A 72,089-nucleotide genomic window follows, 5' to 3' on the forward strand; every position below is an offset into this window, starting at 1 on the left:
TAGAATAAACATTGCTAGGGCATTCGTGTTCAACCTTATTTTACGCATTTTCAGTTGTCTGTCTTCTTGACATGATTTTGAGCGCGGTTCTTTTCACGGATAGTTTTCCGCCTTTTTTTTATTGAAAAAATAATCTCAAATCAACGTTTCATTGAAGGTATTATGCTTCGTCAACCAACGTCAATCATGGTTAGGATTTGGTCAAGGGTATAAGTGAAGGTCGCTGGAAGTTGTATCATGAAGAAAAAAATGACAAATAAGGTTCGATGTGAGAGGAGTGGCACAGTCGAACTAAACTTTTCAATTTCATGGGCCGTAATAAATCCAGAATAAATCCTAACAAAGATGAAAGAACATGCTACGAAACACGCAAAAGTACATGAATTGCTCAAGTACTCCCCTCTCCCGTCCCACCGTCGATCACATGCACCTCCCTCTCTCTCCTCCGTCCCCCTCCCCCTCTCTCTCTTCTCCCATCTCCCCCCTCCTTTCCTTATCCCCTTGCGAACCCTCCTCCACTCTTCACTTCACCAAATATACAGCACCCATCCCCTCCCCTTAACCCCTTTCTCCATCTCTTCTTCGTTCCCATGGATGGCTCGACGCCATGGAATCTAAACATTGTTTCGAGGCATCGAAACCTCTGTGATCGCTCCCAGACATCCTAAGAATTCAAAAAGGCAATGAATGGTCGGTCAGAGGAAGCTAGCACTTGTGTCTCTCTCAGCATCCCAGCAAGGGGAGTAGGGGCGCCTGGAGGGATCCAGAAGGGGGTCCTGTGGCACCCTATACCATGCACTGGGGGCGAATGACAGACAGGAAGTAAAAATGGAACATAAAAAAAGAAATGAAGTACATGTAGGAAAGAAGAAGGATGAGAGAGGGGGTCAATAAAAAAAAGAGAACGAATGGGGGGGGGGGTAAGACCTTCAAATCAAAGAATTACTTACCTATATATGTTACTTCATATGTTGCATGCTTTTATTTGTGAATATATCCCTTTGTAAACTAAATGCAATTCAGCCTTTATAGGCTGCTATTTTCACTATATAGCCATTAAATAATTAAACCATTAAATAAAATATAACCAAAAACTATATATACGGTCAATATTTATGAAAAAGGCAAAGTCAGTTAAATCTTGACATACATATTTTGCTTTATAGATAAATATGTAGTTTATATAGGTTTCCGTGTTAATGACATACTGTTTGTTGTAAGGCTGAGAATTAGAAGGGTGATTGAGTTAACAGTAAAAATGTATTTTCTAGACATAGGGGAAAGGGTTTAGGTTGACGAAATGTCATGAATTAATATAGTCCAGCATCTGCCCCTCAATTATCTAACCCTTTTGCTACGCCACATACATTTAAAATGAAAAAGAATATTTCTCAATGGGTGGCGGGAAAGGAAGAGGAAGGTTAATGGTCATTCCTAAAGGCCGACACTGTTTAGAATAAAGTCATAAAAGATATTTGTCTGTCGTCCAAACAGCTGCGACTCATCTCCTATCGTCTTGTATCATATCCATTAATGTCATCCCCTTGAACCGATAGAAGAGCCAGGCTTCTCATGAACTCCTTTATTCAAAGGCCAAATCATGTTTCCCGCTAAATGTTTAGGTGTATATTGAAAGTCAATAGAGTTAAACAAAATAAAACAGATTACAAAATCAGGATGTATTAAATATAATTTACTTAAAAATTTGTTTTGGGGGCAGACAGTACCCTAATGTTTAGATAGGATTACTATGGTCTGGATAGTAAGTTGTCAGCTCATTTTCTCTTTCTTCTGCAACTTCACATTTTGCATTAAATTCTTAAAGACCCTAATTGGTAGCCACCGTAGCCTATATATATATAATAAATGAGAACTATCATTTAGCCGACATGATCAATATATCCAGCGTCTCCATTTTAATATGCCAATGGATTGGTAGCAGGACTTCCATTTTTGAAGCCTCTTTTATGACGAGTAGGTATATATAAAAAAGAATTGTTTCTTATTATGCAAGATAGAAAAAGGAAGACGCGAATATTTCTTTATTTTCTCGTTTTCTGAGAGAAAACAAGTTTTGAGAGAAATGAACCGCCTGCTTGACGTATTCCTACAATGTGCCTTGTGTATTATTTGTCATAATTTAATGACCGACCCATTTGCCCTCTTTAAATTTCATGTCAGCCAATTGTGAGGGTGACACCAAGTATTTTTTTTTTTGGGGGGGGGGGCAAAAGACATTTTGTTTTGTGGTGGCCACGGAGGCGCATTTACTATCCATTTTTTTGTTCAGTTTTCAAAATTTATGAAGAGCAACGCTCCTGACGGGGGGGGGGGGGGCAACTACTCCCCATGCCCCCTCCCATTAGTGCCGCCACTGGGTAGCCCCCTCCCTCGTGCATCTCAATTTAGCAAGACCTTCGAAACTTATACAGGCAACCTTAATCGGGTCGGCAAGAAAGGAACCAATAATTTCTGATATGTTTATTATAATTTGAAAGAAGTGACCCCTATACTTAATCCATTCTCCCTGACCTCTCTCTCTGTTGACATCTCTCAGTTCAAACTTGACCTAGGATATTGACCCGAGTCCCATTGTGCCGTCAAAAATGTATGTCAACAAACAAAGATGTCAGGCAAATATTGCCTTCTCATCTATCAAACGGCCACCCTTAATTTAAAAAAGGTTAAAGAGATGAACGCTGTATGGATTGGGTTCGCCGAAGTAATAAAGAAAATTGGAATAAATTTGATTGGAAGCTTCGATCCTCCTCTTATGATAAATCATCATGTTGTCGAATACAACCGTTTTGATTTGCACCCCTTTCTATTTTATTTTTTATTTTTTCGCGCGATTTCGAGAAATTGGAATTATGTACCCCAGTAATAGGAATTCAATTCAGTCCAGTTCAATTTTATATTTCATTTCCATTCAATGATACAAAGTACTAAATCAGATGCATAAGGAATTGACATTTTTAAGAAAAGCACCACAAAGTAGAGCATGTGAAAAGGCATGATATTGATAAGACTATTTCAAATATCAAAATAGCTATTTCACAAAGTTGAGTACTAGAAGTAGCTATAAACTTATCTACAGTCTACCCCGGAGTCTACCCTCGTTCAAAAACATTAATCTAACCGATTGCAGCATTTATCTTCACCATTACGATACACATCAAACCTCCAATATGTCCCTTTGTTGACAAACGTCTATTACAGAAACGCTTGACCAGTAAAGAAATCATTCATCAAATATTGACATGGTCAACAAACGAGCCGTCTTTGTTGCCGATATTCAGGGCTATTATCGGTTGTCAATCTTTTCTAGCAATTTTGTTTTTCGCGTTTCAGGTCCAAATTAGTCGAATGTAATTATCTTGCATGCACATTAATTCTCATACAGAAATATCAAACAAGCTCATGCTAAGTACTCAAGAATTTTGTGTAAAATAGTAGGCTACACCTCTTGGTAAATTCCGCCTGTTCCATGGGTTTCTGGAAACATCTTTAGTTTTCTTGTCTTTATCGGAAAGTGAGTGAAAAATAGGATGGAAACGGGGAAAACGAAACAAATTCTTGATTTTTTTTGGTTTAATTTCTGTCTCTGTCTCACTGCACATGGATATATTTTTTAGGAGTATTATAGGCAAAGTGAAAATATTGCAGATTTGCATTTAAGAATTTATTTATCACCGTGGGTCCATGATATCAAACTATAACTAAAAAGGATTAATAAAATCCTGATTTTATATGTATTTTCAATTGAATGTCTCTTTATTATTTTAAAAAGTCCTTACAAAAGTGTATCAGAAGTGGAGCTATAAGAGTGTTTTGTTTTCGGGTGTGGCGCAGCTATTAAGAACCTCTAGCTTGCTTGTTTGTCCATTTTTAAAAACCTCTTTTCTTTCTCGCCAATATTTGCGTGATTTCCAAACTTTATGATACAATAACAAACACGGTAGTGACCCCACAATTGTTTGTCTAAGTCGTTTTAATGTTTGCTGATAGAAAATGAGTCAGTGTCAATTAAGAGAATGGCCTTCGAAGGTCGTATCCTTCAAGTGTATATGTTTTCTTTGAAGAGAATAGAATGAAAAAGGCTGATGAAAATGAAAAAGAGGGAGAGAGAGAGAGAGGGGGGGGAGGGGGAAGTGGAGGGATTAAATGGGTAGAGAGAGGGAGGGAGAGAGAGAGAGAGAGGGAGGGGGATTGGAGGGATTTAATGGGTAGAGAGAGATCAAGTTGAATATGAACTCAATTAAGTTATCAAACAATCACAGCGCTGAAAATTTTACCATAAGCTGATGCAGAATCTAATATTTTGCAGTTAGTATTTTTTGTAATAAGTTTAGTTTATTGTCGGTGTCATGTCTAGGTCTATGTACCCCTTAAAATAAAAAAAAGAAAAAAGAAAAAACTCAGCAGAGACTCCTAATTAACAAGATTGAAAAAAAGACGTAGACCTATATACTTTAGAAGTAATTTCATGCAAACTTTTTTGCACAACGTACGTTTCTGTCCTGTTTATACTGCATTCTGAAAAATCTCATATTTCGCTGCATCTGTCGATGATTTTTCAAGGGCTAGTCAATGGATATTCCCTTTGAGAGGATGACCCCTGTCTCCATTAAATTCTATTTTAAGAGCCTCATCAACATTTATGATCCCATCATAGTATATCAAGAGTGAAGAATGTTCTATGTGGTCAGAAGGATGGAGCGAGGAATTACCATTCTATTTTTCAAAAAATATTCCCCGATGATGAGAAGATCGTTGAAGGTTGCGCCAAACGTTTGTAAGACGATTGAGAAAACGTAATCTTCAATAGTAAAATGAGATGGCAATAGAAAAAATGAGATCGATGATTAAAAATAGATGGAAATAGAGTGCGATACAAATGGAAGTTTTATCTTGAAAATAGTGAGGTCGTTGCCAGACTTGGCTTTGTACAGTGTGAAATGTTTAACGTTTAAAGCCAGCGAGTATTGATTATTACTATATACATATACCTACGTATTTTCTTTCTTGTGTGAACCTTTTTGTTCTATTTGATATGCTTTTTTTTTTTTTTAAATAAGACTGCTTTATGAATACTCAATAACTCCTGCATGAAGTTGTACTTTAAATTTGAAGGACTGATGAGCCATATGACTTTAAACTGGAAAATGTATAGGCCTGTGTCATGGGTAGGCAATGGAGCACGTAGTTACTTGCAGGGACCCAGTTTCACAAAGAAACACGATCATGGAAACAATTGTTATCCTTGATTTTGATTGGCTGTTGAGCCCATAAGCATCCGTGGTAGTTATAGTGGCAAAGTTGTTTTGAAAAGTCTTCAGTTCTTTATCAAAGTAGCCCAAGGAGCACAGGTATGATTATTTTCGTATTGAATTAAGCCAGCGAAGTTCAAGTTAAGAATTTACCCCGATTGTTTAAAGGAAATTAAATTCATGTTTTAATGATCATTTGTGAATATTATCGTTTTGAGAGACTTCATTAAAATTGAACCCTGATAAAACCACAAGAAGCGAGTTTTGAACACTGACCCCTTCTCCAATTATCATGTTCACGCTATTTTTAGGACGCACAGCACAGGCCCCAGGATATCATTTTTCGTTAAAAAGCAAATTTGAGCAGCAAATATTGATCTGCGAGTCGGGTCAAACCACCCAGTCTGCCCTCATACCGACGGTGTCCAAACAAAATAGTACCTTAGTCCTCGGATCAGGAGATTTGCTAGTAAAAACCTCCAGCCATAATTTGACCTGACAAGGTCATGACCCGACGCTAACCTTTCACAACAAACCCCCCTCTCATTGTTGAAGAGATCCAGGTCCTCTTATAACGTCCAGGGGCTATTTGGTCTAGCTGTCCAGGCCAATTAGTCCAGGCCTGAGTACCAATGACCCTGATACTTAATGCAACCGTTCCCCCTCTCTCTCATCCCTCAAGGGGGAGGGGGGGGGGGGGAATGGCCATGGGAAGCACCATGCGCATGTACAGTATCTTTCATATTTTTGTAGAAATTAGGGTGTAGGGAGATGGATATTGTTTAAGTGCTCAGAACAGCAACTAAAAATGATTCAGGGATTTCAGTCTGTTTTCATTGAATACAATTGAAGACGATATGAATTTGTTTCAGCTTACCATCACCATGCCAACACAAACCACCATCCACCTTCTTCTCATATTCTTCACCATCATCCCCATCATCATCTTGATCATCAGTTATTTGTATTCTCATCAACACCATCATCAATATCACCATAATCATTCTCTGCAGCATCACCATAATCACCTACATGAACAATGTGACCATCACCACCACCAACGCCACCAAAACTTCCACTAACATCAAAACTACCATCACACCACATCGCCATTACCCTCATCAACATCACCACCACTACCACCACCACCACAGTCAGCAATAGTGCAATACCATTATCTTTATCATTATTACCATTGTTGCTTGTGACATACTTTTCCTTGTTTTCAATCATGACGCAATGATAATAACCAATATTGGAGAACTTGCCTTTCTGCTCTAAATTTGTTTGATATTATTATTATAAAATATATGCTTTATTTCATTTTCACATTCATTGATTATAGTATGGTGGCTTAGCTACAGCCGGGTAATAATATGATACCAAGTATCAAAGCGCAGTTGAGTATATGCAAATAGTAACTGCAATGTATAAATGGACATACATATGTATTATTATTATTGTAGGCATTCCTAACCACATGCTTGCAGTAAATCGCGAAACTAACCAAAAAATATTACTTTTTTAGAAGAAATTCTAATGAAGTCAATACTTCACTAATTTTCCATAATGGAAATGTCTACAGATAAAAAAAGAATTAACCTAGGAGGAAATTTTTTTGAGATAAAAACATGAAAACAATAAAAATCTACCATAGAAATTTAAAGCAAATTACTCATGCAAGTACCTCATTTCGACATCATTGAAAAAGGCTACCCGATATTGTTGCCATGGCGTATTTGTAATCAGAATTCATTGCTAGAATAAAATATCGTTTTGGAACAGTCATAAAAGACGAGCAGTAACCCCAAATTAAGTATACATATATAACACAATCATCATAACACTTCTGTCTGTACATATTTTTTTAATTGCAAATCATCTTCATATAAATGAAAATCTTGAAATAGAGATAAAACTTTCCTACACACAGGCACTTTTACCAATAAATGTATTTATTTTGTAATCAATTATTTTTTTTTCATAAATTTCAAGCATATGTTTAGAAGTAGATTTTCTTTTTACTTATGTAAATCCTAAATGGCAAAGAACAATGGAAAATGAAAATCATAATTTGAAAATGCAGTGCAGAAACCTCCTTAGCCTTATTAAGAAGAATAAATACCAAAGGAAATGTACATATACAAAGACAGAAAGAATAAGACTCTATATTCTGATTGGAATATTGTTTAGATTTTGAAAAAAAATAACCATTTAACTATAAATAATTCCACTGTCTTCATTGGAATGAGCAGTCAAAAACCTCTGCTTGTTCATCAAATATGAAATGTTTTCAAAATATGGTGGAATGGAAAAAAGAACAATGAAATACAGAATGCTAGAACTCTACAATATTATCAAAATTTATTTTCAGCCAAACTGTGTTTACATATCACTTGAATGAATGCAAGAGTTCCATGACAAATTTTTCCTCAGCATGTTAAAAATTGTACCCTTTCAGTAGCTTGTAACTTGCAATCAAAATTAAGCTCGAAGAAATAGAGTCTTGGGCACCAAGTTGGGTATTATTCCCACACAACTCCCTTATTTTTTTCAAAAATAAAATACTTCAAATTTGTGAATATTCATGTTTCAGCTTTCAAAAGATAAATTGCCTGATATATTTGTGCCTATGTTTCAAAGGAAAAATCTAGTCCACATACGAATCCCACCCGGCAAAGTGACTCTTATCACATTCCATGTACTCGCACTATCCTCACTCAGAGAACAATAGCTTTTGAAGGACCCAGGTTTTGGAACAGTTTTCCCAGTGATGTGATACAAAGTACCTCACTAAATATTTTCAAACGTTGATGTTGATTAAATTCTTACAATTTTCCTGTGTAGATTATATAGTGACTTTTACAAACATTATGAGTATACAAATAGCAAATAGGCATGAGTGCGATGGTGCAAGATTTTGCAAGAGGTGAAAGAAAGATGCTCTATTAAACGAGGCATTAGCCTCGTTAAATAGAGCATCTCTTTCTTTCACCAAATGCGAAATCTCGCACCATTGCACGAATAAGAATATTCTCTATTTGTGTTGTACAACGCCCCGGAATCTAGCAAAAATAAGAAAAAACAAATTTTTTCCCTGCAGTAATCAATGAAAAGGGAGCAAAAATACTGAAAGCGAAAAAGCAAAATCCCACAAGCCCACATGACCTAGGGCAGCATTGCGCTTTTAGCCAACAGGCTTATACGCGTATTGCACCTTCATTTTTACTCAGCGCAATGAATTAAATCGTATTGTGATGTCACTTCCTAAAGCTGTGCAACTGTGCATTTTGAATGGTACGTCTTGTGAGCAACGGTATGAATGTTTGACATTCAACCTCCTATTTGCTTGCGTACATCGAGCTAAGTAGGCGTTGTACAATACGCTCTGGCTGATGAATAGTGGCAAACCCTTTTTTACACTCTTCAGATACCGACAGTTCTTTAATCAAATGTAGTCAAATCATTTTATTGTCTTCTCCTACATTATATAAGACTTCATACTTTGGGAGATCCTGCTGACTGAACAAACATTCCTTTTTTATGAAGGTTCCCTCGTATTTCACCATATATTTAATTTGTCTTTGATTTAAGTTGCTGTATTATTTAATTTTTCAGTCATCATAAACTGAAAATGGTAACACGAATGTGATTGGCTAGGGCATTCATATGGTCAAACTGCAAAATGAAACATGACGACGATCGATCGTTGGAAACCAACACCGGCTCCTAGGAATTTAATTTCTGGATCTTAAATCACATATTTCAGGATGCTTGTAAGCTGACTACATTCTTCATTAACAAATTAACATTATTGTGCTCTGTTTCCCTCACCAAAAGGGGGAATTAAGCAGTAATCGAGGAGGGTGACGTAGGTAGCTCACCCTTTTCTCCATAGACACTGTAGTTTAGCGTCATGCGAAGCAACGGGACTATAAGTCAAATGGCAGACTTTGGTCTATTGACAGAGGGGATGCCACGGAGTCAGATCCCTGACTGAAGCACATCCCGGACAAAAATAGACTGATATTTTGGTCTACTTCAATTGAAGACTGTCCTCTCAGATTAGAGAGCCAACCAGATTTCAGACATGAGCTGAGATGGACGTGAGAGATGCAGAAGAACAAGACTCAAGGATTGCTTCCATTGGGGCCGGCTTCTTTTACAAAAACAATCTTCAATTCAAGACTGTCCTCCCAGGTTAGAGAGCCAACCAGATTTCAGACTTGAGCTGAGACGAGACGAGAGAGATGCTGGAGAGGAACGAGACTTGTGAAGAATCGCTTCCATTGGAGATGATCTTTCCATTGAGGGTTTCTAGGGAATGAGGAGAAAGAGAGAGAAAGGACAAAGAAATTAATTTTCCTTCTAAATAACCTCTTGAGATTAAGTAGACAAAGGTAGGTGAAAATTATAAGCCAGAGTCTAGAATCAGTAAAGTGAATCAATATTTGTATCCATCCCCTCCCCCCCAAAAAAATTTGATGGGAATCAATTTATCAAGGCTTAATACATGTGTACATGACCACATTAAGCAATGAAACTAGAGTGAATATGCCTACTTCCACACTTATGAATTATTACACTAACTCTTTGGGTCTAATTAGGTATATTAGGTGGAGCGTTGTGGCCCAGTGGATAAGTCTTCTGACTTCGAAACAGAGGGTCGTGGGTTCGAATCCCAGCCATGGCGTAATTTCCTTCAGCAAGAAATTTATCCACATAGTGCTGCACTCGACCCAGGTGAGGTGAATGGGTACCCGGTAGGATTAATTCCTTGAATGCATGAGCGCTGAGAGGCAGCTCGAGCTAAAGCCGGGGTAATAATGATAACAACGCGCCTCGGAATAGAATATTTCTAGATAGATGGCACTATATAAATGCCTATTATTATTATTATATATACATAGGTAGTCTTACCTTTAATAGGCCAGTGTGAACTGTTTCATGCCAAATTTTATGTGCATCTCAAATTATGAAAATGCTTAAATGCTAAAGGTTTTTTTTTCTTTTGAATAAAATGCACACTTTAGGACTCCATTTAGATATGATCTTCTTATCACTATTGACCAGGAGAATAGACTGTTTAATAGAGTTTAATGATGTCAAAAAAGTTTTAACTTTTAAAATAAAATAAACATCAAGAAATGCATTTCAATTCAACAATAAGAATATCATCAATTTTAATATCGATGTAGATACAAAGCATAAAGAATGTCTAATGTTAAATGATATTGATGTTCAAACTCAAGGCTCCATTGTTTTCATCATATTACTTTATGAAGTATTCAATCTTCTTTCCAGGTGATGTTTTCATCATATCACTTATGCAGTATTTAATCTTATTTCTGGATAAGGTTGCCTTCCAACCTAAAGACCAACATTAGCTTGGATTTTAGACCATCATAACTGATTACTATATAATCTTGTGTGACTGACCTGTGGTTGTTTTTGTCTGTTTACAGCAGGTTGTAGTGTGATCTTGCTACCTGGTGTAGTGGTAGTGCTGAGAGGCAGGAGGCTGAATCGGACCTGTTTGGTGGTCAGCGGCAGGACGTTGTGCTGTTCCTGATAGCTGGCACTGGACGACCGATGACCAGAGAACATATGACGGTCCGGACTGGTCAAGAATCCCAAAAGAAGCTGTGGAGTTGGGGTCAATGAAAAATGAGATAAACAGTCAGAGTCTAATTCTGAAAATTTTCAGCTTTAAAGTTCAGTTAACGTGAACTTTTATTTTCCTTCCATAGTATTTTATTTCATTCTCTCTTCCTTCCCTTAATGATAATTGAAGCAATTTGCATGAAATTTTCTTTACTTATTTTCATATTTTGAATAAAAAATATTTATATAAGAGCATAAAGAGATCTATTTTGCCAAACTCACAAGAAAGAACAAATGGGATGGCACAAATATCAGTTTCAACTGACAAAATTGAAAAAAAAAAACAAAAAACTGGGTCATAATTGTTAATCTTCCTCTTATTTATTTATTTATTTATTTATATATTTATTCATTTATTGATTGATTTATCTATATATTCATTTATTAATTAATTTATTTATTATTTATCATTGGTTCGTTCGTTCATTCATTCATTCATTTTTTTTGCATTTTAACATAAAAAGGACTTACTGAACTTCTGTGGACATGTCTGTTGAGGTTTGCAGTCATATGAGGGGTGAATACATCCAGGTCAAAGGGGTCAATGAACCCTTCTAATAGGTCTATCAATCTCTGAAGCTGGCCAGTAAATCTAGAATTCTCCTAAAAACAAAACAAAGCAAACATTACAATGAATTGAATGAGGTAAAGCCATATTCCAGCAATGCTTGAGGGAAATTCAAATGGTCAATTATAACTTTGCTTTCCAATGCTGTTTCATAAAACTTGTGCTTTGGGTCTTTTTAGGGTCTGAACTAACTTGTGCTCTTTACAAATTTGACCAAATCTATCCTGGAATATTCAATCATATTACAGATGAAAATTGTCTTCAGTATATTCACTCAAAATTATTAAAGTGATCATTTCTTTCCACACAAAAATGAATGTTTATCTATCTAAAAGTAATTGAATTACATTCAACAGAGGGAAAATCTAAAAATATAACTTGAAATCAAGGGAAAATTTCATGAATCAAATAGTAAGTGATTTTAACTGGCAAACGTTATAAATTACTAAAATCCCTGCCCCTGATTGGTTCAGAGCAAGTTTAACAATGAGAATCACTCACATGTTGCTTCATGAAACCCTCCCCTCAAAGATAAGTTCAGCAGGAACTCTCTGCAAACATAAGCTTTCACTTCATGTTAATATCACATTCCTCCTTGTTTACAAAATCCAATCCAATGAAATACCCTATTGTAGATTACTTGTAGATTGCAATCAATAAATTGCAAAGCTTGTCAATTACACACCTGAGTGTGTAAATTTCATAATGGCATTTCCTGAGTAATGTACACCATGTCAATCAAATTCCATTGGAATTGAATTATCTTCTTTTTTTATCTTCATAGAGTGCTTGACAGCTCATTCGTGAATACATCTGAAATAATTTTGATTTTATTAAACCAATTCCAGAATAAAATGAATGCATATAATACATTGTAGGATGTAGAGGTTACTAAGGATCATGCATAATGGGGAGATGCAACATGTAATTTTTGGTTGGTTTGTTGTAATTCAAACTCTGGGAGAGTCAGTGATTGCATTTCAATTATGTCAAGACGGAAGATACTTTCTGTTTTTTTTTGTGGGGGGGAGGGGTGGAATGGTTTATTTGATTGAAATTCTCAATATGACTTAAATTGACCATAAAACAAATACTGAAAATGAAATAATAACTCGATACAGATATTATCTAAAATAGAAATGTTCTTCTCCAAATGAGAAGTTCTTAAACTAAAAAATAAAGAGGGAAATCTTCAACGTTAAATCAAGAGATTGTGGTAAGCTAGAAGCCCCCCCCCCCAAAAAAAATATACATAAATAAATCAAACAAAATACAGAATAATAAAAAAAAAATACAATACATATTTTGATAACTATGTTTGTAAATAAACAACAATAAAGCAGAAATACCTTCTTATCCTCGCCTCTTCCAGACATGACGCTACCGATAAACCTCACGTCAAACAGGAGCTGAAGAGCCTGGGGTTGGGTCAGTTTGGAATGACCATCACCTTTGAACTTTGACCTTTCATCAAGCATAGACTGGTATGCATTGAGAAGTCCAGTGCTGGTTGTATTCACAAGCTGGGATATGATATTCCTGAGTTAGAACAAATAAAAAATCTGATGATTAATTTCACTGTCAGATATTGTGTGTAATGTACATTAGGATCGGATGTGGGCAAGAAAAAGACTTTTGTATGGGACACTGTATTAGGTTGGTATACAAAACAGTATATATCTAAAAATAATTTGACAGATGGTAGGGAACTGGCTACATAAACTATACAGAAAAAACACTTTGTGTCTCTGAAAAGGTTACATACATAGGTAACATACAACCTTTATCACATAAAAACAATACATTTATGTAATATTTGATGCTTGTGTTTTATTACATTCCTCTTGCTTCAAACTAATGGTTATAAAAAAAGTATCTCCATTCATACATGTAGGCAAAACAAACAAACAAATGAACAGACAGACAAACAAATGAACTGCAAAAAAAAAAACAGTACTGTGTTGAACATCTCCAAACTCATTTAAAAAAATGAATGTTTGATTATGTTTGTGATTGTAAAACCAATAAAACTCAAATAAATAATGATAAAAAATGGATGTTTGATACTGATACTGCAAGTTATATGCAACTATTTTTTTGTATACATCCTAGCTCACCTGGACAGTGCATGACCTCCTATTCTGTTGATTTCTTCACACAATCCATACAGTAATGATTGCACATACCAAGAAGACTAGAGAGAGAGAGAGTAACCCAGGGAAAGATTTAAAACATTTGAAAAATATCTTAAAAGGGGAATCCAACCTTGGTCATAAAATGTTGTGTGAAAGAGAAGAGGAGAAAAATAAGTAAAAGAGAATGGTAAAAATTTAAAAGAAATTGGACAAGCAATATAAATGTTATAGCTGTTTCAAAATTTAGATCCCTAAGACTATTTACACTTCAAATTGGCAACTGGGTAAGTAAATTATGACCAGTGGTAGGGACAACAGTCCCAAGGGCCATGTACTTAATTATAGGGAATTTGTGGTTTTCTCTTAAGTACCTATTCTGCTGTAGCAATAATCATAATAAAACATAGGTGGCATATTGTTTAATGTCCTCATAAAAGAACTTTTAATTTGGAATGGATTCCCCTTTAAAAATTAAAACAAAATAATATCAGTCTACGAGGCATTTCAAATGAAAATATAGACTCAAATGAATGAAAATATAACACAGAAAAATGACAAATGATGGCAGATATTTTAAATTAGCAAGCGTAGAACGAGTGTGAAGATGAGAGGAAGCTTACTTGAACTGGAAGACGGATTTTAGATGAAACTTTCTTTCCTTCTTCTGTCTCTTCCTCAATATCTATGGAATCCCATGCCTAGAGATAGACACAGAGAAAGATAAGGAATAATAATAATAATAATGTTTTATTTACCCAGGGTAGCCACTTCAGTTAGGAAACTGCTCTACCAGCGGGCCCTGCATAACATAACATGTTATTATTACCCTTCTCCAATCTAAATGCTGAGCGCCTAGCAAGAAGGCAGAAGGTCCCATATTTATAAGACTGGTATGACTCGGTCTGGGATCGAACCCACGACCTCCCGTTCATGAGGCGGACGCTCTACCATTGAGCCACTATGCCCGTTGGTGAAAGCTGTCGAATTAAAACTAATCGAGATATTAAAGCAGATATGAACCAGCAGCCATCTCATGCCATAAGTACCTAAATCTGGCCAAGTTGCTAACCCACAATGCAACATTATGATCAGTGTAGTCCTGAAATTAAGACCAATTGGAATAATAAAACACTAATCACTACTCAATACAATTATACCACAATAATTATAATAATTATGTTAGTTTTTGTTATAACAAGTAGCAAGTAGGTAAAGAACTACTTTTCCTCTCAAAACAATTTAGTTTCTCTATACAAGCAAAATTGTAGGCTGATTTATTCTCTGTATTATTGATAGTTATCTCAAAAGGTACATTGTAAGACTAGCTATTTATAACACACAATTAATGAGAGACTACACAAAGTTTGCAAACTATGAGTGAAAGATGTGACTTACAGTGGCATTCTTGAGCATAGCTGAAGGTGATGTGTCCCTTAGATTGATGTTGAATTCCTCTAATAGCTCTGAACTTGTGAATTCACTCCAAATTCTTTAACAAAAAATAAACATGAAGAGAAATATTTCTTCAAAATATGTGGAAGATGCCCATGAAGCATTAATCTCGGGACAGATATTGCATTGTAATTGGTTATTTTGTTTGATATCATAATCATTTAACATGATTCACTGTATGACAATTAACATGGAACTTTCAAAATCACATTGATTTGTATTTTCAGAGCATATTTTATGATCAAAATTTCAATAAAGCTATTTGTAATCATTGTCACAAATATCAAAAAGATGAAAAGCATACATTCTAGAAAGTGTGTACTAAATTTGTTTGAAGTCTGGATAAATCGTAAAAATAATCCATGAAAAATGTGACCCCTTATTTTCTGTTTACCTGTATGATTCCTGGCATTGTTCTTGGAATATTGATTTGAGTTTACTCCATTCATCCTCAGAGGTCTATTGACAAGGAAATGAAAGGTATTACACAAAATTTTTGTGTGCTGTGAGACATGATGCAGATAATCATAAGTTTGTGATCCTTGATTCCATTATTTGTTGTTGTTTCTTTGTGTGGATATGTGAAATAGACAGGGCAATATGAGCTGATATCAAACTATCATCAGATTATATCAGTTTTGTGTTAATTTGAAATCAAGGAATATATCTTCAAGCAGCCTAAGGCTTCATTTATTGAATTGCTCATTTGGTCCCTTCTAAATGTTTCCATGGCGAAGAAGAAGAATGTGGTGGTTTCATGGTACACCATGTATTCTTTCATGCAGCAGCACCTTCTCTTTGGTACAGTTTATCATGAGATTTAAGAATCATATCATCATTACAGACTTTCAAATCTAAACTGAAATCTTACCTTTTCTAGCAGTATCAATTCTTGGCACAAAGACACTCATCCAAACACTCTTAGGTGGGTGTTGCAAGAAAATATTTGCAATCAATTGCAAATATTCTGTTGTAATTTTACAATTTATTGATCACTTTTAATTATAGCAAATCAGATTACACTCCTTGTTTCATTGAGCAGATTAGCAATCAATCACAAATTTGCAATTAACTGCAAGATATATAATTGATTAAGGGAACAAAAATAGACTTGCAACTGATCCCAAGTTTCTTGCAACGCCCATTAGTCTTTTTTTTTGCTTGTACGCCTCTGAAGAGAATATTTCTAGATAGATGGCTCTATATAAATGCCTAGTATTATATTATTATTATTAATCTGCTTCAGGGTTCATGGGTATGTCAGCTTCCCTGTCTTTTTCTTATTTGGTCATTGGACACTAATCAAAGAATATGGATGGGCATGTTCCCCCATTGTCATCCAAAAGGTATGCCAGTCTCAAGAAGAATGCATGCAAATATTGTTTCTGAGCAATATCTATCCTTCCACTTTATTACACAATTGATATTGTTACAAAGTTTGTGGTACTTACAGTGTTCTTGCTTTCTCGTTTCCCTGTGACCTTTGACCTCAGCCTGAAATAAGAAATAAACAAATCACTAATCATTACTTTTACTCTGGACATCAAAAGTACATGAATGCTTAATTTGAAGGAAAAAAAGAATACAAACACCCATATAAGTAACTACATAATTGTAAAAGTATAACTGCCGATGTCTTACACTTGAATAGCGATATTTTAATAAGAAAAGAAATGCCAGGGGTGGTATTCTGGAACACTGTCATAACTTTTGTCATAAATTTTGTCATTTCTCTCCGAGATGTGACACCGCTATGATTGTCACAAATCAGTATTCTGAACATTGTCTTTTCCCTGTCATATCTCACAAAGTTCCCGCCCATCTTTTCGGAAGCAATCCAATCAAAATCATCGTTAGTTCCCAGTGGGAGCCCTTCTAGCCAATAGGAAGGCCCCGTGACAGATAGGGCGTATCCCCAATACAGTTGCTGGCATCGCGTAACTACGCGAATATTGATGCACTTAATTACAAAGGGAGACAGGGAGCTGTGAAGGATTTTAGAGGAGAAGTAGAAAAAGAAGAAAAACAGAGAAAAAAAGGAGGAATTAATATGTAGGGCCTAACTAATTGTAGCATGAAAAAATAATTTTGAAAGTTGTCATGGATGATGAGTGAAACTAATACCACAATCTGATCTAAATAATATCATTATATGCTTGACATACAGTCGGCAGGGTATTGGGATATTTGGTACTACAAGATATGACAAACTTTATGACTGCTACCCCCTGTCATAACTTTTGTCATATCTTTTGCTTGTATAAAAGGATTACGCGCATCTAAAGCCGCGTATTTTTGGTGTGCGCTAAAGAGTCGAGACAAAATTTATGACAATTTTTGTGACAAAAGTTATGACATCCACCAGAATACCGATTTTGTCATATCTCCGAGAAAAGATAAAATATGGAGAAAAGACAATGTTCAGAATACCGCCCCAGGAGTCTACACAGGATAAACCTGGCAATGTATAAACCTTAGATTGAGTACAATGGACAGAATATTGAATATGCTCAATCATTTATTTTTATGCAATGGTCATCCAACGTTGTTACTTGTCATGTCCGATGTAATTTATGATAAAATTGAAATGCCTATTGGATATGGGACAGGTATCAGCATTTTTCAGTTGCATATAGGTTTAGTGGTGACGTTTGCTCCTGCGACCATTGTTCCAGGCATTATTTCATCTAAGATGTAGGGCTACGGTTAGGGTTGCAATAGGGTTTTATGCTAGGTTAAGGGTAGAGTATGGTATTAAATCCAGGGTTGAAGCTTATCATTCGATTAGTGCATGAAATTTATAACAGAGTAATTGTCGCCGAAGCAAACGGCATGGAATCCTGTTTGTACATTATGTAAACATTCGTTGGAAGTCATCACCAACTTTCTGACACTTAATAATCTTAAGGCCCCATACTGCTCCACCAGTGCAAAGAGAGTCAATTCAAATAAGATGCATGATGACCTCACCTCATTGTATCAGCCTTACTGTCCTTCTTCTCTGTGATTAGGACAGCCTGCTGTAGGTGCGGTGATAGTTCTGTCAAAGCCGAACAAAGACGACCTAGAAACACAACTCTGTGTGAAACAAAATTAAAAAAATGAGAAGTGTTTTTTTTATCATACCTCAGAAAAACATGAATACAAATGGTCAAGCAAGAATATACATATATTTTTACTTTACATTATAAGGGATATGAAGCATGGCCAAGCTATTCCATAAAATCAACCTTTTTGTACCACTGACCATTCATTTTAATTTTTACTTCATTTCAAGAACTGTGAAGATTTGAGAACATTCAAACTTTTCATTTGAACTAGAAAATAGAGACAAATGATTTCATCAGGTGCCACATACAGGGGATGCAATGTACATACTTGATGGAATTGCCCAGCCTTCACAACAACCACATGTATTCAAATCATTAGTGCTCTGAAATAATTTTTCACAACCCATACGATTTGCAAGGTGCACTAATATTGCAAAATGGTAGAATAACTTAACACTAGAAATTTAGCAATCACACATATGGGCAAATCTTATCCTGTAGTTTTTGAAATCAAGAGCTCTTGCACCGATTTACACTTCATGATTTATGTAATGATGACATGTAATGTCAGTTACCATGATGAAACACCACTGCAAAGGCAAAGGTGGTCAATTTCATTGTGAAAAAAATGTTTACTTGTTACTACAGTATTTCACTTAATTAAACCACACTAGTAGGAGCTTGAAATTGACTTTTGATATGGATAGGTGACATGGAATGTGTGATATGAAATTGAGAAGCAAAATTAATTCAAATTTTTACAAAATTTTGCATGTGCAATTGTGCATATATTTCACACCTCCCTTCCTTTGAATACTAAAATAAATTTGGCTTGCCAGAAATAAAAACATTAAATGACCATGACCTTAAACCTTGAAATTTCAAACCAGATCATTGAAAATCGTGCCAAAATTTGGCAAGCACATCCTTTATCACATTAACTACAAGCCAGTATGAAAAAAAGTTCTGAAAATATTTTTAATTCATTATGAATGAAATATGCAAATTTATTTGTGAAAAACATTATTTGCATATTCATGTAATCTAATCTGAACGTTTTCCAGAAAAAAATTTGCGAAAGTAATTTTTTCCCCTTATTTCTTTGTTTTTAAAATTTATGTATATTTCCTAGTTTTTTCATCTTTTGTTTCTTGTTCTTTTTTTTCAATGGAAATTATTAGACCAAAATAACAACTAAATCAAACCCTAAATAATTAAGCAGACCAATTAGAACAAAAAAATATCACCCTTTTATGAATTTCATCTCCCATTGACTTTGTACACAAAGCAGAAAAATTAGCCATTATCAGCATGACATTGTCTCATAAAAAGTTGTGTGGCGTTGTGATGCTATAGCCATTTATCACGAATTTGGTCTCAAAAGTTGCGCGGGACTTCAAAGAAAAAAAAAGTCTGCACATTACTAAAAGCCAAATATTTTGTTATGGTGCAAGTTTGAAAAGATGATTTAGCTGTCCATTGTGTCTACTTTCATACATATTCGGTCCTTCTTTTGGTTTGTCTTTTAATTTCAGTATTTCATCCAATAGTCAGGGACGAATTAACACAGTTTTTTAGGCAGTTATCCTTTATATTCCAGGCAAAATTTAACAAAGAAAATGCTTTTAACTCCTGCTGAGAAACAGTAACAGTACAAAGAGAGACTGAAGAACAAGGGAAAGTACATGTATGATGAGTACAAGCAAAAGAAAGAGCAGGTCAGACGTGGAAGCATCAACGAACCCATTTGGAGACTTTAGATTGATGTATCAAGACTGAAAAAAATCAGAAAGAGAAGCTGATAGATCAAGAGTAGCAAAGTTTCGCGAGCATAAGAAGGGGACTCCCATACCATAATCTGGGCGCTATAAGAAAAGTATTTGCAAGAGCTGACAAATCCCTTCCAAGTCGAAAGAAAATCATTCGTTCCCTTTACCAGAGAAATGTTACAGCAAGAGATGAGGTGACAGAATTGACAAAGGAGCTAACATCCCCATGTTCCACTGGTTATGTGATGTCAGAAGACACCATTGAGCTGATCAAGAACTTCTATGAGAGAGATGATATCAGCAGACAAGCACCGGGGAGGAAAGATGTCATATCGATACGAAATGATGATGGAAGTAAGGAGACAAAACGGAAGAGGCATCTCTTGTCATCTGTCCAGGAGACTAAGGCAATTTTCAAGGAGGAAAATCCTCATGCATGTATCGGTAAGACCAAGTTTACCATGTTGTAGTCACAGCATGTCTTGCTGAGCAAGAAGTTGCCTCATAATGTCTGCATGTGTCTCTATCATTCAAACTTCTCGATGGCAGTAAATGCATTGAATAAAGTTAACACATCCATTCCATTTTACGATCATCAGTTAGTAAATTCTATTATCTGCACACCTGAATCCAGAGAATGTATGTTGAATGCATGTGAGAAGCGCAGTGATGGAAAGGGATTCAAAACCAAGTATCCAATGAATGATGTAGTCATGACATAGTGGCTTGTATGGAAAACAGATGAGACTGGAAGACTCAACAAGTGCACTGAATAAGGGATATCAAGTGAATTGTATGACTACAATGTCAGTATGGTTTCTAAATTCCTTGAGCAAAGCTTTGTGCAACAAAGTCAGTCTAAGAAGTGGAAGCAAATGAAAGATCTTGCAACATCTGAGCGTAAGCAAAATCATGCCCTCATTCAAGTAGATTTTGCAAAAAAATTACACCTGTCAACATTAGGATGAAACACAAAATTGGTTTACATAATTTTTGTATGCTTTTAAAAAGTAGTTGCAGTTTAAATACTTTTTTTTGTAGTTGTCTAGTTTTTGTGATACAATTTTTGTTTTTGATTTATGACTAAAGTGAAATTTGACAGTTCTCTTCAATGCCGACTGGATCATCAAGAAATGTAATTTTCTCATACACATTGTAGTTTACAGTTCAAAAGAGAAATAAACAAACAGAATAAAACAGATTAAGAACAAAATTGAGATCTGGCAGATATAACTAAGAATTGATTGCACTGCCAGATTAGAAAATACATAGAATGGAAATTCTTCATACTGCATGGTTACATGAGCTTTGAGGAGGTAGAGAATTAGACATTTTTCTCTTTGGTGGGATAAGGTTTGATGAAAACCAAGATATAACTGAATGGGCATAAAGTAAAAAAAAATCATGAGTACACTGTAAAACTAAATGTATTATTTTAATGATTTTAACTCGACAAACATTCCTGAGACAAGTTTTTATTACCAAGAAAATTATGTCTGTGAAAACCATATTGCAAACATATGTGTAATGTCAGTTACCGACAAGTGTTAATAAATGCTCAAAGCAAAGAAAACAAATTAAAACTCGGGTATACTGCCACATCAAAGATACACTGTACTTTCATGTGAAGCCCATCACAGAAGATACAATGCAATGATTCCACACAGTTGACTTTCATTTGTTATCTCTATAGCAAATTAAGTTAACATCAGTTACCAGCATGGTCATGGAAAAATTATCATAGCCCCCAAAAGACAATAATAAATTATTCAATATTTTGACACATCTAAACCTAGTAACGAAGGTATATTTACATATTGAACTCATGACTCTATCCAATCAGGGACATGAGATATATACTGACACCCTAAAATTGCATGTCCTTTTGTGTAATGTCGGTTACAGACACTTATTTTGCTCGCTGAAGTGCAACAAATTGTGGTGCCTTGAAAAACATAATATAAATTTATACATCATGGTTAACTTTATTGTCTCCATCAATAACAAACTCCAGTCACTTGTAGTAAGAGAGATACACAAGATGAAAAGAGTGTAAAATTGTGCTGTGTAACGTCAGTTACCCTGAAAATGCCCTGATGCATTTTATCACTGCTTAAATAAAATTCAAATTTTGACATATTACCTATTAATAATAACAGATGACTGGTCATGTAACTTCTCTTCTTGGGCTGTTTTTAGCTTTAGTTTACAATCAGAAAGCTCTTCCTTTATATGGTCAGCCAATCTGAAAGAAAGAACACAATAATAAAATAAAAGAATGAGAGAAATATGAAATCTGTAAACAACAGTCATTAATTGTCAGTTCATACTACAAAAAGTCTAAATTCTAAACGAGTCTGTGTATCATTGCCCTGGCTACAGCTCTGGCAGCCATTTCCCAAACTCATTGCATTCAATAAACACATCCAACCAGGTACCACCTACTACCTGGGTCAAGTATGGCAAATGTAAATAAATGCCTTGGAAAATGACATTGATGCAGTAAGGAAATAGTAATAAAAAAGGATAAAAATTTTTACCTGTACTGGAAAATACATATTTAATTAAATATTTGAATTTTATTCTAGTGTATTACCCCCCCCCAAAAAAAAAAAAGGAGAAACATTTTTATCTATACTGGAAAATACATATTTACTTAATTATGTGAATTTTATTCCAGAGAATGACCAAAGCCATTATAAGAAGTAATATGCAAAAATAAATAAATTTTGGGTGGAAAGAGAGGACAATTAAAGGAAAAATCTTATCTAATCGTAAAGGATCTTGTCAACCAACATCATTTATCATACCATGACAACATCTGAATTTGTATGTACAATAATTTGGACTGGGCAAAGCTGCACCTGTTGATCAAGAAGCAAGTACAAGTTTTGCTTTGTATTAAAAAGCAAATGGTTAACCCCATTGCTGATTGTTTTTACTACCAAAGTGAGATAAAAGAAAAGATAATTTTCAGAGTGTTAATGCCGGTTTACCTAAATATGATATATTTGTACTTTAATTTCTATTCCAATTAATTTCTAAAATATGGAGTACCACAGAGATGTTTAAAGAAAGCTTTCAGCTCTGGAAAATTTCAGTGAAATTCTTTGTTTTAATTAGCTGAAAGCACTGTTCTCTGACTCTCACTATGGTAACTATCACAGATTGCCAATTTCCATGAAATAGTGGCCAGTGCCTTGTAACATAAAGTTTAGAGATTGATAATTCTACAACTGATGGCATTGATTATTGTTTATGATCAATCATTAGAAATTGGGCGATATCAGTTACCAAGCTTTATGTTACAAGGCCCAGGTGGGTGTTTCATAAAGCTGTTCGTAAGTTAAGAGTGACTTTAAGAACGACTGGTGGTCCTTTCATGTAGTACATGGTATATTCATTGGCGACGGTTTAATAAGAAAGGATCACCAGTCGATCTTAAAGTCGCTCTTAACTTACGAACAGCTTTATGAAACGGCCCCAAAGGCCGTTTCATAAAGCTGACAGAGCAGTACACAAGTACTGTCTAATAACCAACTATCATTCTTAATACCACTGTTCTATAAAAGCTACCAACATATCACACTTTCCTCACCTAGTAACACACTTGGTACTGGCAATCTGTAGGAAGCTATGGAGGTTGACAGTGTCTGCAAACTTATCAAACGGCTCTTGACTTGGCTTTGAGGATACAGGCTTCTGTTTGTCACTTGGTTGTTTGTCCGTCAGTCTGTCTGTGTAGGATGAAAGGTCCTCTAGTAGACTCTTGAGTCTCACATCGATGAAAGAACAGATGCTGGCAGGGGGGGGGAGAAGAAGAAGAAGAACAACAAAATTGAACACCTACTCACTGCAGATTTTTTCACCCCCTAAATTATTAGTATTAAATTACTAAATAAAATTGGTAAAAAAAACTTTAATGGAATAAAAATTCAAAATGGACAACACAAAAAAAATTTCCTACCCCCCCAAAAAAAAAATAAAAGTGGAGCGCCTCTGGCAGTCTTGCCTGCATTATGCGATTCAATAAAGCAGCAGTGCTGAATTAGAAAACTACTATAGTATAATTATTCACAAAAAAATTCATATGATAATAAATACTTTGTTCATTGACCCTATGACATTTGACTTTGATCATGTGACCAAAGACTTGAGCAAGGTGATCAATGATATTTACCCCTGTCCATATTTCATGAGTTAGATCTATAAACTTTCAAAGTTTAAATGACAATTCAATAAATGCCCCCAAAACAGCCAAAACTCATTGACCTTGGTCATGTGACCTGAAAGTCATGTAGGATGTTCACTGATACTTGATTACTCATATGTCCAAGTTTCATGGACTAAATCCATATACATGTACTTCTAAAGTTAGAGCTATAGAGTGTTCATAATACATCCTTTGATGATTTTCCACTAAAAATGACTAAAAACCCTACCTCTGTGTCTTGGGAGTAAAAGCCCTGGCCTTCATATACAGGCTACCAGCATCGAGCACATCCCTGCTGCCTGCCCCGCCCCTCCAGGCCATCGGGCTTGGTAGGTCTGAGGATATCTCCTTCCAAGTATGGGCAGCAACGTCCAGATCGGCCGGAGAACTCTCCATGTCATGGGAGGCCTGGATGACCAAATGATGGCTATTGGTCAGTGTCTGGTCAAGAGCATCTTGGAGAATGGCCTGAGAGGGAGAAAAGATTGGTATATCACAGGATTACATAATATAAGCCTGTTTTACAGAAACTACGCTTGTCTGGCTTTACACTACACAACAGCAATAAGTTCTTTAAAAAAATATGTATTAACTGTGAAGTTTTGTAAGAATAATTGATTGATTTGATATTGAATTTTTCTTTAGCAAGTTTTACATAAATGCCGAATTTGCATTATACCAAAGTCAATTATCAGAATACTGGCCTTTTTAATGGGATGCCCAAAATATTCTACTTATTAGTGGAACGTTTGTAGATTATCAGTGGATTTACTAACACATGGAATATTTCTAACATGGCATTCTTAGAAAACATCCAATATAATATATTTACCTGCATTCTTGTGAGAAACAGAGGTCTGACAAATTCTCCCCACAGACAAAGACTTCTTCCAAGGACTCTCTTGGTGATATTTCTCAGTGCTGGCACATTATCATCCTACATGAAAACAGAAAATCAGACCACAATAGCACATTGCTTTCAAAATGAAAGGGATTCTATGAAACTATAAGATTAATATCAGAATGAATGATATGGTTATAATAATGATACTTAAATTAGCAGTATAAAAAACTTTGGTGAGAGCACAATTGAAGTGGAATGTTTAGAAAGCTGTGAAATATGTTTTTAAAGAAATATGAAATCCATTGTGCTGATGAAGTAATAACAGATGGGACTCATTTGTCATTCCATCCAAAAACAATAAAACACATTACATAGATACAATAGATACAGGGGAGTACTTCTTGAGTAATATGAAACACGAGAGGCTAACAAGTATAGTGAATGATTGAATTACTGACTGGCCTTGTATTACCGAATGTTCCCATTCACGAATCAGAAAATAATTTCATTATTCTTCAAACTTGACAACATCCCTGTAAATGGAATTTAAATAGAAAGATGGTGAAAAAGGTCCAAAACACATTAGTGATTCGTGAATTTTCCTACAGAAAACACACGTTCAGTATTATATAACACCGTTTCCAAATTACTAAAATATTTCACATGCGAAGAGGGGTGCAGTTGGAAGCTGATCTGGTAAAAAAAAAAATTAATCTCAGCATAATTTTTACACCTTTATTTGCTGAGGGTATTTGTGTATTCATTAAAGAAAATTTAAAGAAAATATTGCAATTAATATGATTGGATTCATGAAAAACGTTCGGTAATATGATCCACTGATGTACCTCTTGGAGGAGATCCCAGACGGCATCCCTGATGCTAGTCAAGCCTCGGATGGAGGTCACATAGTTCAATAGTTTGCTGATCCCATCATGAACATCACTGATACACGTCTCCACCCATTGAGAGACACATTCTTGAAGGTAGGTAGCAGCGATAGGATCGGTGGAGGAGCGCAGGGTCGGGTGAAAATCTGACGAAAGAAAAGGTCAGTAGATGAGGAACAGGAGAAGAGGTGAATGTTAGACTTACACCAAGGTTGACAGACTTGTAAAAAAACAAACAAAAGTGCAGCATGACTGGGGCTTCTATTCATTTTGGGAACAAAAATTTCTTGTTTCTGCTCCAGCAGTGAATATAACACAATATGGGGGTTAAACATTTCCATGAAATCTGCAGTATTTTTATCAATTGCATTTTTCTTTTATGTTGGTCCCTTTTAATTCTATATATTAACATTATTTCTTTTGAGGATGGTGGGGTAGTTTTACAAAATACTGCTAACTGAAAGACCTCAAACATATGGGGAAAAAAAGCTATCGGCATGTTTCAAAGTTGCCTGTATATGAAAGATTTCAATAAAATTTTGATGCAAAGCTTCCAGTTTGGGGCAAGAGCATGTGATTATGTTCTCTTCTACCGTTACTTGTGTCTGAGTTAGCATTTGCAACAATAGGCGAGGTTGTTTCACAAAAAAGTGTTATCAATGACAAGATGAAGGACGCTATCGAAGCTACTTTAATTCAAGTATTAAAATCCTTAAATTTGATAGGCTGATCAAATATTGTCATTACCTGTGATGTTAGCAGGTAGATGCTTACTGAATGTTCCTACAGCTAACTCATCAGCAAGAACACTCTTACCATCTGGGTGATGAAAAACAGCAGTCAAATGGGATGGATAGTGAGGGAAGATTACAAAAAGATTACACAATGAAATAAGTAGCTTGCCATCCACGTTTTAACTCCTAGGAGACCGAGTCTACATATATGCTGGCTGGAGTCTATGGAAATAATGTGTTATAACCAAATCATCCAGTATCCAATGGGTTAAACATTGTTTCACACATATATTATTAGAGTCTACCTTGCAGTCAAGGTTCAGTGGTCACAGTGTGCAATAATTTATAAAAAAAGCTTTAAATCAAAGTAAATTGTTATTGTATCATTATAGATCAAAATATGGTATATATATTTTAAGCAATCTAAATATTAATTATTATCACCCGTATCAGACATCTGAGCTGTTCATTTACAAAACCTTATTGCCCTACATTTTCTGAATATCGGGAAGGGTAGGTATATTGTTTGTATTTTCCTCGGTCTCAGTGCGCGTATTTACTTTGCATGCAGAGGCGAAGCAAAATATACCTTTGTATTTTCCCTGGTCTCACATCCGGGAATTTGTTAATGGGTATAACCAGATACGCTTCATAAGGATCCGCCCACCAACAATATACGTCATAATAAAGACAACGCTGAATCCGAGCGCTTGCAAGTACGTCATAATGGTAAAGTGCAGAGCCTAGACTGATATTAACATGACACAATAGAACTCTATTTTTAAAAGAAATATCCCCATTATCATGATTTTTGCTCTAGATATCTGATTTGGATGATAATAAAAATATTGACTGGCTCTTCTTTCGGGGAACATCAAATATATTGCCCTTAAAAGACCCATATTGCCCTCGTCTAAAGACTCGGGCCAATATGATTCTTTTGCTGGCAATATATTTGATGTTCCCCTCAAGGCCAGTCAATATTATATAATTATATGCAACATTTATTTAGCACAAACCTTTCAGGCACTGTATACTATAACCCCAGCTTTAGCCTAACTGCCAATAAGGGGCATTTTCACGGTAACTGACGTTCACGGCACAATTTTACACACCTTTCATTGTGTGTATGATTATCTCTGATGTTGTTTTAGAGATACACACAATGAAAGGTGTGTAAAATTGTGCCATGTAACATCAGTTACCGTGAAAATGTCTTAAGGCGCTCTTTAGCATTCTAAAAACTAGCCCCAAAAAGGAAATATGATGAAAATGGTAAACATATGAAGCGCAAGTGGGCATGTGTATTAATGTCAGTCCTCCCTACTGAGAGAAGAAGAACTGGGCAAATAAATATTCTTTTGAATATTCTTCTTTATACTTCACATCCTTTTTTGGAATACTTTTGTTTAGAATATATATTCATTTGGCAATGAATATTTCATGATGAGGTTTATGTATTACCTGATGTCGAAGTGGTTTCTGTTAGGACCCTCTGAAGTAAATTCCCTTCCTCATCTAGACATAAATAAAAGAATGAAATTTATTGTACATAAACATCCACTGATTGTATTAATTCCAAAGTCAAATCAAATAAAAAAGGAGGAAAACTGTAAATTTCACAGCATTTTTTTCTTTATCATGCAAAAAGGCATTAATTAATTAATTCTGTACTCTCTATGTATTTGAAATGCCAAATAAATAATAATCAATGCATACTTAAAAATTTTCAAAGTGACAGCGCATCTACTATTTGCTGAATTATACCATTGCTCTCTGTTTCATATATCGATTTAGATTAGAATTCATCCGAAGAACCCAGAGGTGTAATTCACTAACTGCTACAATTTAATTTTAAGAAGATGTAGACCACCCACCTACATCTCATAAAATTTATTTTAGCATACTTTGAATTGAATATAGCTCTTTGTGAAATACCCCTCAGATGCTCCAATTCTCTTTTGAAGAAACTTGACTACACATCCAGAACATTTTAACCGGATCAAACCAAACACTTCGAACAAGTCCATCAATGTGCACAAGATTATGACCCTTAAAATGGTATTTTATCTAATTCAGATATGCCAACCTTCTTCTAAATAAGTTTTCTTAGAAGAAATGGTATATTTTTACAAAAAAGGGAGTTTTTAAAAGTAAATTTCTCTCACTGAAATGATCACCAACCTGTAGCTGGATAAAAAAGACAAGGTACGGAGCCAGAGCAATCTACCAATATGCATCTGGTCAATATAAATGATCATACAGGCCAAGACAAATCATAAGCACCGTGGCTCTGCCTATGGAAAGCAGAACAAGGGGAAGGAACAAATAAGCCTGAAATGGGAAGGTTGCATGGCCCTTGGGAAGCAAGGGTGCTGCGTGTATTATGCTCCATAGTTAGCACCCACAGGAATTCTGTTAGGTGAGGCAAATTGGAGAAATGTAAGGAAATAACCAACATTTTGGCCCGAATTCACAAAGGCGGTTTTGAAAACCCACGGTTGAGTCCATGGTTTATGCAGATTTTCTGTATAAATTACGCTTAATTTAGCTTGCATCGGGCGTGTGTATAAAACATGTCCAATGCTGATGCGCGCTTTTGTCATAGTGCGACAAATTGACGCCTGTTACCATGATTATCCATGCTAATTTATTCATGAGTCCACTGTTTGAAGAGTGGACTCATGAATAAAAAGAGTGGACTCGTGAATAAAATAGCGTTGATAACCACGGCAACAGGTGTCAATTTGGCGCACTGTGACAAAAGCGTGCATTACCATTGGACATGTTTTATACACGCGCCCGATACGCGCTAAATTAAGCGTATTTATACAGAAAATCTGCATAAACCATGGACTCAACCATGGGTTTTCAAAACCACCTTGGTGAATTCGGCCCTTTGTGTTTAAACCCCCTTTTTTTGTTGCTTGTCAAATTTCTTGGGAGAAAAACGTCCTTCATTTTGTAGTGAAACCTTTTTCTTTTTCTTTTTTTTCTGCTTTTGAAATATGCTTCATCACCCCCAGCCAAAAATAATTCCCAGGGCCCTGGATGGTAAGCATCTGCTAACCTAGCTGAATACATCACTGCTTACCATTATTTTCATCACCTTCTTGATGATAGAAGATAGCATGGATCTGCCTCAAAGTGAGATTGATCAGATTGGTCACACCACACACTTGCTTTTTAACACTTGCATCTGTAATTTTGGATACAAGAACAGAGTGAATATAAAAAATACTAGAAATTCATTTGTGACATTTAAAAAATATTGCTTGAAGTCTTTGGGGATCAAAAACTATACCCTAGAATATTGTAGCTATTTGGTTCTCATTACCCATATAAGAATTTAAAAAAAAATGTTCAGATTTCCTGTTAACGATCAAAGTAATTTGATTTCAATCAATTAGACTGTGTCTGCATCAGAATAAGTGTTCATCACAATCGAACCAAACGGACATGACTGGACATGACTGAAAAGCCGTCAGACTCATGCTTTTTTTCACAATAAAAATTACCTATCAAACGAAGAGGAGTTTCAGATGAATTGCTAAGCTGAATTGTAATGAATTATCTTCCATTCACACGGCTGAGGATGCTTGGTGAATTTTGCAGTTTTATGTTTCACATCAATAAGGGGAGGTGTGGCTTCTTTTGGTTACCCCATCAATCACTCCAGCATAGTGAATATTGGCCAAATGAGCAGAAAATAACATGTTTTCTGTGGGAATGGTTGAAAGGTCCTGTAAGCTCCACCCCAGAATTACATTTTGGAGGTCAAAGCATTCACACAGCCGCAGCATCACTCTGTTTTTCTCTAATAATCATCACTAGAAACAACCTTGATACTATCATTTAAATTTTGTGTTTCAAATTAAGCTATTTTACATTTACAGGCTCAAAGCTTGCCATTCGAATGGTGCAATATAGCATGTGGAACCCCTCTAATAAACACAAAAATAATTATTCCTACTCAAATACCAGCTTAACAACTAACTAAAAGTTATCACTAATAAAGCTTCTTTCAATACACTGCTGGGTTTGGGCAATATATGATTTAAAGCATGAGACAGTTTAGACTATCTTTATCATCTCTCATTCCCATCCTATATAATTTAAAACTCTTACAAACTGAACACATTAATCATATTTTCATGAGATAATTTCCTTTCAATGGACATAATTGTTTAATGCACAGAAGAAAAGATTCACCATGAAGTAGCATGAAGTAGCATGAAGAGAGTTTGTTGTGGAGTAATTAGAGACGTTTTATACTAAGTAGTTTAAAGTGATAAGGATCAAATTGATATACTTACCATACTGTGAAGAACTGAATGCTTGGTGCACAGCATTCTGTTTAAGAATGGAAAAGAGCAAAGACATCAGTTTTAGTTCTCTAGCTACCTATTCAAGGCAAATATAAATATTTGTACTAACTAAATATTCCTTTTAATAAGGAACTTGCAATAGCCTGCAGGTACAGATCTTTGGTTTTCATAATTCTTATAGTGTGTAATGCAGAGTTTGAAGCAGTGAGACTAGATTCACTATGTGCTGTGGCTGCCTCTACTTATTTGACATTGACAGTGAGTTTTCATAGTCTTCATTCAAGTCACGGTGTGATTGGTTAAAGTGTCGAATTGTGTCTGTGCTTGCAGACTGGTCTGGCAATATCTAATGAACAAGGAAAGGAAATTGAAACAAACTGAATCAGCAATATCAAAAAAAGGTTTCAAGATCACTATCATTCAGTGAAATGTTTAATTCTAAGTTTTCACTGTATACCACATTTCTTGTGTTTGGTCCTGAAAGAACCACATAAACACGCAGTATAAAACCTTTATTAGTGTTATCAATGTTCTATATGTTTTTATAGTTCAACCATTTCTGCTGTGCTTGACTAACCTTTCTTGCCAGTAAAAATTCTGTAAAGACTTGTCTTGGAGATGTATCCTCTAGAAGCATGATAGAACACAGGGCTTTGGTGATCACCTTTGACCCACAGGAAAAAAACAAGAGAGTAAAACGTTTCAATATTACAGGAAAAGGTGACTTCAACATCATTCTTAATCTTACATTAAAGTAAAAAAAGGGTCAAAGGGCACTGAGTTTATCCAGTGCGAGAGGAGGAACAAGAAAGAAAGATTTGTTTTCATATTAAGGCAAGCCCATATTATTCTGGGTACATTCCTAAACAAATGGCCACAATAAGAAAGGGCACTGAGTTTTATCCAGAATCAATGTGAGAAACCTTGAAACCTGACAATAGGGAGTCCAATCAGTAATGGTGACAAAAGACACTACAAGGGAAAGACTGGACAGTTAATGGAGCATGAAATGCATGGGAAAAGCGCCCTACAGTGTCGAGTAAGTAGACAGTCGCAATCGTCATTTTGGGCTTTGTGTAACACATATGAGGGAACTGGTGGAGGGGGGAGGAAGAGTCGATTCTGACATTATGTGATACTTTTTCATCAATTTTTTTTCTAAAATCAAAGATGAACATATATCTTGGAGGTTTCTGGGAAATAAAAGGTGGAATTATCTCCATAAGCTGCCCTTGGCCCTCTCTTATTTTCCCCATGTTTCATACACAGCTGCTTGCGCTGTGCAAAGGTTTACTTACTCAACGCTAGCAAATTTTTTTTCAAAAAAATTTCCAAAATGTCCAGTCTTCCCCTTGAACTGTCTTTGTAATAACCTTCATGAGATGGTGTCCAGGGGCCAATTTCATAAAACGAGATATCAAAAACATATTGGCCTGTATTCTGAATTCGGGTTTAACATAAACTCAGGTTTAAAGTTGTGGTTTAAGTATGGAAAGCCAATTGTTAAATTAATCACTAATGGTAGAGATATCATATTTCAGCTCATTTGGCTCTAAAATCATTCATAATTGTCTAGGAAATATAAAATTGATTTTTTTTCACCATCGATGAATCAGGAAAGAGCACAGTAAACATAAGAAACATACAAATTTGACACTTTTGGCTTCCCATAATTTTAGCACAGAGTTAGGCCATGGTCTAATTTGAACCTGACTTCAGAATATGGGCCCATGTCATCAAATTCTTGCTATCAACAGTTACCAGAAGTCCGTGGATGTAGCTCATGCTGTTTACTTGAGCAACAAAGTAACATCTGGTAGATTGAATGTAAGAATAGTATACAGCAATAGAGATATAACACAAGTAGCAAGTTTTTATGATGATTCCTCCTCAAACTGTAAGAAAATGAGTACACAGAGTGAAAGTGAATGCAACTAGACTAGCTATGGCACGACTAGACTGGAAGTTGTGGGGTCAAAACTCACTGAACAAGGAGGAGAACTTCTGGTCTACTTGTAGACAAAAGTGAATGTCGAATTCACTCTGTAAGCTACATCCAGGAACATTTAGTTATTGTTAATTATAAGAGTACTACACAAAGATCTAAAATGTTCACCTCTTACTTGGCAAAGTCACCCTGCATATACATGTATAAGAGAGAAATAGTATATGGTCTTTTCATCAGATTTGATGTTAGTCAAAAAGTGATAGGTAAATCAGTTATAAATTCATGAATTCTCTGCTTAAAATTCTGCTTACCATATCTGATGCAGTGGCATTCTTCAGCACATTCCTGCAACTCTGAAAATAGATATAAAAAAATAATGAAAAAAATCATAATTCAAGCTACAAACTTATCATAATTTTGAGTGTTGTACAAAAGTGAATATTTATTGAGATGTGAAAAAATACATAACAATCTATCAATTTTTATATAATATTGACTGGCCTTGAGGGGAACATTGAAGTATGTTGCCTCTAACAGAATAATATTGGCCTGAGTCTTTAAATGAGGGTAATATGGTTCCTTTAAGGTCAACATATTTGATGTTTCCTGAAGAAGAGCCATTTAATATTATTATCATTATCTACAGTTGTATAATGTGTAATTCAAGCTATTATTTGGAACAATTTATATGCCTGTTTGCTTATCAATGTCAGGTTATTCATGAACTTGGCAAAGTAATCCTAAGCAATTGTGACGTAAATTTTTACAGCGCAGTCACGCATCATGCATGGCACGCTCATACACTTAACACATAAAAATCTTGTGCTTGGGTTTGATCAACTGGGAATGTGTATGCACTGGCCACGCCACGCATTCTCTACATTGCGTTGGTTTCCAAACTGATTCAACCAGATTTCGCAATACTGAAAGAAGCAATCGAAATCGGCACCTACTGCGCAAGCGCACTGGCAGAAAAATGGCAAACGTTGCCCTCAATTTTTGTACAGTATTCCAAAGATGTCAGCGGATGCAATCATTTTTATTCTCTTTCAATAGTTTCCTTAATTCAAGGCCGATTTTCTTCATTCAAAATTAAAACCAATTAACATTGGATTTCCTAATACAATATGCCTTTGAAAACTTGAGTAAATACCAAATACAATAATTTCATTCCGAAGTGCCTACTGCAGGCAGAGCTGGTCTTACATAATATCACAGCTGCTGTTTATTGTCTAACACTAACTCAACGCCCAGGCTTGTCTGCGGAGATGGAAATGCTACAGAAGAGGGATTATTTTGGTCATGCAGGGTCGAAATAGCTTGGAAATAAAATATCTTGGATCCTCTAACAAGGTTTTTGCTAAGGGGGTATAAAACCACAGTTCAGACCCTGAACTGCGGTTATCTCCCCAACGAGAGTTTGACATAATGGACAAACATAATAAAAAAGAAAGATGATATTCCTAGGAGACAGATAATGAAACAATTTAGCTTGAATAAATAGTCTGAATAACCTATATGTTTTATTTAGTTTTCCTCTATCATGAGTAAACTTAATGACAGATGTATGTAATACTGACCTGTAATATACTTGGTTTGAAGTGGCATATTGCAGCCCACTGCCTAGATAGTACAGGGAACCATTTGAGAAGTTGAGTAGACTGGTGCGTTGTCGTATCTAGCTGTAGGCTGCTCACGATATGACATGCAAGTAGGTAGAGCTGAGTGGCGTGTAAATGGTCACCACTCTCTATGTCACTCCAAATCTGCAAAGTACAAACATGTGTAAGCCTATTGTGAGAAAGATTAGCTTTTAAATTCATATCTTGTATTTTAATAACACAACAAATTGAAAAATTCAAAATTTCTGAATAATGTGATAATGTGTGATCAGTGATTATCATTTGCATAGTAGATATTTCAGCATCTCATAAAGACTTGAGCTGTCTGGAGGTATACAATTCACAAATTTCAATTTCTGATAGTTCTTTAACTACAATGAAACTCTTTAATTTTGTTATCATGTCAACAGTACAATTCACAAATTTCAATTTCTGATAGTACTTTCACTACAATCAAAATTTTTTAATTTTATGTTAAAATATCAACAGTACAACTAGGAAATAGCTCACAAGTTTTATGGCCCTATAGGAAAGTGTTATGCATTAACAGAGGCAAGTTACATATTACTAGCATAACAAGTACATGTAGATAATCTAATTACTGACATAAATACCATTGTGCTATCTACAAGGTATACACACGTACATGTACGGACTTCCATCAAACTCTATTTGAGCTTGCATGATAATTTACCTTTTCTGGAATATCTAGAAGAAGCTTGGTCTGAGAGGCGATGGCATAAAAACCTGATGATTGAGACCTGAATGAAATTCATGTATTTATAAATAACTCATTACAAAGTAAGAATGTACCGTAATTATACCATATCATCTTGAAGGATATTATGTAGTTCAGAGTTCCTGCACAATATCATATTGTCAGCAACTATATATTTTGCTTTTGTCATGTTATATCATACATGGCCTTCTAAAATGAAGTTCTTTAAGAAGCACAAGTTATAAAGGCTTACCAAAATTGAATTGGGATTTAAATAACAGATGAGCATTTATCGAAAATTCATTATACTGCCATGCTGTACATGATACCATGGACCTACAAATAGATGGACAATCAACATGAGCCACCCTTTGATGCACTGATCATGTGCATCTTAATGACAACATGACAGATTTTTAACAATAGTGACTACCATGGAGTATCAGATCATTTACAAAGGAACATTTTTTTCTGGGGAGCGTTTCATAAAAGGACTTGTCGGACGTTTTATCAGACAAGTCCTAATTTATCTGACAGTTACCATAGTAAGAGTGCTTCTGAGCCAATCAAAATCTAGCAAAGTTGTCAGATCTGACAACTTGTCAGACGAAAATGTTGATGAAATGCTCCTCTGGTATTGAACTTTGTTGGTGAATGTCCTGTTTCAGATTATGCTTTCCATTTCTAATGCCCTTCGGATTTAGTCATTTACTATCTTATGAGCATACGATTTGTGCAATATCAATGTCTAATCATGAAATGCTCCAGGCCTAATTCATGGTGACCATCAATATGAAGAGACTGTTATTCAAACGACAATGACAGTCACCTGTTAATAGTGAATTTTTATCTAACTGATATATGTCTAAATCTCTCCGTAGATCCATGACAACTCACCCTGAAGTAACTGCTTTCTTTGGGGATAGACTAATGCCTTTAGTAAGGTGAGTCTTCTGTAGATTGACACAATGCTTCTGCATATCTTGAATAGACTGAACAATCTTCAAACAAAAACAAAAAGACAAACTAATTCAAACTGACTTCAGAGAGATATCTACTTTTTTCTTTAGATTTCCAGAAAATACATCCACAAAGTTTTTTAAAACCCTGATCATATTGACATTTTTTTTACGGGAATATGATTTACCACAACCACTTTTATTGATATTAGGTCAAGTCCTAAACTGCTTATATCTGTTTCATTACCCATGATGCAACATTGTTTTTCATGTTTAGTATGCCCAAATTTCACAACATTGTATATTGTTTTGTGAAAAGGTATACATATGAATACTTTCGTTAAAGCACATAGGCCAATGGCATACTACTTATTGTGTGTGATTGATCTTGGGTGACAGTAAAAGCATCATTAAAACTATAATAATATTGCTTCATATAAGAAACATTTGTTCATGTACCAGCTCATGGCTAGAGCTCTTATAAGAATGAGTATTATTAGTTTTCTTTGTAAGATGCACTATCTAAGCAGTGGCTATTCCAGGACCGATTAAGAATTCATAACATCTCCATCTTTATATGCTATTATTTCTATATTAATAGCTATTTTACCTTTTCTGAGCAATTCTTCATTTCAGTGATTGTGTCAGCAGCTTCAATAAGGTCCCTATACCGCTCTCTGAAAGTGAATAAGGAAATCCTTATTTCAATTTGCCTTTTTTTCATCAAAGCATTTCAATTCATATAATGTTTAAAAAATAAAAAAAAATGAACTCCCAATAATGATGCACACATGAAACATGATAAGGCCCAATGGAATATTATGATAAAAAAAAAATGAATGGTATATTTGGAAATATAATTTCTGAAATGATATCATCAATACTTTTCACTTTTCTTCACTAACGTAACAATAACACACTGATGTTGCTTTAAGAAAGTCCTGCAAAATCATAACCCCTGGAAATTTTCAGATAGATATATAAACCTGGATAAAGGGAGGAAAATATGTATCAATTGCTTAAATAGAAGAACAATAATACAGATAACAGATTTGCGGTAAACCCAGAACTACATAAATTCTTATAAAAATTCATTCCAAAAATAATACTGAGAAGACAGCAAATGATAAGATTAGATCAGTAACACAAAAATGACACCTTGCTTGATCTCTAAAAGATAAATTTTAGAAAAAGAAAAACAACTTACCCAACCATCTGCCGCAGGTCCTCTTTCTTTGTTTCAATTTCATCTCTGAAAAAAAATATTTGAATAAGCTTATGATGTAACTGGGAAATAATTACTGGACCAGATTTCACTTTGAGTTTCTTTGTGAATTTCATGGAATGATATGGGGAAAATGCAGACATAAACCTTCTTTCAAATACGCTGGTAATTACAACCCTAGTCATGATCATATCACTACTTAATCAAACCATCATCATCACTGTGATCCTATTCGTCATCCTCATCATCATCGTCATCATCATCACCATTATCATCATCATCATCATCATCATCATCACCATTATCATCATCATCACCATCATAATCATGATCTGATTACCATCACCATCACCATCATCACCAATGTCACCATCGTCATCACCATCATCAGCACCATCATCATCATCATCACCATCATCATCATCACTACCATCATCATCATCATCATCATCACTATCGTCATCATCATCACTATCATCATTAGCAGGTTATCACTTTCACCATTCATATTGCCCCAAAACCCCATAAATGTAGTCATACTAAAAACTGTCTTCTACATAACTCATTTTTCAGAATTTTCAAAATGATTCCAGAAAATCAGATAATTCATATTTAGATCCCCACAGCATAGATATTCCAATGCCCTACCTTTTCCGTATTTTTTTGTAATAGTATAATTTTCAATTATTCCGAGACATAATCAACTTACCTTGTTTCTTTCTCTAACTTTCTAATTTCTTCTATAGTATACTTTTCAAACAACTGGTTGGTGCTTAGGTCGACAATTGACATCTTGTTCCTGCATCAAAGAAATGACAATGATTCTGCTTTAATTGTATACCTGTCTCAAGACCACAAACATGTACCATTAAAGATAAATTCCAGTTCTGGTAACGATCTCAAAATGGCTTTTTACAGAATCTAATATAATGACCACCCAAGTGTCTGTTTGTATGAATAAAAAATATGTGCCAAAGGATTTTGGAAGATATTGTGTAATTGCTGAGAAATAAGCAAAATAAGCGTGGATTTGGTCACTTCCGTCAGGTCTTTATTCCAGCAATTATAATACATTATCCCACGTGTGCCTATCTGTGTTCTTAGCGATCTTCAGTGTGATTGCATTTCAGCTTAGATTTTATGATTTTACAAAGTTCAGTTTATGTAACTGTACCAGATCTAGATCCACGATGATTTAACCTTGATTTTACAGACTTTCTCACAAAATTAGTGTTTTACTGCAACTTCTTTCATTTACCTTCAAAGGGGAAGTTCACCCTGAGGAAAACTTCATTGTAAAAAAAAAATTAGTACACGTTTGAGGGAAATCCATCAAAGATTAAGAAATTATTAAGTTTTAAACCGAGACATCATATAAACAGCAGCTTTAACCCTTATTAAACTCAAATCAATTTGACCCCCCTCCTCGACAAACTTCGTCGGTACGTCACCGCGCAATTTTTTTTTACCGCGCCGCGCCCTGACTTTTTACTTTCAAGTCTTGTGCATCTTCTGAGACCAATATTTGCGACGCCCGGGCAGTGTACGCTTTTCTGAAATTACACAAATTTTGTAAGCGCATGTCAGTCCCGAAATTGCTAAAAAAATGTGATTCCGTGTACAAAATCAATGCAAATTATGTTTTTCAACCAAAAATCATACATGTAGGATTATTCTTACCTTTGTTGTTAGAGATGGATTTATTTTATGTTATTTGTGATCACAAAACGGTCCCTGACAAAGTTCATCCAAAAAAAAAATAACAAAGGTTTGAAAAACAAATACATGTAAGAATTTAAAAATCAATAAAATACATAGGAAATTAATTATTTCTAGCAATTTTTTTGTATATATTTCCTTACATTGGCCCTGAACTCGGAGCCACATCACAACACCACCGCTGCAGCGCCTGTAGAAGCCTGGCCTCACTCGGGGCATGCTAGGCCCTAATGCACTTTCATACTCCGCGAGTCAGCAAACTAATGTAACCTAAATTTTTGTCCGAATTAATTACCGAGTATCGATTATAACTTGAGTTTCAACCTCATTGAGCATTAGGAACTTCATTTTGGTTTCGATCTTCATTCTATGATTATGGTTCGAATTCTCGGTCCGGTGTATATTCTTCTGGATATGTGCTGATATTAGCGATTACATACGGCAAACATCAAGTCAACAAACAGTGTTGTTTGCTGAAATCTGACTAATAATTTGAACAAAGACGTCACGATCGAAGCCAAAATAAGGTCATTTCTGATGCTTGATGGGGTTTAAATTCATGTAAGTTTTAAGGATTGATTAAGTTACATTTTTTTTTATAAATGTGAGCTCAGTTCACACCGTTTATTTAGTGTTTTTCAAGATATAACAGCTTCCGATCTTTGCTGTTTTAGCTCTCAACATGGACCGACTTGACCCAGGGGAAATCCCCCAATCTCGCCGGGTTCTGAGTTCCAGTCTGGCCCAATCTCCCAGTATTATTCACATACAACCACACACTTTCGCATCTTTGGTTTTCTTATCTAACTGTTCACAAGTGCACTCTTACCTTAAATTTTAAGATAAGATTCACGACATTTATCAGCCGATGCAAGTTCTTTTTAAGATCTAAGTTAGCGCTGCTCATATATGTGTCTTGTAGCTAGGCTACGATAACAAAGACAGCAAGATGGCAAGACTGAGTTAACACTCTGTGGGACCAGCAGGTGCAATTAGCCAGGAGGCTCCTGCTGGTATTTTTCACATATTTGGCAAGAACACTTAAGGCTTAGGGCGGCTTAGGCCCCAAGTCCCTAGACCAAAACAAAAGCTTCAGTCTCTGTATTTTGGTTGTTCTGCTGAACTGCGTTGGCTCACTCACCAATACATAGACTGAAGAGCTTAGAGGCCTGTAAGTACAGACAATGTATTAGCAGTAATGTTAGATCTAACATTCGACGGAAACACGATTTTCAGATCTTTTCTTGTACATAAAATGTCACATTATAAAAAAGGAATTACCGTAACGGTCTATTAACCGCACCTTTTGCTCGGCGGGATAGAAGCAAAAGTCGGGGGTGCGGTTTATACACGGTGACGGGTCTGAGCCAGCCCGTTGTAACCCCTCCCGTACATGTACGATGTTTGCCAGTTCACAACACATCGAGTGGCCGGGCGTAGCCGCCCAGGCAATGTTGTTTAGAGGGGTATGAGCCGCGGGTAATGGGAAGCGATTATTACAATCTTAATCAAATATTGTCCATAACAAACGCACCCACCTTCATGACACTAATTTTGACTTTACTTTCGATTCACAGTAGCGAAATTCCCTGGCTAAGTTCAAAGAGACGCCAAGCATACTCTGTAATATTCTGTCACCGCTAAGCGAGAGTTAACTGTTGAGTGAGCTGATCGAGCTTGCGTTGTAATGTGGTTATAGTGCGACTTAAGCTGGCGCTATTCATTTTAACCCCTCCCTCTAGCTCCAAAGTCCCGTTTTGAGCCAGCTTATTTTTTCTTTCCCGTTTGCTTTTCATAAGATACCATGTAAACCACGCACGAGAGAGACGGCACGAAGCCATAAAAAACAACTGGAAAAAATGTCAATTTCTTTGTTTCTTGAACCTTCCTGTCATCCCGTATCCAAAATTCATGCTAAGACATCAAATTTCTGAAAGTGATTGTGAGGTTGTGATGCAAGAAATGTGAATGTTTCTTCCTCCTACGCTGTAATTTGATAAGATGTACTGGTACTGTATCGTAGTTTGCAATGTACAAGAACGGCAGTGTTGTGTGTGTGTACACTGTGAATGTGAGGTGAGTGAGTGTGTAACTAAGTGGCCAATATTGTCAGGACCTCTCTTTCTTGCTAACATTTGTAGATGAAATGATCAAGAACAGCAGATTTCCGCACACCATTAATCTATTTGGATGCTTTGAAATCTTGAACTTAGTTTTTGTTTCTTCATACCTTAAATATGCATGCATGTAAATGTGAGGTTTTTTTTTTTTTTTTTTAGTCCAAAGTTGGGGGTGCGGTAAATCCACGGGTGCGGTTTAAAGTCTGTTACTTACGGTACATTCACATTTACAAAAAATATATAAAATTCGGAAATATTGTACCTTACGCCGCAGTTACCGCTAATTCCTTTCAAATGATGATCCAAACATATAGTCATCTTCGATCCCTTCATTGGTCAATGTAAGTTGCCATTTACCAGTCACTATATATCGCGATTTGTGCCGCTGCATTGTTTCCTCAGGATATTGAAAATTCTGTCTTTCTGATCAGAAAGCACAACTCATTGAATGTAGAGGGCAGCAACACACGGCTGCCATTTTTTCCTCTCCAGCAGAAATAAAAAAAATAAGAAAATAAATCATCGGTAACATATTCTCAATATTTTCTTGCAATATGTATAGCAAAGATTAACGTTAGACTCTAACGAAAATAGTGGGCCTTCGTTCTTTTTAATTAAATGTCAACATTTAGAATTGAAAAAAAATCTAAACAAACCCGATAGCCCGAATTGAAAGAAATGATAACACATGCAGGCTCGCACTAACACACTACTGTCAGTGAATGGGGATGATAGCAAAGTGTCAGAAATTGTTAAATGAATCCACAGAAACGACGGTTATTCCCACTCATTCAATGAACATGGTTATGATATAACCTTGTTCTCACTTATATCTCCATGTGTGGCAAAATAAGGGTGGCCATGTTTGGCTTATTTTCTCTTTTTCTTTGGGGCAAATGCTTGATTTTTTTTACACTGACAGTTTCAATTAAACCTATTTTTCATATAACTTGACTCTTATTTGAATTTGATTCTTTGAATTATTTTTTTCTTAATCAAAATAGAGATAAAAAATGAAAATTTTCTTGCCATATTACTTTTCACCAATAGAGCACTTGTTCACTGCTACCACCCTGCCTGTGGTGAATCTACAGGTAGGACTATGGTATGCCAATGTTGTACAGAGCACACACTTTAAAAAATCATTAAAATATCACTTTTGAGACCAAAATTACTAATTTTCATACAGTTGCGATTTATTTTTCATTAGTAACTTGGGAATAATTTTTGTATTCACCAGAGCGCTCAAAAACTTGAATTTTGGGCATATTTTTGTGTACGCCCTCTATTGGTGGAAAGTAATATGGCAAGAAAATTTTCATTTTTTGATATCTATTTTTAATTAAGAAAAAATGATTTAAAGAATCAAATTGAAATAAGAGCCAAGTAGTATGAATAATAGGTGTAGGCCTAATGAAAAATGTCAGTGTAAAAAAAATCAAGCATTTGCCCCAAAGAAAAAGAGAAAATAAGCCAAACATTGCCACCCTTATTTTGCCACACATGAAGATATAACTGAGAACAAGGTTATATTATAACCTTGTTCATTGAATGAGTGCAATAGAGGGCGTACAAAAAATATGCCCAAAATTCAAGTTTTTGAGCGCTCTGGTGAATACAAAAATTATTCCCAAGTTTGAATACAAGTTACTAATGAAAAATAAATTGCAACTGTATGAAAATTAGTAATTTTGGTCACAAAAGTGATATTTTAGTGATTTTTTAATGTGTGTGCTCTGTACAACATTGGCATACCATAGTCCTACCTGTAGATTCCCCACAGGCAGGGTGGTAGCAGTGAACAAGTGGTTATTCCTGTCTACCTAGTCCCTACACAAAAATGAGCATGTGGGACAAGGCAATAATACGAGTTTCTAATTTTTCTATTTTCTAAGCCCGCGCCCGCACGTCAATTCATAAAAGTAACATTACCTAAAGGATCAAGTACTAGACCTTTTACCTGCTAGTGTTATCTTCTTACAGATCTAACGTTATTGGAATTGAACCTCTGCGAAAAGTCAGTTTCCGAAAAAAAATTTCCCCTGTGGCTGTGACTTTTGTGATGTGGCCTCTGGCTGTGTTGTTCGGTTAGTGGATTGTGAGGGCGTATTGTTACCGAATAGGGAGAGATAGATCAGTGAGGGGGACTTTTTGGAAGCCTGGGGGGGGGGGGGGGCTGCCGGGGCACGTAATATCAAATGTCCCCCACTGCTTGTTGGCTCAGGGAGCAAGAAAAAAAAAAGAGAAAAAAAAGGAAGGGAAAAGAGAGAAGAAAAAAGGAGAGGAAAAGAAGACGAGTGAATAAAAGTAACGTTAAGTGAGGGGAAGATGTCACTATATACACGTATAGTGAAATTTTCGCTCACGCTTCGTGCCGCTCACATTGCCTGTTCTATGAGATATTATCTTGCTCTTTAATTGATATGTTTCTCATAGAACAGGCAATGCGAGTTTGGAGTCAATATACAATATATATTTCAACGGCTCGGTGTAAAAATGGCAGAGGTAAAAATGGCAAAGGTAAAAATGGCAGAGATAAAAAAAAATGGCAATGGTAAAATTGGCGGATGTAAAAATGGCAAAGGTAAAAATGGCAGAGGTAAAAATGGCAAAAAATGGCAGTGCCGGTAAAAATGGCAGTAAAAATGGTAGAGGTATAAATGACAGCGGTAAAATGACAGACCAAAATAAAATAAATGACCAGTCTTAAACCCCAATGCAAAAAAAAAATGTATATATATATCTAAAAGCCTTTCCATGTACAGTAGATTAAACAAAAATGTTCTGAGAAGACAATTAGAATCATAATGTTGAACTAATGGAAAGTGTAACATTTTACGATCATACTGTAGATCTTCTGCATCGAATTGATAACACTTGAGTTAGTATTTCCTATTTTTCATCGACTTTCATGCACGGCCTTCTCACGTCAAATCACTCCTCTAGCCGATATTCAAATTTGAAGCACACTTTGGATCCCATGTATTGTATTAATTCATCAAAGGGGAAATTCACCCTGGTATAAACACAAGTGTATTGTAAAATAGCAGAAAATAATTAAAAAACAACATTGGTAAGGGTTTTGGGGAATCCATCAAAGATTCAAAAAGCTATTAGAATTTTCTATTTTAATGGTGAAGTAATTTCGCCTGGAAATAAAATAAATAAATAAATAAATAAATTTGCAAGCAGTTTTTCCCCATATATGGTGTAATAAAAAATATCAATGAAATGTCATTTAGAAAAATATTGAAATGGTTTTTATTGTACCTTAAGTATATCAACATACAAATCATTTCACATCCGCTCCTGAAAGATTGTTTTAGCAATCATGACCAACTGATTATGAAATTGAAAAATATACATTTTGGTGCATAAAATACGGGGCAGCTGCTTTTATATTACGTCACAGATAAGAAACGAAAATTCATAATATCTTTCTTAATCTTTGATGGGTTTTCCTCTTTTTATAGTAAGCCATTTGTCAGAAAGAAATTCTCCTTCAAAACAGGTTGATAAGAAACACTTATGATTATTTTTACCTCTGCCATTTTTACCTCTGTCATTTTTACCTCGCAATTTTTACCTCTGCCATTTTTATCTGTACCATGGGTACCACTGCCATTTTTACCTGGTACCTATTTCAACATATTTCGTCATCGAGCTTTCAATAACAATAATTTGTTTGAATTTTTAAAAAGTGTTCTCTAAAATGTCCGTTTTATGGTCTGGATATCAACATTTTCAGCTCGCGCTGCGCGCTAGCCTTATTTGTCAAGTGCTTATTCTCTTCGACCAATGCCCCTCCCCGATCAGCGACGACGTCATGGCTCGTTTTATCTGATAAGTCTCATACCAATAATATTGATAATGATAATAATAATAATAATAGAAAACAATTCCAATATAGACGAAGACACGGGAGATGTGGACTGTGATGGGAAGCCAACACCCCGTTGGACTTTTCATGTACAGCAGTTATCGATGAATAATTAACGCAGTATGATTGACATTCTATTATATCCCACTTAAGAATGAATAAGGCTTTATTACAGTAAGTATATAAATTATGTGCTGTCAAGCATTATTAGTTTCGATTTCGGTCTTCAATTCATGGAAGATTTTTCAAATTTCAGGAAGTCAATCAATAAATTAAACCATGTTTGAGACCATAATCAATAATGCATGAATTTGATCAATGTTTTGGTAAATCGCGACAAGATCTCATTCATCCCATTCATACTATGGGAGAAGTAATTTTGTTACGCTGCCTCTAAACTTTGGAATACCATCCCAGCTTTCATTAAGGATGCATCCGCATGCTTTATACTCAAAAGTCGTCTCAAAACTTATTTGTTTAAGCGGTTTTTAATTGATACATTCTACATAACAGCTTCAAGCAAATCTTCTTTTTTTGTCTATTTTCCTAAACGCACAGGGACGCCTTTGGGTAGTGATATGCGCTGTACAAGCATATTGTACTTTTATTCAAGAAGAAAAAAATCTAGGTCCTTTTGCATAAAAGTTACTATTTTTTAACTTTGTCATCCGATGGTTTCTTCAACGGAATTCTCGAATTTGATTGGCTGCCGAACAATAATTCCATGGTAGTTTAATGCCTACAGTCAACCACTGAAGTAGAAAAAAAATCCGACCTCCATGAGTTAACCAAACTTGTATTCTCCTAAAACTAAGATTGGCCCAATCAATCTGCTCAAGAAATATCGTCGTCCAAATTTGGAAAAAAAATGAAAATAGAAGAGATTATTTTTCGACCCTCTGCAAAAACTTAATGAATGTTTTCCAGGATTTTGTCTATTCAAAATATTTCGCCCTATAATGATGGTATCAAAAATATAAATAGCTGAATAAAAAAGTGTATGGACGTGTGAAATTTACTTCGTAATTTTGAATAGACTGATAGTTGTAATTAATTCAACATTGTTTTACCGCGCATGTAATTACGATTATACCCGGCGATTATACCTTCTCAGAATAAACAGACAACCGTTTCCTGATGCAGGACTGACTGTTCTTCTCCTGGTTTCGGTTGCAAGTGATTGCCAAGAGACTGTCAGATTAGTTTCGAGAGGAATTGTATATCGTTAACTATATTCTTTTTGTAATCGTGTCGTTGTACTTAGTACACTTGAAGCAAGGGTGTTATTTACTTCATACTTCTGAACAGAAGTTTAGGTAGTACTTCTTTATATTTACACAGTGATCTAGCGATATCTATGAGGGATACCACGGATAGATCATTGGCCTTTATATAACCTGAGAAACGACCTGACACTGTCAGCACGGTCGAACAATTCGGGAAAAACTATATGCCGGACTATATGCCATGGATCTGGACGAGGCGCTCAAATCCTTGGGCGATTTCGGGCGATATCAGACCATCATTTACGTGCTCATATGCCTGGTCGGGCAACTCACACAGTCATGGCATATGCTAGCAATCACCTTCTTGGGGGCGGTTCCCGAGCATCGCTGTCTTATTCCTCCAGGGGAGGATCCAGCGGGTGAAGATGTCGTCATGGACCCTTGGAATCAGTACTATCCGGTCGAGCAGGGTAAGACAGAAGGCGAAGGTCCGGTGAATTCCAGCTGTTTGAGATTTGTGAATTTCACCGCTGGCAATACAACGGAGGGGTGCATCGATGGATGGGTTTATGATGAAGATCTCTATGGGAAAACGATTGCAACAGAGGTAAGATCATTCATGGATGATGAAATATTAACTCGTTAAACGCATTAAACTTGAGAAGGGGTGGGAGAGAGAGAGAGAGAGAGGGGGGGGGGGTGAAGTGGATGAAAGAAAAGGGGAAGAGATGGGAATGGGTGTAATTGGATAGGAAGTGGCAAAGATATTAGTGTAATATTTTGTCTTGGAAATGCTTATTACCATTTATATTAAGCATATACACCGTAGGGTAAGTTCTATATTTTGCGAGTGAAGCTCATATATTTTTTATACAGATTTATTGATTAATATTGATAGAACTAAATGAATATAAGTCCTAAATAAATGAAACTAAGTCCTAATCGGGTAAGTTAATCTTTCTCTTTTGTTCGTTAAAGAGTCCTTTAAATAAAAATGAAATACAGGTCACCTTTGATCGACGTGAATCAGTGATTGCCCTCTCGTCATGACCTCCATTTATGCATCTTGATCTGTTGTCATAGAAACAGGGTCACAAGTTTATGACTTTCAATGAAATTAGATCCAACCCACGCATAAATATATTTCCCTCTCTCTCTCTCTCTACTATAGTGTCCTTTCACCAACGATCAACTAACCTTCTATTCTAACTCTTTCCCAGCCCCTCTCTCTTTCATTATCTCTCTCCTCTCCTGGCTCCCCCTCCCCATCTCTCCATCCCCCTCTCCCCCTCTCTTTACCTCCTCTTACTCTTATCCTCAATTGAGTTGTGACTACAATAAAAGGAGTGGGTGCGATGGTACATCAGAGTGTGCTAAAAAAAATATATATCAGTTTGATGTAAATGGCAAATCTAATAGCTCTAAAATTCTCTTACATCTGTGGGTGTATATGATATAGTAAAGGTGATGGATTATAAACGTTAACATCTTATATAATTTGGTTGATATTTTGGTCAATGTACGGCAAATCTAAACTTGGATTTTGATTACAGAGCAATTCCATTATTGATCCAATAAACGTCATGCTAATGTACATAAAATCAAAGGTCGATAAAGAGCAGTTACTTTTGAGTGCAAAGTGCATTCCTTTCAAATCAGTAGGCATGTAGTGCCCTAATAGTGTGAATAGCAAACAATTTGTTTGCAGGTTTAAATTTCTGTGGTGTTTTAAAAGTAGAAACATTGTGAATCAAGATTAGCTATTTTCTGCAAGTTAAAGCCCCTCTCATAAATCTTCTGACCATTGAATCTCATTAAATAAAAACATTTCTGCTTTGAACTTTAGATGCAACATAACAGCTTTAAAAGTTCTCTGGATTTTCTAACTCGCGTTTTCTGTATTTCCCTATCTCGACCTCTTACACTTTTTAAAGGTTTTTTTTCCTTTTTGATTCCATACAAACAGTAAGGGGGTGATAACCATAATGCCTACATCGCCCCTAAAAAATAGTTTAAAAAAGGGGGGGGGGAATTGAAATATACGATTGAAACATAATTGCAAGAAAATTATTTCATTGATATCATTAATATCATGATGAAATATAAGTGCACTTTTCACCCTTTTCAATTTTCAAGTTCTTTCTCACGTCTTTGGAATGCTCTTTCAGCTTCCCTTCGTTGTATACCAAATATTACATTGTTCAGATCCAATTTAAAGACTTATCTTATGAGGAAAGCATATTCAACATAGCCCCATTTACAATGTCCTCGATATTTCTAATTTTTGGTAATATAATTTCTGATCCATCTTTGTTTGTATATGCTCTACATTGCAAAGCGCTTTTATATGGATTTCACGAATGCGCTTTATAAGACTAGGTTATTATTACTATTTTTATTATCAATTTCTAGTATGTAAATCTCACTGCGCCTAATTGCTGCACACATACTCCTCATCATGCATGTCATGTATCATAAAGAACTTCGTTAAAGGGATGGTCCGGGCTGAAAATATTCATATCTAAATAAATAAAGTAAAATTCACAGAGCAAAATGCTGAAAATTCCATCAAAATCGAACAAGAAGTAACGATTTTATTGAATTTTAAAGTTTATCAATATTTTGTGAAAACAGGTATAATCTGCAGATCATCATCATGAATATTTAGGCCTATGTCACAACCCCACTTTCCTTTTTCTTATGTTATTACCTGAAATCATTATTCATTTTTTCATACATGAAAATGATGTGTCTCCATTATGATGAAATGGGTTGTGGCAATAAAGAACTAATGCACTGAATCAGTTGTCAATCTAATTGTTTTAGTTATTGGTATAAATTTTTTGAAGAAACCTAATTTTATACAATAAAAAAAAAGTGGGAATATGAAATCATCAGCCCACCTAATGAATATTCATAAAGACATGCCTAGAACTGTTTTACCGGAAAAATGCAATCTTTTAAATTCAATAACTGTGTCATTTGTTATCCGATTTCGAACGAATTTTCAGAATTTTCCTTTATGAATTTTTCTCTATTTTTATTGAGATATAGATATTTCCAGCCTGCACCTTCCCTCTAATGCAAATTCGCTTATTCTCATTTGAAGTCCATAGTTGCTCTTTTTGGAATAGAACAATCCAATATAAATATAAGGGATATGAGTAACGTTTATCCGTCCCCAATGAAATAAGTGTACGCCCATAATTTAAAGAAATTTCATTTCGTCGTATTGCAACAAGTTTTTATCCTAAAAGTCGGATCAATTTCCCGCCTTGTCTAATCAAATCACGGCATTTCATTTGAAAGGAGAATCGAAAAAAAAATTGAATTCTTGTAACAAATTTGATTGAAACAAATATCAGTTGTTCTTGTCGATTAGTCCCACCATTCCTATTATTATTTGTTGATCTTTAATGTTTTTTTTTTAGTTTGATCTGGTTTGCAATGAAAAAGACAAAGTGGATCTTTCTACTTCCATCTTCATGGGTGGGGTTATGGTCGGATCATTAATGTTTGGACAGCTTTCTGATCGTTTTGGAAGGAAGCCGATATGGTTTATTTCCATCTGGGCCCAAATCGCTTTCGGTGTCGCCGTCGCTTTCTCCCCAAACTACTGGACCTTTGTCGCCCTCCGATTCTTCGTCGGTGTTTTCGAACAGGTATGGCACCGTTCATATTCTCTAAGCAAAGGGACTGAGGAAAATGGAAGATTGTTCGTTGTTAAATACCTGTTCTTCTTTATTGTGTAATGTTAATTTAATGCCAGTGGATGCCGATTCTTTCTTATACACAAACACACGCACACACATATCCTCCCTCACACACACGGACAATGAATCTTTTGGGTCTTTGATCTTTAATCTATACCATGTATACAGGCCTATATAATGACAACCCCATTCAAAATGAAATTAAATAATGATTACGTAATAATGTTAATGATAATAATACTAATAGTAATATTAATAATAATAATGATTATAGTGATTAAGAATAATAATAAATCTAATAAAATAATAACAATAATGATGATAATGATAAGAGCAATGATAATAATGATAATAGTAATAATAATAATAGTAATAGAAAAATTATCATTATCATCATTATAATTTCCGTTATTTCTCAGGGTATCGATTTAACATCTTACGTGATGGTAACTGAGATGTTTACACCGAGTAAGCGTGGACCAGCGGGTATTCTTCTAACTATATTTTGGGCATCAGGGATTATGTCACTACCAGGTTTGGCATTCCTCCTCAAGGATTGGGTCTATCTACAACTCGCCATCTCCTTGCCCAACGTATTAACCATCTTCATCATAATGTAAGTGCTTCAGTGTTGGACATGGAAATAGACAACTACTTATATTTCAGACAATGTAATACAATTATATTCTGATCAGAAGAGTATTTCCATTCGACAATTACTTTGTTATGTGTAAGTGTGTATCCGGGATTGAATGATGCGATCAATAATTTTTTTATGCCTTAAAATTTTTAAATATATAAGCTTTGATCTGATCTAAAGGGGACATTTTAAGAACTTTTTGCAGTTAGCCATGAAGACGATGCGTGTTTTAGCCAATGGCGGCGGAACGTTTTTTTTTTTTTGGGGGGGGGGGCAAAGTAAAAAAAAGGGGCCAATAGGGGCAATTTGGTGCAAATTAGATTATCATCCAAGAATGCTATAGAATGTCCAGTTTTCAGGTTGGAAAATCGGAAAAAATTTGGCTCACGTTTCTCGCTCGCATCAAGTATTGTTTATTGAGGAACTCATTCTATTCCTGGTTACAAAAAAGAAGTATGAAATGTCCAGTTTTCAGGTTGGAATATCACAAATTTTAAGCTTGCGGTTCGCGCTCTCATTATATAGTTCGTGAGATATATATTCTATTCATGAGTCACTAAATGCAGTCCTTAAAAGATTACTTTCTGAAGCCTGTTGCATAAAACTTTTTACCTGAGAAAACTCTGGTAAAAACCGAAAACTAAGGTTAGTCTGATTTCCGCCAATTACTTTAGCACAGGGCAAAAACTCCTGTAAAAACAACCTGAGTTTTCTCAGGTAAAAAGTTTCATGCAACGGGCCCCAGGTCAGTATATAAACAAATTACAACTCGCCCTCGCATTAATTCTTTAGAAAGATACACATCTTTCTCATGATTACAAAAAATGCTCCGAATGCTCACTTCACGTCTTGTTACATGAAATGTCTACTAGTTTCAGCTTGCGATTCGCGCTTTCAACATCTCACATGGATCATTATTAGTATTATTTTTATTTTTATTACCAGCAGAAGCTGTTATTAAAAATGACATCCCCTCCAATACAAATCCTATTATCTAGAGGTTGCTCGCACGCTTCCAACACACTTGATCCCCTGCATCTTTAATTAAACCATTTGCTTATAGGCATCAATTGCTCAGATAAAATCGAAATTAGCCTATGCTTGATCAGGGCGCCATTCTTAATGAAATACATGCTTTGGCCCCAACACACATCATCGATCGTTATTACTATCATTGCATAATATCGTGTAATCTTGTAATGACAACATCGTTTTTGTTACCAAAATGAATTATTTTCATTTTCGGAAATACGAACCATATTTAATTTTCGGATTAACGAACCTTATTTCGTTTTCGGATTAACGAACCTTCGGAATTACGAACCTTATTTCGTTTTCGGATTAACGAACCTTCGGAATTACGAACCTTATTTTGTTTTCGGATTAACGAACCTTCGGAATTACGAACCTTATTTCGTTTTCGGATTAACGAACCTTCGGAATTACGAACCTTATTTCGTTTTCGGATTGACGAACCTTCGGAATTACGAACCTTCGGAAATACGAACCTTCGGAATAACCGAACCTTCGGAATTACGAAGCTTCGGAATTACGAATGTATGCGAAAATTGCTATTTAGACTCAAATGGCAGTGTAGCTTAGGTCAGCTTTAGTAACAAACCCTCACACAGAATATAAATGATAGCGGATCTACAGCCTCGATTATATTCTCTCATTTTTTTTTATGTTTGTGGTATTTACATTTTGACTGCATAAACTCAGGAAACGCTCGTTTTAAGGCTATAAGAGCTATGCCGATCATTTCATTACAATTATTCTCTGAATGATTATATTATCTAAAAAATAACTACTTGGTGAACTTCGAACTACTATTGTTTTATGAATAGAATAATCCCAGAATCGACCAGATGGCTATTGTCCCGCGGGAAAGTTGAACAAGCCGAAGCAAACCTCCAGAGGATCGCCAAATTTAATGGCAAGGAAATGCCCTCACCCATCCTCTCCCAGTACCAGACCAACACCTGGACCAAAGACTCGAGCAACTACGATATCTGGACCTTGTCTAGACGGACTAAAGTCAATGCAAAGCTCAGACAGGTTTCTGTATCATCGGATCCTGATCTGTATGACCTCACCAATGGTGATACAAAGACACTTACTCTGGTGGAGGGGTACAGTATAAGTAGAATGGACGCGCTTGCAGATGGTGGCGCCCTATTTGGTGAGGAGAAGAGATACACAGTCATTGATTTGGTCCGGACGCGAAACCTGAGGAAGCTGACTATCATCATGGTGTTTGTGTGGTAAGCATGTGAAGTTTATTACAAAGTGTAAGAGCTGCAAACTAAATGCACAATCAAAAGAATCAAATAAAGTTGCTCGGGAGCAGCCTGCCTTGCCTATTTCAGGTGATGTGATTTATATAATACTAAATTTATTTAGGACAAAGACTAGGGAATTCCCCTCCAATTTCCGTCGCTCCTATAGATGTCCATGCATAATCTATTTGAATAGATCATCAAATCATCGCTTTTAGTTTACAGCTCCAACATTTTGTAATTAACTGCCCTATGGATGAAAAACTTTTTCATCACTTGCCCTAAAAATCTTTGTCTTTGTCAAAGACGTATTCTTTTCCACTTTATTTTAATTAGTTATCCCTGGCCATGTGCGTCGTTTCTGTAAAAGAAATGACGTTTGGAGACGTGTAACATCATATTTTTGTAGACAATAACAGATTGATGATTTCTAAATTGTCATTAAAAATAGTTTGACCCTCAATTTCTTTTCCGCTTAGAATTTCAGGTACTGCGTTGGCAGTGAAAGAATCTTTATAAGATTTCGAAAGACCGTTTGTCTTAAATGACTACGATCGATCGTAATTATTTGAGCTAAATCTTCTGAATTAATTAGGAATATGAAAATGAGAAAGAAGTATTCTGAGGCTATGATACTAGGGCGGCGATTCTGGGGGGCCGGAGGCATAGTGCCCGCCTCCACTTTTTGAAGCAACGAAAATGTGCCTTTTCACGCCAGAAGAATGCCCCTCATCAAAAGATCAGGAGTGTGCACTGTGCCCCTTTCACCTGAGAAGGACCCGTTTTTTTAGGTGTTACCAAGTACCCTTTCTCGTATAGGTGCCAATTTTTACAAAAAGACCCCCTCACAAACTTTTTCTGTACCCCCTTTTACCTGAGAAGGACCCGTTTTATGTGCTAGCAAGTACCCCTTGCCTTTTTGTACGTGCCGTTTCTCGAATCGGTGCCTGTTTTTACCCAAGAAAAATGCCCCTCACGAACATGTTCTATGGCCCTTTCACCAGAAATGAAGACCCATGTTATGTGTTAATGAGTGCCCCTTTGCCTTCTCATAGGTTCCTGTTCTTCATATATGATAAGTTGTCCCTAAAACACTCTTTTCATGCCCGATGACCTCCTGGTTTCCTCGTTTCTTCAAAGTTCTGCTTCCTTCTGCTGCTCTGCAAGTGCATCCTCTAATCGAATCCCTTTTAAAATGCGACTTGCCTCTTTCGCTTCTTCTTTTTCTTTTGAAAATGAAATTCACCAATAATTCTCACATCCTCAGGTGAAAGGGGCACAGAACACGTTCGTTAGGGACACTTTTCAAGGGTAAAAAGGGGCACTGATACGAGGAAGGGCACTTGTATAAAAGTTACGTAGCTTAAGTTTCATGAGTCATGTGAGTAGTGAAGATAAGTAATTTTTTCTTTGTTTTAAGATAGTAGTGCCCTTTTCCCTGTGCCCCCACTTTCTTTTTCGCTCCACCGCACCAGTACGATATCATAAATAAGAACTTTTACTATATTAAACCGTTTTCTGGATATTCGACCTCCAAAAAGGATAAACAAAACGATGGTCAACATTTTACGTGATTACCTTAAAGTTGGAAAGAGGTATCAAATATAAAGGATGAATCATGAGAAAGATAAGAATACATTTTGTTTTAGTCAACGATTTAGTCAAAGCTTGAAACAATAATTAACACAATCAGCTTTGAGTCCTCAAAATACCCTCAACTACATTGGAGTGTTGTGTCAATATATTGGGATTTTTCTTCAGGGAGTAAGGCAGTTTCGTCCGTAAAGAAGCTTAGTTTAACACATTATGTGACCTACGGAAATAAAATCACGATCAATATTGTTTTCATATGATATTATTCAGGTTTGTAAATAGCGTTATCTACTATGGACTGTCACTGAACACAGATAGTCTAGCAGGCGATCCTTATCTTAATTTCTTCATTAGTGGAGCTGTCGAGGTTCCCGCCTATTTCGTTGCAGCTGGTCTTGTCAAATGGTATGTAGTTTGATTTAGAATAGCGGTTTAAACAAATTTCTGACAGCTTTTGGATAAGATTTAAAATTAAGTATGAAAAATTCAACGGAGCTCGGCACACATTTATATTCAAATAATGATCATATAGATTTTACCAGATATCAAACTCTAATATAGGACTACTATTTTTTACCACCTTGTTTTTAACGTTCTAATTGCTCCGACAACTAACTGTCCATGTCAACTGAAGGGTACACTAAAACGAAACAAAACATAACAATTTTGCTATTGTACTGTCAATATATTGAATGAGAAATGATTTATCATGTTTATTGAATTTGTTCATTAAAAATATCAATTAAAAAAAATAATATTCTCCTATTCCCTGTCCACTTATATAAGCTCCATCTGCCATGTCGCTCGTTCTGTTTATTGTCAATTCTTTTTATTCCATTTTGTTTATCTTACATTATCTTATTCCTTTCTTGCTCTACTTCTTTTTTTTTCTTTTTTTTATAGATTTAATTCCCCGTCTCTTCGTTTATTTCTTCTGTCATCTCTTTCATTCGTCATTCATCTCTCTTTTTTATTTCCTTGTTCATTACCTGTATTAATATTTTTTCTTCTTCCTTCCCCATTAATTTTCTTATCAATTTTCTTTTTCCCTTTTCTTTCTTTTCAATTTTGTTGTTTTTCTATTTTCCAATCTGTTTTTCTTTCTTTCTTTATTATTTGTATCCATTATTTTTTTGTTAGTAAAATCATTTTGAAGTCGTTCGTCTAATCCTGAAGATTACAATGTTGTTATACCTTACAGGATTGGCAGACGTGCTTCTTTGTGTGCTTGTCATATAATCGGTGGAATAGCCTGTATAACAACAGAGTTTATTCCTACTCAAACAGGTATTAACAGAAAAACACTTTCCATTAATTTAATTGGCCTTATATCAAAGATGCAGAATATGCAGAAACTAAATGGCAACCAAATGTTACAGAGAAGTTTTTGAATAGCATATTAATGACCAAACAGTTTTGATTAAGGATTTGGCTTATTTCATGGTGAATTAATGTTGTAAAAACGAGACGTGTCTTTCAAGAATAAAAAGTAACATATTTATTATGAAAAAATGGGATAATACAACCATGGATCTACTTTACCATGTATACGTAGGTCCATGATAAAACTGATTGAACATTGTCTTCAAAATTATTGTCGATATTTATGCAATCATGACTGCATGAAAATTGATACTTAACGAAAAAAAGTTTGCTAGTCTGATAACTAAGAGCATAGGATGACATTTGGGTAACTTCTGAAGATTCCATTGCAAAGAAGAAAGGGTGTAGTGGTTCCACGATACACAATCTGACCAGTATTTTGTGGGCATAAGATGGTCCTGTAAAGCGTGTTATTTATACCTCAGTCACATTTACTTAAATACGGCGGCCGTATGGCGAGTCGAAAACAGCCGTTTTATTAATTCTAATTCAAACCAATTATGTAGCTATTACAAAAAATGTTAAAACGACTGTTTTCGACTAGCCGTATGGCCGCCGTATAGAGTACATGTTACTAAGGTATAAAGCAACAAAATGTAAACAAAACAAACAGAATGTGAGAAAAAAAAACAGAATTCCGGATCATTTTCCCCCAAACGGGATATGACAACATTACGTTTTTATTTATAATTTTTATTGACAATTTTAGAATATCTCAATAAGTTGAATCATTTATTGTAAAGCCTTTTGTAAGACAAAAATATTGTGAATATTAGTTAATTTTTCAATCATAATTTGCAGTTTGAGTTAATGAAAAGGATTTTAAATCTCACTAGGGCATCAGGGGAGCGATTCATGAAAGGGGTTGTCGGACCTGACAAGTCAGGGTTTATCCGACAGTTGCCATATGAACTGTGCCCCTCAGCCAATCAAGGAAAGTTGTCAGATCTGTCCACTTGTCGGATGAAAATGTCGATGAAACGCTCCCTAGGTGCTAATGACAAAAAAGGATACAAATTCAAATTATCATACGGAATATTTTCAGTCTGTTAGCATATTGGGTGCTTCTTGAACTGACCCGAGAAATACAAATAAGAAATTGAGGATAATTCCATTCTGTAAAATAGGACTTTACAAAACTGAAATAAATCCTCTCTGATCTCGCTGCATCGTTTCATCACTCTGCTATTTCAATTCTTTATTATGTTTTTTCAGATGGCGGTACAGATCTGTCGCCTGTTATTGTGACCGTAGCGATGGTTGGCAAATTTTGTATATCAGCCTCGTACGCCATTGTATTCCTTTATGCATCAGAGTTATTTCCTACAGTTATCAGGTAATGAAGGAGTGGAAAGGCACCTGCGATAAAAATGAATAAATTCCTAGATAATGAATTAATTCAAAGAAAATACCTAATTTTAGAGTTTTGCAGTGCTTCATTGAAACCGTTGTGTTCTTTGCCGCCAATTGAAAAGTTGTAATAAATGAGCTGATGATTTCACATCGCCACTGATTTAACTTATCATGCTTACTATTATTTATTATCTATATAGACAGTATCCATCTTAATTCTATTCTGTCAGAAGTTGAATTTACCTCTGATTTTTTTTTGTATCTTATAGGAATCTTGGATTGGGTGTTTCGTCATTTTCATCTCGAGTTGGCGGCATCGTTGCTCCTTTATTGTTAGCGCTCGTAAGTCTCGTTTTTTTAAATAATCTAAAATAACATGGGATTTTTACAGTGTGTTATCAGTGGAGTAATGAGCCAAACATTTTGACGGGTATAGACCATAGATCATGGGGCAAAAATAAATTCGCGAACGATGAATATTTTGACTATTTAAAAATGCAAAATCTAATGCTTTCTCTGATTCCAACATAGATTTTGGCATGACATTCGGAAAATATCACACCTTTTCCTCTTATTTTCATTTCTTTGCCCTCCCTTTTGTTCTTATCACAATAAAGAAAAAAAATGACGGCAATATGACATTTAACATTCATTCTGTATGAATGAAACCCTCTTTGATTACGACTCACTACTCGCTCTCTTCATCATGAATATCCACCCTGCTAATAATTCTGAAAGCAACCCTCTTTGTTTATTATGAATATTCTTTGTGATTAGTTACCTTCGATGTAAACAATAGTAGCGGCCTTTGCAGGGCCTTGGGAACGATTTTTTTTACAGGAGGTGCTGATGTGAATTTGACAAGCAAAAAAAAAGAAAGAAAGAAAAGGTTTTCAATTCAAAATAAAGGTTATGTTGATCCTGATGAATTTGACAAGCCAAAAAAAAAGAATGTAGGTCATTTTGGTTACATTTATCTTTTTAATTTTGATGACGAGTCACAGCTGATGCAGAGGACGTACCCCTGACGAGTTTTGAGAAGCAAAATTAATTTGTAATGTAAAAATGCAATGAAAACAGACGTGTGCCTCCTGTTTTGAAATTGAAGATCTTTTTTTTTTGCTTGTCAATCTTTTCTGGTACTAATTCCTTTATTTGTGGTTGAAGACCTTAAGACCCTTTTTTTTGGCATGTCAATATTTTTTCTGGTACGAAATCCTTTTGGCTTGTCTTTGAAGACCTTTTTTTCCTTGTCAATTTTTTTTTCTGGTACGAAATTCTTGTGGCTAGTGGTTAAAGACCTTTTTTTTGCTTGTCAAATTTTTTGCACGGACGAAATATCCTCCAAAAAATTTGCCCCCCTTTGGAAAATCCGCTGCCATGGGCCCTTGTCAGATTCTGGTTATGGTTGATATAATGCACCCGTTTCTGTTTTATGGGTAGGGAGCGTTTTGATATAGGAACTTACATACGAAAGAAAACATGATTTTTCTCGGAATGGTCTGAAGTGGATTTAAACCCTTTTGCAAACAAACTCTTCATAGGTGTTCTTCCAATATTATGTCAATGTACGTCACATTCATTCCCTTGCCCCTTTTCACCCGTTTCACCCTAGGGAGACTACCAGTATTGGTTACCAATGACTATCTTTGGTTCTCTCTCGATCCTGGCTGGGGTAAGCGTATTACCCCTCCCCGAGACACTGGGTCGTACCCAACCACAGACCATACAGGATGGTGAAGATCTACATCGCAAGGTGGGGACCAAGCGTGCTACTGATAAGCTACCATTCGCAGGACACATCAATTTAGAAGATCATGACACAAAGTTATGATTTCTAACATAAGTTGAGACATCAACCATGGAGATCTGCTTGGCCATAAACTCTAATAATCAGATGCGAGTTATACAAAAAACGTTTTTAACATGGACATACAAACCTCCAGAAAAATCGTTCTATGAAGGGTTCTTTGTTTTAAAGAACCTTCAACATGTTTAATGATTTGAAGATGTACCAAAATAGTCCTAAAGAATCGGTTTGGTAATTTTTGTTACAAGGTTACGGACTCGTATAGGTAACATCCGTGATCGAATGTCATTTCTAAAAACTTAAGCAGGTTTTGGACGATAACTCAGTGTGCTAATTCTCACCCATGAAGATAACTTTATGTTTAAATTGTTATTAGTGTTTATGGTGAGAAGGGTCAGAATACAAAGATACAGATCCTTGATAATCATCATTGAATATACTGATACTGACAGTAATAGCTTGACTGTTTTCTTTGAATTTTACAATTATGAATAAACAATATACATATGTAAATATCTATTGCAGAAACCATCATTATTTTTATGCACCTTCGTAATCTCAGTTCTGCGTCTTTCACGGAAGAATCCCGCAAGTGCATTCGCATCGCCATTCCTCATGTCATGTAAAGAAAAACTTTTGATGATGTTGATGACTTCATTGTCTTGTTTAATGATCATAACTGTCTTGATCATTCAAACTTTTGATAGATGAAGTGTTATACTTTCATTTGAATCGCGATTTTGATATTCAATTTGATTTTATTCACCTGAACAGGAATTGATTGTTGTAGACAAATGTAAATGGAGCAAATGTTCACTTGAATTTTGTAAGAACACATTCCAAAATAAGTAACGCCGATTGAAATTCAGCATATTATACTGTATAAATATGTCCTCGATCAAAATCCTGAGTGAATAAGCCAGAATCCCTATTGAAGCACAAATGTGGAATGTTGTATGATCAAAGAACTGTATATGAAAATGACATATGTTCATGTATGAATAAACACGATTTATAAAAATGCTAATTAAATCAAATAGGGCTTTTATTTTGTGTTTAATTTGATACGTAATCTTGTAGATGTTATACAAACAGGACCAGCTAGTGCAAGGTGATGGATACGATTACATTTTTCTTTGTTCTAAAAGAACAAAAAATGAATAGGCCTATTGTAGAGAAGGTAGAATAAATCACTTCTTCATCTGTTATTGTATTTTTATATTTCTATGCTGAATGAAATAATAACAATGATGATTGTAATGATAATAATAATATTGATATTAATAATGATAATAATTACAATGATAATTATTTTAACAAGAGTCATGATAACAACAATAGAAATAATTAATGATAATGAATATGATAATATTATCAATACATTTATATTGCGCAATTTCTATATGGATATATTCAAATGTGCACTAAAATATGCAACAGGTGCGACATTACTTTCAATACCCATCTTTATTCTTCATTCTTCATTCATCTTATTCTCTTTCTTTCAGTGATTTTCCCGGGTGATTTTTTCCCATTTTCTACACATTACTCCCCCCCCCCCCCACACACACACATCTTTGACGCCAACAAAATTGAAAGCTGTTTGAGGAACTATCTTGACAGTTCTCACAATTCGAATTTTGGAAATTCCCAATTTTCCTCGCCTTTACTCGTCCGCTGGTAGGCAACCGATGAATAACAATATGTGTACGTGATTGGTTCTTGTAATCTGACCACGTGGTCTATTGTAATCGTTATCGGTTCAATAAGTGTCGGACCGGGTTACGTAATTCTGCGAACAGGTCGATGGAGGTTCGTCTTATTGTTTAGTTAGGTGGATATGAATCTGTGCGACTTCGTGGAAGAATTGGAACATGGCTGACTCCATGGTTTGACCTCGGGTGAACTAGAACACCCACACAGTAATGTCACAGATTGCTGTCGACGCAAACCTCTTCTTGTAAAGTACAGACTGCCGTTGGCGTATTATCGTACTCGTTGTGCTTGTCAAGTGCCCAGATGAATAGTGCGAGTAAAAATCTCTACAAAACTATGTGCGGCTAAAAACAGAAGAGGCCTCCTGCTTGAAAGACGCGAGGGAGGTGCTGTGAACTATCTTTGCTGGGAGTGAGTTCCATGATTCTGATGGCATCAGGAAAGAATGACAAACAGTAAGTGATAACATATTTCTATATTTAATTAGCATTTTTAGTATTACGAAGCCCGCACATTCGTGACATTGGCATGATTAAAAATGCTCGTAATGTATATTAGTCCAGGATAGAAGAGGCATAACCTTGTTTTTTATACATACAATAATTTTTGATGGTTTCTTGTCAATTCGAGGGTGCTGATTACGAATCTGAATGATGCCACACGTGTAACCTTGAGCATTTTCCGCAAATTGGCAAAATCCAATATGGCCGCCAAAATATGCAAATTACCCATGAAAATCATAAAATTGTCCGCACATTGGTTGTGAAATGCATGAAATTGTGTGGCAGGAGTGAAATACAATCTTAAAGAATAATTTTTGACAAAATATTTATTTTCCTGATATTCAAAATGGCCGCCATATGCCATTGTCTACACTATCATGTACAATATGAATAGGGAAAACTAATCTTCACAAAAATGAGCACTAAACTGCAAAAAATCGCGATTTATGAACGAAGTAATATATGCAAATCACCATTACTAACGAGATATATAATTTGTAATGTCATATATGGGAAAATTGCAGTATTTTGATATCTAAAATAGCCGCCACTGGCCCAAACAGTATTGCGTACAATGGCAATGGAGGCCAAAAAATTCTCAAGAGTGATCACTAAAATGCTTATTATGAAGATTAAACAATTGGAATACTGACTATAAACATAATTATTAACGAAATATATTATTGATATGATATGTGTGTGGTAAATGTTGTATTCTGATATTCAAAATGGCTGCCAAATGCCCTAAAAGTATTATACACAATGAGAAATGGGAGAAAAGAAATCACAAGAGTGAGCACTAAAATGCATATATATGTGATAAATTAATTGGATACTGTCTAAAAACGAATTTTCTAACGAAATATATCATTCGGGTTTCAAGTTTGTGGTAAATACTGTATTTCGACTTTCAAAATGGCCGTCATCGACACATTATGAAAAATACGAGACATTTGACTTCCTCCTGCTCGTACGCACGGGCGTCCGTCGATATAACACATGATATTTTTATGAAAATATGCACCCTTTTTCTTAAAAGTTGATGGAGAGGGGGAAAAATTAATCGTATCAAGTCGGGGTATTCAGTAATGAGTACAGGAGAAACTATATTTCACTGATTTTCATGATTCATCTCATTTGATTAACTCATCTATTCGTGTTTTGGGGCTAATCTTTCCCTTACGCATTGCTTTTTGGCAGAAGTTCTATGGAAAATGCACCTTTTTTCACACAAATTTTGAGACACTCTGTATTCATTCCCCCCATTGCTCGAGAATGAATGGGCAGTTAACAACGGGGTGAAAGATTTATTGAAGAATGGAGTGTATATTTCATGAAAATGAAAGCCATTTCCCCATTGGATGTTATCTTCAATACGTGTTTTTTAGATGAAGTTAGTTGTCGAATAGGCTCTCCTGGCATTTGAGGTCTCTATCGGTGACGTCACTCAGGATCGTCATGCCTGAACCATCGGCCAGGCAGGGGTCGCAATGGTAGTATGATTTATGCATAATGCACTCGATATATACAATAATCTTGTCCTCCCGTTCAAATGAATGTGAAACTCATATAATTTTCATCAGAACATTCAACAGGAGTACTGTAGTACACATTTCTTTGTTATAAGTGAATTAAAGTCCCTCCAGTGAGTTTGATCACCCCTATTGTGAAAATGTATCACCCCTAAGTTGTAACACAGTCAGCTGTTTGCACTCAGGGTCACTCCGTGACCTGTGTGTGCGTTCAAGAGTTGTACATGATTTTCTGTCTCATTTAACCCCCTTTTACACCTTCACGGAAGCAACACGGATCATCTCGGATCGTCAATCCGGGGTCATCCGTGTACAGTCCGGGACTACCGTGTACACTCCGGCTACTCATCCGGCGCCATCCTTGATGTACCGGCATGTCCGGGAGAAAAATTGAACATGTTCAATTTTTCATCCCGGAATACACGGACTGATAATCATCCGTGTTCATCCTTGTAGCCTCCTTGTACATCCTTGCAGCTACCGAATGCATCCGGGAGGCTCCTTGTAAGAACCGGATGATCCTTGTTGATACCGGCTTCATCCGGGGTCAAATGTTTGTATTGTTTGCGTACATGAACAATAGTCCGTATTCATAACCAAGCACGAGCATGCTCCAGATGCTGCAAAAAGGGACGAAACTTCATTCTAGCAAGATATATCCCAGTACAGAATGTGAGCAACCGTGAAGGTCCGTGTAAAGACCCAGTAACATCCGTGATCATCCGGGTATTCCGTGTTGGCTCCGGGAGCATATCAAACAGGATCCCTATTGCTACCTTGCCTATCCTTGTAGACTCCGTACTTTTCTGTACATATCCGTGTTAATAACCAGTTAACTCCGTACTCACTCCGGGAATGCTAGGAAAATACAAATTTGGCACCCCGGATCATCACGGACTGAGATCCGTGTTGCATCCGTGAAGGTGTAAAAGGGGCTTTAAGCAGAAATCTTTCATAATGTTACCGTATTATGTACAATGCAAAGTGGGAAACCAATATTCGCAGGAGTGAGCACCATAAATGCACGTAATAGTGATCTATGAGTAAAATATTATCTGAAAGCATCATTTCTATTAAGATATATCATTTATTCTGCCAGTTAGGTGATAATACGGTTATTTTAAAGTCAAAATGGCCGCTACAGTCCCTTACGGTATTATACACAATATGAATGGGAACAAATCATTTGAACAGAATTTGGCTTTGCTTGGTCAAATGGTGATGTATGAGTGGAATATTGTCTGAAAACATGATTTATAACAAAATATATAATATCTTATGTAATTTAGGTGATAAATACTGTATTTCAACATTAAAAATGGCTGTCATATGCCCTTTTTGTGAACATCATTTGTCTCCACCGAAATTGTATATATACGATAAGTGCTTATGGTGGCCATTTTCAATTTAAAAATGCAGCATTTATCACCTTAATTACACAACATTATGATACATCTAGTAAGAAACCATGGTTTTGGACAATAATTCACCTTTACATCACAATTCACATTTATATGCAATATAAAGCAAAGCCAAATTCTGTCAAAATTATATGTCCCATGTTACAATGTACACAATACTTTTAGGACCTCCTATGGCAGCCATTTTGAATTTCAAAGTACAGCATTTATTACCTCCACCATGTACACGACCCATATGTGATGTATTCAGTTAGAAATAATGTTTAAGACAATATCTTTACTCATATATCACAGTTATGCATTTTATGATTCTCACTCTTGTGAAAATAAGTTTTCCTGTTCGCATGTTACATAATTTATTTAGGGCTTGTAGAGGTTATTTTGAATGTCAAAGTACAGTATTTATCACCTATATGGAAGAAGAAATGCGATGAATAAAAAAAAAATGTTTTCAAATAACGTTTTACTCATACAACAGGATTATATGGATGTCAAAGTCAAGCAAATCCAAATTCTTACAAAATCATATGTCCCAATTCACATTGTAGATAATACTATTAGGGCCTATAGGGGCCATTTTGAATTTCATAATACAGTATTTATCTCATGCATGACAAAAGAAATGATATGTCTTCCTATAAAACATGTTGTCAGACAATATTTTATTCATAGATCACAACTACATGCATTTTATGTTTCTTACTCGTGTGAAAATTAGTTTTTCTATTCGCATTGTACATGATTAATATAGGGGCTATGGCGGCCATTTTGAATTTCAAAATACAACATTTACCACATAAATGGCATATTTACATGTTTTTAGTCAGTATTCCACTCGTTTATCTTCATAATCTGCATTTTAATGCTCAATCTTGTCATTTTTGGGGCCCCGGCCATTGCCATTGTACATAATACTCTTTGGGCCAGTGGCGGCTATTTTAGATATCAAAATACAGCAATGTTCCAATATTTGACATAATAAATAATATATCTCATTAGTAATGATGATTTGCATATATTACTTCGTTCATACATCGCGATTTTTGCAGTTTAGTGCAAAACTAGTTTTCCCTATTCATATTGTACATGATAGTGTATACAATGGCCTATGGCGGCCATTTTGAATATCAGGAAAATAAATATTTTGTCGAAAATTATTTTTTAAGATTGTATTTCACTCCTGCCACACAATTTCATGCATTTCACAGCCAATGTGAGGACAATTTTATGAGTTTCATGGGTAATTTGCATATTTTGGCGGCCATATTGGATTTTGCCAATTTGCGGAAAATGCTCAGGGTTACACGAGTGGCATCATTAAGATTCGTAATCAGCACCCTCGAATTGATAAGAAACCATCAAAGAATATTTTATATATAAAAAACAAGGTTTGGTCAATTTTCTATGGGGCCTATCCTGGACTATATGTGTATTCACGTTATATCATGGATAGCCAATCGATGTATAATCTAAATTCTAGTAGCAATGCAGCGAAAACAACATCCTGGGAAAATGAGTGCCGTGCATAATCTTCAGCTCATGTAGAAACATGACCGTAGCAGATTTTCCCTGGGGGAAGGGGCACGACGAATCAAATTTTCAAAGAAACTCAAAAGCGAGTGAGCGAAGCTTCTCATGGGGCGATTTTGCATTTTCTTAAGTGAATTTGGTCGTGAATTTGAAGGGTCGTACATACACGGTGAATTGTGTTTTTTCAGTAAGCAATGTAAGTTCTCAAAATTTCAACCTCCCCCTGCCTCAGCGAAAATTGCACTTCTATTAGCGGGAGCATTAAGGGTGAATTTTTACCCTTTACATTATGTCACTTGTTCACTGCTACCACCCTGCCTGTGGGGAATCTACAGGTAGGACTATGGTATGCCAATGTTGTACAGAGCACACACTTTAAAAAATCATTAAAATATCACTTTTGTGACAAAAATTACTAATTTACATACAGTTGCAATTTATTTTTCATTAGTAACTTGGGAATAATTTTTGTATTCACCAGAGCGCTCAAAAACTTGAATTTTGGGCATATTTTTGTGTACGCCCTCTATTGGTGGAAAGTAATATGGCAAGAAAATTTTCATTTTTTGATCTCTATTTTTAATTGAAAAAAAATAATTTAAAGAATCAAATTTAAATAAGAGTCAAGTTGTATAAATAATAGGTGTAATGGAAACTGTCAGTGTAAAAAAATCAAGCATTTGCCCCAAAGAAAAAGAGAAAATAAGCCAAACATTGCCACCCTTATTTTGCCACACATGGAGATATAAGTGAGAACAAGGTTATATCATAACCTTGTTCATTGAATGAGTGCATTATGTCTCGCCTGGACTATAACAGAAAATGTCCCCTTCTCGATAAATCTTTATTTTTTATTCAGTTGTGAAGGCTTTTGATATTTCAGAATAAGTTGTCGGTGCTGTTAAATTATTATTGTTGTTCATATTAGCATCATCTTCATAATCATGGCTATCGTTAATATCATTATCGTTTATTTGTTTGTGTGTGTATGTGTGTGCCAGTGGCTCTATTTCTGTGACCTGGGCACGTTCCCCTCCCCCTATAAACTACTCAAATGTTGAAAAGTCCGCAAGGGAAATGTAGAGCTTGGGGCAATACAATTTATGATCAATTAAACAATGATGATGATGATGATGTTAGTTAAACGAACACAGACTAGACTCTTAACCCATCCAAAACATGGGAATTCAATTCCATTAGCACAATAATTACTTGGGGAATATCAAATACTTTTTATATTAAAGAATACTGATTGCAGTCATAGAATATACAACTAAAGATCTTTTCAAGGTGAATGAAACGAATAAGATCAATGAAAGTTAGAGAACAATGGAGAAAATGTTACGTCAAAAATCACTAATACTACGGTATCCTCCTCTGAGCAAAACGTGTGATGTCTCACAAGTACCAATTATCCCTTGGTAAAAAGGTATAAATACACCCGCAAAACATCCAGTTTTTTGTTCGTTCAATTGCATTTATGTCCATTAAATAAACATCTATTCCCATATTGTTCACTGTGATTTTTTTGAATATTTTTTTGTGGTACTTTTTGATAAAAAATTCTTATTTTGTAATAGATTTTGTCATCTAAAACTATACATGTCGTATTTTACCCTTTTCTTTCCTTCCCATTTATTCCATTCTTGGTCTTGAGACGTTTTGGGGGTCCATGATCCTTGAGCCTGACATATCCGTGCCAGTTGGGGGGGGGGGGGCGGGGCATATCCAGTTTTTTTTACCCCGGGGGCCCGACTTTATTTTGGCGCCCCTGTGTACTTTTCGAAAAATTGAGGCCCTTCCTTTCCCGCCAAGCAAACATAAATTTGTTGATTGGTCTTATTTCATAGTCACGTGAAATAAGCAGTTCTCATATGATGTGTTCATGACAAAAATCCATGAATATATGTAATACCACTAAAAATAATTGCGACCGCGAAGCGCGAGCGATTTTCTGTTTTAAACATTTTTAATTTCGCTTAACTTCTTATCAGAATACGCCCTACTGTTATTTTTTAATTACAACACCGTTTTTGTTAAAAAAATGAATTAATTTCATTTTCGGAATAACGCACCTTATTGCGGACTTACGAATCTTATTTCGCTTTCGGATTAACAAACCTTTGGAATACCGAACCTTCGAAATTACGAACCTCATTTCGTTTTCGGACTAACGAACCTTGGAAATTACACCAAAGATGTTTGAATTAATGAACCCCTTTTTTCCGATTAACTAACATCGAGGTATAGCTAATTTACGTGTTCGGAATTACGAACCTTCGAAAAAAGAACCTTCGGAAATATAGGAACCGTCGGAATGAAGAGTTTTGCAAACATAATCTCTACTCAACTTATTACCAATCAATTGAACAATACTCTGTTACCAGTCATCCATCCTTTTCCCGTTAAATCTTATTCAGCAGTTTCCAATTGCCTCTTGTTTTTCCTTTGTCTTAATATCGAAGTAACCTTTTCTTGAAAATTTATCTCTTATTGGATTGCATTTTTAATGTTTTTTTTATACATCTGTTGTTTTAGTGTATGTCATTTTGATGTTTTCTTTGTAAATATTGTACATATTGATTTTTATCTCGGGGCCCTAAAGGACACCAGGTTATTAACTTTACTGAGGCACCCTTATTGAATAAAACTGAAAAAATAACCAATTAAACAACTGAGGCGAGTGCGAAGCGCGAGCTGAAAATGGTAATTTTATGACCAAAAAAATGATCTTCTATAAGTACTTGTAACCATGAAGACAATGGGTATCTGGCAAAACGATTGATATGAAGTGAAAATATATTTTTTTTTACGAACTGAGAAGCGGAAATTCTGAGCAATTTGAATAGAATTTATATCAGTCAACAATCCGTGCAAGCGCGAAGCGTGAGCTATTTTTCTTTCTTTCTTTTCTTTTTTAGATTTTGAACCCAAAAAGGATCGTTTTCTGCACTTTTTGTAATAATGGATAGGCTTGGGATCTTCACTAAATAAATGAGTCTAGTGCGAAGGGCGACCAAACTTCTGTTATATATTTGGATCTGACAAATTGACATTTTAATCATCTTTGGATAAAGAAAACACTGTGTAACCCTCAAAGAGCAGTTTTTTATATACTGACTTAAGAAGGCCTAAGCTCAAATCGTTGTTCATTTTTTTTGTCTTCTCTTTTTTTCGTCATTTGGTAAGGGAACCAAATGACGAAAGGGGAGGGAACGTTTTGTCCCTGGATCCGCCTATGTATACTGACCTGAAAGAACAAAACATGTAAAGACTTTTATACATGGGATGTATGGAGAGGAAACATCACTCGCTAATCAAATATTGTGAGCGCGTACGTAGCGCGAGCAGAGTTTTTTTTTATTCAGCCCTTTTTTGTTATACCAAACAGGCTACCTACCTCGCTAAAGCGACTTGAATCATAAGGACATGTATCTCACTATAACCAGGCAATACTAGCAATTTGGCGCCCCCGGTCGAACATGAATTAAGGCCCGTTTACACAGTATCTGCCCCTCTTAATTTAAGGTCAATGTGGCGCCCTTCGGTTGAACATAAATTTGGCACCCCCATGTGAATTATTAGTTTGGCGCCCCTCCAATGAAACATGAATTGTCGCCCCCGGTCAAAAAACTAGCGCTCAAAAGGACGAACATCAACTTGACAACCCCTAGTTTGAACATCATTTCGGCTCCCCTCCTCCAAGGTCGAACATCAAATTTGGCGCCCCCTGGGTCCAAATCAATTCGGCACCCCCTCCCCCGAGGTCGAAGATGAATTCGGCCCCAAAGTCGAACATCAATTTGGCATCCCTCTACTTTGAACATCAATTTGGCGCCCCTAGGTCGAACATCACTTTGGTGCCCCCCTAGTTCAAACATCAATTTGGCACCCGTTAGATCGATCATCGATTCAGCGCCCACCTAGGTCGAACATGAGCCTAATTACATCAGGAGGGCTCAAGATATTCGTTCGACCCAACCCATTCGAATTTTTTTCAATTTGATGTTGCTGATTGACAAAACTGTATGAATATGATTCAAAATCTAACACTGATTCTAGAAATGGTAACTACTGAACTTCCTTCGCCCAAACTGGGAAGATAAAAAAGTGACTTGGAACTATTTTTTTGACTGGCGGACTAATTAGGGCTATTTTACTGTTTGAGTCGATGAATTTGATCCATTCATAGTTATCTTCATAAATGGCAATTTATTTTTAAAATGAGCTGGCTACGCTACCCTTTCCTGGTCAGATATGGAATGCCAGATATATATCCTATCCAATGGTAGTAAACATTCCACCCTCTAATTTCACATTTATTTTTTATGAATTTTTCAAAAGTGCCATTTTAACACTCAAGTCTATGGGGAAAGTTTTACGCGCGTGACACCTATAAGTAATATGGGAAATCCCTATAGTAGTGGATGGAATTCCTGGCCAAACTCTTCAGTAGCAAACAATTTCTCACTGATATCAATATTTTCAGTCATCAAGAGATGCAAAGAATTGATTTAATGGCTAGCAAGGCCATATCAGCTAAAGTTAGTTGGTCTGTGTATATGTAAGCCTATATGTAGACTGGTCAATCATTGGTTTGTGTTAGTGTACATCACATACTTAAAGGGGAAGTTCACCCTGACAAAAAGTTTATTGTAAAAATAGCAGAAAAAATCATAAAAAATATTGCCGAAGGTTTGAGAAAAATTCATCAAATAATTAAAAAGTTATTAGTATTTCAATTATTTGATTTGTGACGTCATATGCGAGCAGCATTCCTACATAGCGAATGGTAAAAAAATCAATGAAATGTCATTTTCTCACAAAATCTTACTCTACCCCCCCCCTCTTTATAAGCCATGCCATCTATGAAATTATCTTTCTTTCTCTTTGTATCTCTCTTTTTGTCTCTCTCTCTCTCTTCTATCTATTTTTATGTATCTCTTCCTTCTTACATCTGAGAGGCAATTATATCCCTAGGAAGATTTTGATATAATAGGTCAAATGCAAATGTACTAAAGTAGTATGTTATTATACTTTTATTGTATCCTCATTCAATCTCATGTATATCTGGTAATTTTGTTTGAGGCAGTTCTGGTATCCTGATATCTACACAAATTTACATACACCTTTATATTACAATTAATAGGGACCTATTGTCATGACATTCACTGCTGGGCTGTATGCAGTTATATGTATGCATCCATATAGTGAATATAACATGTATGAGTAATACATTAAAATGGGTCATTGCATAGAAAATATGCATTCTCAATGCATTTCTTTGTGCTAGTGTGAGTGTACAGATATGAAGGAATAACAAAGTAGCTATTCAAAAAAATAAAATTCATAGGACATATAATGTGGGGATTCTAGGACGAACATTAATTTGGCGCCCCCTATAGGACGAACAGAAATTTGGTGCCCCCTATAGGCCGAACTGCGTCCCTTAGTTCGAACATAACTTCGGCGCCCCCTAAGTCGAACATTTCTGTGGCTCCCCGTAGTTCGAACATCAATTTGACGCCCCTAGATATAAAATTATTTTTGCACCCCTAGTTCGTGCATAGATTCAGAGCCCACCTAAGTCGAACATCAAAGTGGCAATCCTAGGACGAACATCAATTTGGCGCCCTTATAGGTCGAACTTAATTCGGCTCCTCCAAGGTTGAACATCAATTTTGCGCCCCTAGGTCGGATATCACTGTGGCGCTTCTAATTTAAACATCAATTAGACGCCACCTTGGTTCGAACATCAACTGGGCGCCCATAGTTCAAACATCTATTCGGCGTCCCCTAGGTCAAACATCACTTTGGTGCGCCCTAGGTCCAACTCAATTCGGCACGCCCCTAGGTCGAACATTATTTTGGCTCCCCCAACGTTGAACATCAATTTGGCGCCCCTCTTATTCGAATATCAATTTGGCACCCCTAGTTCGAGCAAAGATTCAGCGCCCACCTAAGTCCAACATCGATTCGGCACCCCCTATAGTTCGAATACAATTCGGCTCCTCCAAGGTCGAACATCAATTTTGCGCCCCTAGGTCGAACATCAATTTGGCGATCCTTGGACAAATATCGATTCGGCGCCCCCTAGGTCAAACATTAATTTTGCGCGCGCCCCCAGTACGAGCATCGATTTGACGTCCAACTAGGTCGAACATTAATGTGGCGATCTCAGGACGAACACCAATTTGGCGCCTCCCCTGTAGGTCGAACATCAATTAGACTCCCTTCCTCCAAGGTCAAACATCAATTCGGCCCCCAGGTCGAACATCAATTTAG

General features: G+C 35.7%; 2 protein-coding genes across 3 annotated transcripts; one reads left to right on the top strand and one right to left on the bottom strand.

The window, feature by feature from the left end:
- Nucleotides 1-9,310: 9,310 nt before the first annotated feature.
- On the bottom strand, nucleotides 9,311-43,319 carry LOC121416138 (conserved oligomeric Golgi complex subunit 1-like). 2 transcript variants are annotated; one of them, XM_041609612.1, is made up of 28 exons: nucleotides 43,186-43,319; nucleotides 38,096-38,185; nucleotides 37,369-37,413; nucleotides 36,772-36,838; nucleotides 36,100-36,203; nucleotides 35,179-35,245; nucleotides 34,443-34,628; nucleotides 33,174-33,215; nucleotides 31,492-31,578; nucleotides 30,903-30,939; nucleotides 29,681-29,785; nucleotides 28,051-28,104; nucleotides 26,600-26,671; nucleotides 25,811-25,998; nucleotides 24,954-25,058; nucleotides 24,351-24,589; nucleotides 23,507-23,707; nucleotides 22,052-22,153; nucleotides 18,060-18,167; nucleotides 16,541-16,583; nucleotides 15,484-15,548; nucleotides 15,033-15,126; nucleotides 14,258-14,335; nucleotides 13,620-13,696; nucleotides 12,852-13,041; nucleotides 11,406-11,537; nucleotides 10,710-10,913; nucleotides 9,311-9,587 (listed from the first exon to the last, which is right to left on the bottom strand). In XM_041609612.1, exons 2-28 carry the CDS (start codon nucleotides 38,176-38,178, stop codon nucleotides 9,453-9,455), a joined length of 2,910 nt encoding a protein of 969 aa, XP_041465546.1. In that variant the 5' UTR covers nucleotides 38,179-38,185; nucleotides 43,186-43,319; the 3' UTR covers nucleotides 9,311-9,452. The 2 variants fall into 2 exon arrangements, with proteins under 2 accessions (XP_041465546.1, XP_041465547.1); XM_041609613.1 differs by having other exon boundaries at nucleotides 43,158-43,319.
- Nucleotides 43,320-46,433: 3,114 nt separating this feature from the next.
- On the top strand, nucleotides 46,434-60,129 carry LOC121416140 (solute carrier family 22 member 21-like). Its single transcript, XM_041609614.1, has 9 exons — nucleotides 46,434-46,938; nucleotides 49,763-49,993; nucleotides 50,464-50,660; nucleotides 52,532-52,948; nucleotides 54,827-54,961; nucleotides 55,758-55,843; nucleotides 57,155-57,275; nucleotides 57,562-57,634; nucleotides 58,908-60,129. The coding sequence occupies exons 1-9, from the start codon at nucleotides 46,573-46,575 to the stop codon at nucleotides 59,124-59,126; spliced, it is 1,845 nt and encodes a 614-aa protein (XP_041465548.1). The 5' UTR covers nucleotides 46,434-46,572; the 3' UTR covers nucleotides 59,127-60,129.
- Nucleotides 60,130-72,089: the final 11,960 nt, after the last annotated feature.

Source organism: Lytechinus variegatus, chromosome 5, assembly GCF_018143015.1.
Source record: "Lytechinus variegatus isolate NC3 chromosome 5, Lvar_3.0, whole genome shotgun sequence".
Taxonomy (NCBI): Eukaryota; Metazoa; Echinodermata; class Echinoidea; order Temnopleuroida; family Toxopneustidae; genus Lytechinus; species Lytechinus variegatus.

What these genes read in the sequence shown, in the direction of transcription:
- LOC121416138 (XM_041609612.1), bottom strand. Translation starts at nt 38,178, where the DNA reads ATGTCAATTGTCGACCTAAGCACCAACCAGTTGTTTGAAAAGTATACT. An exon ending in ATTCAGTTCTTCACAGTATG is followed by an intron (nt 29,786 to 30,902) that starts GTAAGTATATCA and finishes CCAAAATTACAG; the next exon opens with ATGCAAGTGTTAAAAAGCAA. An exon ending in AGAAGGTGATGAAAATAATG is followed by an intron (nt 28,105 to 29,680) that starts GTAAGCAGTGAT and finishes ATTTATGTCTAG; the next exon opens with ATGAGGAAGGGAATTTACTT.
- LOC121416140 (XM_041609614.1), top strand. Translation starts at nt 46,573, where the DNA reads ATGGATCTGGACGAGGCGCTCAAATCCTTGGGCGATTTCGGGCGATAT. An exon ending in TTAACCATCTTCATCATAAT is followed by an intron (nt 50,661 to 52,531) that starts GTAAGTGCTTCA and finishes TTTTATGAATAG; the next exon opens with AATAATCCCAGAATCGACCA. An exon ending in GTTTATTCCTACTCAAACAG is followed by an intron (nt 55,844 to 57,154) that starts GTATTAACAGAA and finishes ATGTTTTTTCAG; the next exon opens with ATGGCGGTACAGATCTGTCG.